At 45.4% G+C, this 72,089-nt stretch overlaps 1 protein-coding gene across 6 annotated transcripts; it reads right to left on the minus strand.

The window, feature by feature from the left end:
- Positions 1–12,537: 12,537 nt before the first annotated feature.
- NAB1 (NGFI-A binding protein 1) lies at positions 12,538–54,326 on the minus strand. 6 transcript variants are annotated; one of them, XM_054722787.1, is made up of 8 exons: positions 54,062–54,326; positions 44,228–45,065; positions 34,824–34,957; positions 31,064–31,115; positions 22,771–22,860; positions 20,567–20,726; positions 17,120–17,236; positions 12,538–15,038 (listed from the first exon to the last, which is right to left on the minus strand). In XM_054722787.1, exons 2-8 carry the CDS (start codon positions 45,044–45,046, stop codon positions 14,950–14,952), a joined length of 1,461 nt encoding a protein of 486 aa, XP_054578762.1. In that variant the 5' UTR covers positions 45,047–45,065; positions 54,062–54,326; the 3' UTR covers positions 12,538–14,949. The 6 variants fall into 6 exon arrangements, with proteins under 6 accessions (XP_054578762.1, XP_054578760.1, XP_054578761.1 ...); XM_054722785.1 differs by having other exon boundaries at positions 12,538–15,060; XM_054722786.1 differs by having other exon boundaries at positions 20,567–20,729.
- Between the last annotated feature and the right edge of the window lie 17,763 nt (positions 54,327–72,089).

A 72,089-nucleotide genomic window follows, 5' to 3' on the forward strand; every position in this document is an offset into this window, starting at 1 on the left:
ATATTTGCAACGACATGAGGGTCAATTAGCATATTCCCTCTTTATTAGATAGGATATCTCAGCCTTCCCCACTAGATTAGTGTGCTCAACTAGTCTACTCACCTTTGGAGGAGTACAGGTAGTGTTTACAGTTAGACAATCTATCTCTACTGCTTAGTAGCTGTTAAGACCTTCAGCAACTTATTTAACTTCGAAGCCGCAGGTTCTCCATCTATAAAACTGGTTATTAAAGCAGATTGTAAAGCACTTAGCATAACTCTTTCTATGCAGTAAATGCAAAATAAATACATGTTGAATAAATAAATGTCACAGGAACACCCTTAGAAGACTCCCTAAATGGAAAATATTTATCCTTTAAACACTTGTAGTGACAAGGAGCTCCTTCCATTGTTGAATAACTCTAATTATGGTTTAACTCAAACTATATGGCGTGACTCCCACTAGTTTTATTGACATAAATTACACCCTGTTCCCCTCAGTGTCCTCTGCTGAGCTTGGGAATCTTGGTAATCTCTTGGGGTTCCCTGTCATGTGTGTCAGAGGCCAGTCCCTTGAGTATCCGGCTGTTGTGGGAGGGTCACTCCTGGGCAAAGCTCATTTCACTAGAGCTGCCTCCCCCACCACTGTGGCCTTAGGACAGGAGTCACACCCTCCTCTCTACTGCTTTTCCCAGAGTGTGGTTGAGGACTTTTTCCCACAATCCCTCAGGGCAGTAGAAGCCAAAATTTGTGAGACATTGATCAAATCTTAGTGAAGGCAGAGGGACAGCGAATGGGAACGAGCACAGCATGAGTCAGCGCCTGGGACAGGCTCCCTCCCCTGCAGCAGGAAGCCTGCTATTCCCGGCAGCTCACGGCCCCAGCGGGCACCTTGGGGCCTCAGGGTGCCCCCTTCCTGGGAGATCTAGGAAGTCAGACTCCAGGGCCCAGCATGCTCATTTCCTGCCCCAGCACTGACCTCTGCTGAGGACAGCTGGCAGGGAGCCTTTCCGTTCTTCAGGGGAAACCCCACCCGCATAATCACAGTGATTCATGACCAGTGCATTCCCCCAAAGCTCCATCATTCAGTCTTGCCCCTTGCTACTTGGTTGTTAATGAAAACAGTAGCTACCGCATCTGGTTTATCAAACAAGCCCAGTTCACAGAAGGGTCAACTACGAAATGCTTTTATTTTCCTACAGTCACTGCCCATAACTCTGCAGTGTTCACAATCTCCCTGTGTGTCCTCTGACAACATCTTGGGCAGGTCTCTAAAGTCCCCGTCACATTGGGGGGTAAAAAACCGAATCCAGTCTAGTCTAATTTAAAACTTCAGTCTTGCCCAGCCAGCATGGCTCAGAGGTTGAGCGTCGACCTATGAACCAGAAGGTCATGGTTCGATTCTGGTCAGGGCACATGCCTGGGTTGCAGGCTCCATCCCCAGTGGGGTGTGTACAGGAGGCAGCCAGTCAATGATTCTCTCTCATCATTGATGTTTTGATCTCTCTCTCCCTCTCCTTTAAAGATCAATGAATTAATAAATCAATCTTCAGTCTTACTGTAATACACTGAGTATGTCCCCTTTCCCAGGCCTGGCCAGTTCCCCCACAGGAGGGACTTAGAGTGCCTAGGGGCTACCTTGCTCCTCAGACACCCTCCTCTCCTACCTGCTATCTTCCTCTCTGTGTAGGGCTAGGAGAGACAGACAGGAGAGACAGACACGTTATGTGCCTGGGGTGTTAAAGGCCCCTCTGGCCAGTGATGGCTGGCTGTTGGCTCCCTCTTTGTGGCAGGCATCCAAATCTGGCTCCCTCATTTGGTGAATTTCCCAAAGCCCCAAGGAGGGCCTCCCACATCACCATTTCCACCATCTGCTCCTACTCTTGGTGATTCACGCCAGTGTTTCTTGTTATCAGAATTCCTGTTCCTGGCAGCAAGTTCTCTTGGGTGGGATACCGGTGAGAGAGCCTCAGGCTTGGCCATCTTCCACCGTGTCCCTCTGATCCCGGTGAGAAAAATCACGTGGCCATGACCAAATGCTAGCTGGGCATGGAAGCTGCACTCTCCTACTTCTCTTTGCTCTGCCTCCTCCTTCTAATTGTCTCCCACTTATCAGATTGGACAGAGGGAGACCAGCCTCTCTATGGCATAAGGAAACACCCAATTCGTGAGTGAGAAGGGAGCAGGAAAAGCATCTTTCACAATGTGGCACCCCAAGAATACAGGCGACTTCCTGGAATTCTTTCCTCCTGGCTCTTGTCTGCTTCTAGGGACTGGAAGCAGGTGACAGAGATGAAGGCTGGGGAGGCAGAGCCAGTTCAAGCCACTTCTTGATAAGTCCTGAAAGGGATGTCTGATCCCTGTTCATGTATTATTATTTGTTTGGTCCTTGACACTTTGCCCTCAGCATTGGATTCCCAAAAAACATCCCTAGAATGTTATGAAGTCATTACCCAATACCAGACATTGTATTTGGGCCATCATATATATGATCTTCTGTGAGCCTTAAAGCCTATATATTATTACTTACTAGGGGCCCAGTGCACGAATTCATGCACCTTGAAAGGAACTGTGGGCCGAGAGGCTGTGGGGGGCACAGGGGCACGTCTCGGCCCATCCTCCACACCCTGCCCGGCCCCTCCCCGGGGACCTCCGGTCCCCTGCCTGCCAGCAGCCCTGCTCCCACCGCCACTCCCATGTGCTGACGGTGCTGGCCCCGCTCACACCCACTGACAGCATGGAGCGATTGGGGCCAGCGCCAGCAGTGGGTGTGAGTGGGGCCGGCACTGTCAGTGGGTGCTAGTGGTGGCTGCTGCCTCAACCGCCCCTCAGGAGCAGGGGGAGGTGGAGAAGCTCTTGGGCGATTGGGGCCAGTAGCCGCCATTTGCACCTGCTGATGGCGCTGAGCGATCAGGACCGGAGCCAGGTGCTGGCAGCAGGTGCGAGCGCCAGGTGGGACCACGGCACACAGGAGCAAAGAATTTTCAGTATCCACCAGAGGCTTGCCCTGATGATAGCGACCGGCGACCCGCCTTGTTCTGGCACCCCCACTCACCTGCTCCACCATCCTGTCATGGCCAATGCCAGCCATGTTCTGCTCTCTGCCACCTGCTGCTAATGCCCGCCATGTTCCATGTGTGCCCCCTGGTGGTCAGCACACGTCATAGCAACTGGTTGTTGGGTTGTTCTGCCGTTTGGTCTATTTGCATATTAGGGTTTTATATATATAGATATTTTATTGGTGAGGGGAGGAGGGTTGAGGAGTAGATTAACTAAAAACACACACCTCATAGTCACAGAAAAATATTCTTTTAAAGAGACCCAACCCATCCACCCAGGCTCTTCTGGATCCTTGGTTTTTGATTCTGCTCTGTTTTAGTTCTATACCTTCACCCTTGGTCTCCCCATAGACTGGCATCCCAATTTCAGGTTTAACATCTCAGAAGCCTCTTCAGAACAAGTTCTCTGGTACTGCCATCTGGCCTCCACTATCCCAACCACAGGTAAGAAGACATGCTTTGCCCTGAGCATGGGCACAGCCCGTGGGACCTGCCAGCCATTGCCCACTTCCCTCCTCCTAGGGAAGGGATACCGCACAGGTGTGATCAGTAGGTAAGGGACACCCACAAGCTCTCCCAGTTCTTTTTCAGTCTGTTCCAGGGAGACTCCTTGACATGGCTGATTAACACAAGGCAGATTCTTGTCCCTCTGGAAGGCTGGATCCAGTCTAGTTTGGAAAAAAATTTGCACTAGACTAAGATTTATTCCCATCTGGTGATTCTATAACCTTTTCTTATCAGTGTTTGCAACGACAGAACAAAGTTATTTTGGGCAAGGGTTTGTCGTCTACAGCTCAGTTCCTTCAGTTTGAACAAGCACGGCTATTTATAGTTACCTAATTTCACGGCTTAATTTTTGTATCTGAGAGGATCTGCACTAATTGTGGGCGATTATCCGGAGGGAAGTGTGCGCTCAGGCCCCTCAGGAGATCTGTTTGTGAGCCGATGGTTCTAAAAAGCCCACTTATTACCCAGTGGGTAGAAAATCAGTTTTATGGATCTTCAAACATGCATAGTAACCATCATGAATAATACAGTTAAATATTAAAGTGGTAGTAGCACACTTTACATTTTTCTAGCTATACACAGTTACCTGTGTTCCTACTGTATATTTCCAAGGGTATTTCTAGTGTTACACAATACCAAGAGGGGCTTCGACCCTTCGCATAGATTACTAGGAGTAATCAAGAGTGGTCAATGGCACAGCTGGGAGACGCAGGCCTTAGCCACAGAGAAGAACTTGTAAGGCATAAGAAAGGATAGGAATGGATTCTCTGAGATGCAGATGGAATGGAAAAAGCATGATATGCCCAAGCAAAGCTCACCATCCTCTCAGGTATCTGATATGTATCTTTCTAAGCCAGCCTGCTCATTGGAATAGAGTTCCATTTCTTTACCAAAAGTTAGGTGAGGATTCTTCTCAAAAACGGGAATGCATTTTTGTTGCTTATAGAATACAGTTAGAAATTACTAGCTGCATTCCTTACCTACACTATTCCCCCCACGATGCCATTTTCTCTAACACTGGGGACCTGGGTTCCTTTTGAGACTTGAGCAGGTGATCTCAACATCCTACACACTTTCAGTAGAAAAAGTTCCTCCAATTCTTCCATCAGTATGTGTACCACAGCCCAGGTGGTGACATTAACTCATGGGATTCTGATACCCCATCTGCAGACCGACAGGCATGAAATGGACATCTTGTGAGAGACTTGGAGAGAAGGAAGTTAATTTTGAAAGCTACTTTTACTAAGTTAAAAACAGCACATTACAAAGAATAAGGCTAATTAGCCTAATTTCCTTTACTGAAGTTTTAAAAAATAAGTTAATTACCTTGTACTTTAGCTCAGGAATTGTCGGCTACTAGAATTTTAATTTTTGTAGCTCTTTACTTCTAATTTCTATGTTCTTTGAGTTTGGGCAGATTCTATCCTCCCAAACTGTACTATTCCTTTTAGACTATACAGTCACTCTTTTGGGAGCAGAAGCAAAGAACAGATGTATCAAGTTTACTTTCATGGAATTAAAGTCATCAAAGTTCATCATTTTTGTGAGATGAGGGAGAATATGTTTAGGCCGAACCACAGCTACTAGGTAGGGTGTTGTGATCATATCTCAAAGTCACCCTTAACACAGCATGAAGAAAACAGGTACATTTCAGAAGTTAAAACATGCTTCAAATCTTTTAAAAATATATTCATTAGTAAATTCTTATTGTTTTCTTCTAAACATTCTCTTCATTCTTGATTTTTGCTACCTATTTTTGAAGCCATAAAAAGTGGAAATTAGCAATGATCAAATAAATGTAGTGTTTGAAAATAAAGTTATAAACAGCCAGATGTTTATCAGGGTGGCCGGCCGGCCTGGGTCAAGAATCATCAGTATTTTCTAACTGAAATGTGTAGAGAAACAAAGAAAAGAAAAGAAAACAAAAGCCCCACAAATGTTTTGTTTTACACAGATCTGCTCTGCTGTGGTCTGCTATGGATTCTATTCCAGCCTTTGGAGACACAGATGTGAGAGGGGTGGGAGGAGGCACTCAAGGTTTCTAGGTGCATTGAATTCTGCTTCCCTAGTGAGCGTGGGCGTGCCAAACAGCTCTCAGCAAATCTGTCTAACCTTCTATGATGAACAAGGGATGTGGTATTTAGCAAGGAACAGGCAATCCTTTGATCTGAATAAGAGGTGCAGATCCATTACTAATTTTCATACTCTTTCTGTTTACTTTTATCAGCAAATTGCATTTAAAAAGCACATTAACTATTCTTCCCAATTACTGTGTTTGGTAGCCCTCTCTTAAAGGTTAACAATGACCTCCTTAGTGTGTCACAGTCCAACAGCCAGCTCCCATCCTACTGGACTCGTACTGACATTACTGATGACCTCTACTCAGTGCTTCCAGGACCTCTCTCTCTCTCTCCCCTCCCCCTTCTCCCCTCTCTCCCCTCTCACTTTCCTTTCTTAGTATCTTTGGCAGCACTTGTCCTTTTGCCTGCTCCATGAGTTAGTATTTCCCAGGAGGCCATCTTTAACTGTCTTCTGTTTTTTACCATTCTTATTCACTGCCATGGCTTCAACTGCAATTTATGAGGCACCCATAATTCCCAAATCTGTGACCCTGTCTTGACCTGAGCTCCAGGCTTTCCTGATCTCCAGGCTCCAGTTTTCAAGTAAATCCTACCCAGCCCCACTGACATTACCTCAACAAGCCAAGCTGGTCGTCCCCACTCAGCATGGAGCACCACCTCCAGGATGGCTGCTAAGGGACCGTGTCCCGCATGCGCGCCTGTGAGAGGCAGAGACTAGGTCTGGGGGTGGCACAGGTGGTAGTTCCTTCTCTTGTTGTTGGCATTTGTTCGGAAAATCATGCAGTTTTATATGACAAATGCCTCAAGTGCAGGGATCAGCCCTTAATTTGTCCTATGATTACCTTGTTTTTAGGTGAGCCTAAAAATGTTAGTGATGATAATTTTTGTTGTATCAGAAAATCCTTGATTAAAAAATGTTTTAACAAAGCAACACATGATTTCTCTATCTTAAAAAAGGCCCGCATTTAAGAACCAGATAAAGTACAATAATTGCATTTGATTTTGAATTTATCTGCAGCTCTCAGTGCTCTGCTGCTGCTTCCTCAGCCTTCCACAGTCCTCTCACGGAGCCCTCACACTGGCCCACACAAAGGAGCTGGCGCAACCTGTATTCTTAAATGTACGGTCTGATTTGTCCTTCCACAGTAAGGACAGAAACCAAAGCTGAAACCATTATCACCTGCAAACTAATTCCTTCTCTGGGTAGCATATCAGTGAGTTCCTACATCGGTGCTGTTTTTCTCTTTCCTAAAATGAGAAAAATAACGCCAAATTTGCTGGTTTGTGAAAAGGATTAATTAGGTCACAACTGTAACAGTAAAGATAGCCTTGAGAGCTTTAAGGACAGGTGCTTTTTCTAGAAATCTTCTCAGTTCAGGAAAGCAGAACAGACTAGATTGTAAAATTAGGCTTTTCCCACTTTAATTAATAAATAATTTGTGGGTAAAATTTGAAGATGTAAATGAAGGTAAATGACCCATGGTTTGAAATCAAGCTAATTTGTTTCCTTCACTGAATCCCTCCTACCTCTAAACAACACACACAAAACTCACCTCACCTTTTAATCAGGGGACTCTTTAAGGTTTATTCATGGATTATCAATTTATCTGCAACTCCTCTAGGAAGGTGATTTCAAATTCTCAAGAACCCCAATTCCAGCTTAGACCTTCTACATTGTCACTGGTTCAGTCTTTCTTCTGGGCAACTCTACTCATATAAACCAACAACCCCCAAACCGAACTTTTCCGAAACCAAGTATTACTGAATACCAAGCTCTCTCCTCCTAAGTTCTCTTCTGGAAAGTGGTGCTAGTATTCCCTCCTTTTCCCAAAGGTCACAGCATGGGTGGTGTTTATCTCATTGGTCAATCTGTTCCTTTCCCATGAGCCAGACACAGACTTTACCTGTTATCAACTCCTGCCACTTCATCAACCGCCGCTGACTTCCTATTAGACAGTGTCCCTTGAGGACAGGGATGACGTCTTTGTATCTCCAGTTCGTTGTGCCTGGATATTTTTAAGCAGGTGGTTTAGCAAATGTTTGCTGAATGAATGAATGAATGAATGGCCTTCATTCTTGTTCCCCATGGTCCTTATTGTCACAGCTCTCAAGTTCAGGTTGACGACCTGAAGGCTGGGCACTGCAACAGTCGCTTCTCACTTTTAAATCGTCCCGATGCTTCTTCCTCCTTCAGAGCCAGAATCAAGCCCTTTGGGAGCTGCTGGGAACCCCTTATGTTAAGGATCCAATTTGTATTACTTGGTCCTCACATTCCAAACATTTTTGGACCATTTCACTCCCTTCTTCAAAAGCTTCTAATTGCTTCCCAAATTAAATGAGAACTTTGCGTTTCAAAAGATTTCCTCTGGTGGGCATTCTCTTCTGGATGTTTCATCTCTAATTCATTTACCTGAACTCTCTGCTCTAGTCCATTCAACTTCCCAGTGGTACCTACAAGTGACCTTTCTGTTCTCTTACCCGGGCCTTTCGCACACGCGCATCCCCAAGCAGTGCCGCATCCTTGCACTGCCCTGCGCACAGACCTGCCGTGGCCGTGGCGCGGCCCTCACTTCCTTGAGGAGCGTCGGCTGGAATCTAGCCACCACTATCAACTAACCGGCGATCAAGACTCACAGAGAGCCTCGTGCTTTCTGTGTGTGACTATAGTGAGGCTTTCTCTGCATGTTCAAGTGTCCACCGTGTTCAAGTGTACTAGTAAATGTTCACACGGTGCAGGCCACTCGGTTCCAAGGAAATCTTACAGGATAGGGTGCACGTGGACCGTGGCATCAAACAAGTGGACGGGCCCATCGCTTCCTCCTGGCGGTGTGTTACTCACTGCCCAGCCGGAGACCTGTGTTCTCTGCAAAACGGGGTGAGAATTACCCTTGGAGTTGCAGAGGATGAAATGCCAGCCGTCGGTCCAGGGCGAGGAAGGGGAGGTTGGACAGTTAGCCCTCTACATTCACTCCTACAGGAAGAGGAGAAGCCTGCACTTGAGGTCATCTGCTTTACAAAGAACTAGCTCTCGTCTTTTAAATGAGGGAGCAGAGAAGAAGGGACTTATTTCTCCTATGAACTACCATCTTACAATCTTGGGAAGTGAGATCCTTATTTCTTCTCATTTTTAAGTATATTTTTTCTTCTCTTTGAATAAATTAGGTAACCACAAATTATTTCACTTTGAAATGCTAATTTTTTAAAAAAGTGTAAGTTGCTTTTTAAGTACCCGGAGTTAAGTGCTGTCTGTCTATCCATTATATGAGCTGTCTTGTCTTCTCATGAGTACAAGTCAGAAAGACGTGGTCTAATTTGAGAGTTAGCCATTGCATGCAAGAGAAATTCACTCAGTCAATACATGGGCATGTTCTTTCTGACAGAAAAACTGGCCGAACTCGGAAAGGAAGAGGATATCCAATCCGATTTACCTGTTGATGGGAAACATCCCTCCAATATGTTGTCAGGGATCTGGGGGTAGAAAGTGTGTACAATTGGCCCTTGAACAAAATGGGGGTTAGGGGTGCTGACCCCGGTCATCAGAAATCCACATAGAACTTTTTTTTTTTTTAAATCTTTTTATTGAGGTATTATATGTGTACATATCTTACTATTACCCCCCCACCCCACACCCACACATGCCCTCCCCCACCAGAGTTTTGCGTCCATTGTTTGACTCCTCAACAACTTTACTAATAGCGTACTGTTGACTGGAAATCTTATTGATAACATAGTCGATTAACACATATTTTGTGTTGCATGCATTATACATTGAATTCTTACAATAAAGGTAGGGAGAAGAAAATTGTAAGAAAATACATTTAGTGTTTATTGACAAAAAAAAAAATCTGTGTATAAGTGGACCCACATAGTTCAAACTAGTGTTGTTCAGGGTCAACTGTATTTTTTTGGAAACAACTACAATGAGGAGATCGGGAGGGCCTCCAGTCTGAGGATATGGTACCCAACCAATCACTGTGTCTGCTGGGAAGGGTAACACATAGCAGGGCATGGGGCTAGACCACAGATGCTTGGTTTAACCGTTCACACGGAGGGCGGCAGGTAGCCTCAGAAAATTATAAACTGCCTCTGCTGAGCCAGTTACCGGTAAGATCCCACCCACGTGTGTGCTACTTACACGTCTTCCCACAGACTGGAGCCGAGTGACCCGTCGGCAGGGGGTGTCTGTGACAGTTACGCGAGAACGCCGTGCTTGCTTAGCGTTGTGTGTGGGCGGTGAACCTGGTACTTCAACATAAATTTATGAGGTGCAAACTTTCAATGCGAAGATGACTCACAAGGTTTCAGAATGTGTCAGTCTGAAGCACAGTCTAACTTACACCGTCACTGGTGCTCACCCACAGCAGCACCAGCCTGGGTTGATGCCAAATGGTTTGGACTACCAGGAAATTCACAAAACCTGTTGATGGGAACAGTCGTGTGTACACTACCATCTTGAAGCGGTGTTATATGTACTTAACCTGCATTCTGTGACATTGCTGGATGGCGGCATTCAATTAACTGTTGCTCCCAGATTGTGAAGTCAATTCTTTTAAGACACAACATTGAAAAATTTATAGACAGCAATTGTATAATAAAAAAACTAGACAGAGGCACTTTCTCACTCAAGTGTCTTGAACAGGCAATAAACAAAAAAGGATCATAACGAGACATTTTATTGGAAGGCTGAAGTAAAACCAGGATGAGGACTTGGTGCGATTCACTGCCAGTGCTCCCCGGTTGAGTTTCCTTCACCTGAGAGGAAGTGTGACGATGGAACCTTCGCACTGCTGAAGTGATCCCTTCGGAGGGCATTGTTTAGCTAGCGGAGGAATAACCTGGGGAGCTGTGACCACAGACACAGCCAGGAGACCCAGAATTCAACAGGATATTGTTTTAATAACTAAAAACTTCCTGGCCCTTAAAACACAGGAAGAATATGAAAGAATAAAGGAGCTTAATTAACCAATTTTGTAAGTGGAACAAATCATTATTCATTGTTCCCATAAAAGTGGTGGATAAAATCTGCTAAACTTATAGGTTTGTAAGTTGAGCGTGAAGAATAAATTTCTGAATTTTTTCTAAACAACAACAACAAAAAAACACCTTTGAGGTGGTTTTTATTTTTTTGGTTTTTATAGGTCAGCAGAAACAGACGCCAGAAAAGAGGTTTTAAAGTTGCAACTGTTGCATACTCAAAATAATGAATTTAAAAAACCTTAGCCCTACCATTCAGCTTTTGACTTCTGGGTAGAATAAGGGTCACCCCACAGAGTCCTACATGAAACAGCAAGGTTTCTGAGATTAAACATATTTACAACAAAAATAAATTTCTGGACATTCAATCATTCTTTTATTAACGTTGCAGGCCCACTTGAGAATCTCATTTACGAAGACACCCTAAGATAGTAACGAATAAATAAACCCATGCACACAGCTGGACCATTAGGTGGTTTTGAGTTAAATAGCAGCTGCCATATTTGGTCATATGCTTCAAACTGTTACAAACACAGAACACTTGTGCAATTCACTAACTGAATTCATTTCCCATAAGAGATAGACCTAGTTTCATTAGGTTAGTACCCTGGTTCATTTTCTCTTGAAGACTCAGTATTAAGTAGTCATAAGCAAAATGGGCATTGTGTCAATAATGCTTAAACATTTGAGTAGCCAACCAGCAGGCAATATGCTAGGAAATTCCGTGCACGCCTAGTTAGGTTTTAAATCTTTAGTACCATCCTATCCTATATAATAAAAGGCTAATATGCAAATTGTTCCCTTGACCGGGAGTTTGACCAGGGGGTGGGGCCGGCCGGCCAACTGCCTGTGGCCCCACCCCCTGGCCTGATCGGCTCCCATCAGGGCGGGCCAGCCAGACCCCACCTGTGCATTAATTTGTGCACTGGGCCTCTAGTCTACTATAATTGTAAAGGTCTGCTAGGTGCTAGCATTCTAAAGCTTTCACCCAAGTGGTTTCACTAATTAAGGACAGGAAAAAGCCCATTTTTTCTCCTGTCTTGTGACAGTTCAGTGAGCCTATCAAAAGAATGACTATCCTGGTAAGAAGATCTAACTGGCATTCAGCTTCAAAATAAAACAGCAATGATTTTCTTTTAAGTGGCCTCCCAAGTGAAATGCACCACCATGATGGCTTTAAACGTACCCTGCAGCCTTGTGTTAATATTTCCATCCTGGTCCCTCTATTCCAAGTCTCACTCACTCACTGTGCTTTCTTTCACCTGCCAAGTGCCCAGAAACATCGAATGCACTTAAGTGTCAGCTCCTTATCCATCCCAAGTCTATGGCACACAAACATCGGTAGTTTCATCTGAGCGGTGTTGGTTATAATCCTACGAGGTACTGAGTTGTCAAAGGGCAAGCGTCATGTCTTATGTTTCTTTGGTGGCCCCCACCCTCACCACAGCACCTAGCACAGTGTTGGACACACTGCAGCTCTTCTTTAATCTAAGAAGCGCATCCATTAGATCTTCGTCGCAAAGCTTTTGCTAATTTTCTACCACAGGTTAGCTCACTTTCATAGAAGTAGCCTGTAATAGTGAACCAAGCCACAGGAACACTTTCAACAGTAGTGTATCATAAATGTTAAATCCCAATGTTCCTCTCGCTTATTAAATACTTGGTTGGTTAAATACAGTATCGTTTTTTAAATGCCTTTGTAAACTTCTTGTGAGGACAAACCAAATTCTCTCTGACAGCCCAGAGTCGACTGAGCACCTGTTGGCCACATCACTTTCGGGACGTGACGGGCAGTGGAGAATGACCTTTAGTCTTGACTGAGACACAGCCCCTGGCCCCTAAGTCCCAAGCCCAGACCAAGTACCCAGAGAGGGAGGCAGAGGAGCCAATCCGCCTGCCGGGGACAGTGCTGTGCAGAAAGTTCTAGAAACATACATGTGTGAGGCACAAGACCTTTATTGCCACGGGAGGCGGGGGCACTCACCCCGCCTCACCAACAGCTGAGAGTCACAGACACGCAGACTTCACATAATAAAGGACAACGCAAACGGAGGGAGAAATGGCCCCTTGGGCTGTATTGGCTGTAATACCGAGGTAACCAATTGACCTTGTTCAGTGAAAATACCTCTAACACAATGAAAAAACACACCAAACTGTTATAACATCCAATTCATATATACAATTCAAATAAAAATATATATTATTTGCTTCAATGTATAGCAAATTTAATATATTAGTGTTTATACAATAAAAACCGTATTCTACTGAAATTTTTCTTGTGCTTCCCTCTTATCACTAAGCTTGAAAGACCAGAAAAGTCTAATACTTAAGGAAACTTATTTATGGATTTAAAGATGCAGTTTGTTTGGCCATGAAAGACGGATAAATATTAGTTGGAAGATTACAGCATCTTTAAAAATTGTTGCTTATTAAAATGTACAAACTTCAACTGTAAGACACAATTTTAAAAAAACCTACACAATTTCTCAAAATAGATTAGAATACAGGAAACGTTTCATGAAACTACTGAGATACTAACCAGTTCTATGGCTAATATTAAAAACTGAATAACCTATTTAAGTCGCACTCATACTATTTCTACACACAGTGAACAAGACAAGCACAGTACTCAACCTCAGCTAGCAACAGAGCTGCCAGGTCCTTAAAGAGCTCTTCAGGGGGAAACGCTCTGGTCCAATGAAAACCCGGGAGGGGGCTTCTGGTAGGACAGACGTTGCTCGCTGGTGTTGCTGGGGAAAGCCAGTCTCCAAACCAAAGTGAAAAGGCAGCTGTCCCTGTGACAGTGAACACAACTCCAGCACAGTCATTTCAGCCAGCACTGGGTGAGGAGTTGGAGTCTAACGGAGTATGCCTTAATATTTTTATGCAGTTATGACCTAAGCAGAACTGAAACTAAACCACACCTCTTCCAAGTCAAAATGCTCCTCTTAGCAATACCGGGTTTAGATGAAGCTGGAGGAAGTAGGTAAAGCTGTCTAATACCTTCTCCTCCTAAACCAACAGGAAAAATGTGAATTTCTAATAGTAGTATTTGTTTTCTTCGTAGGAATTCCAATGTGAAATTCTCATAAGTGTGCAAGGACATTATGAGCATTGAAGCACATCCCCCTCACGTATATGCACGCAGCCCATTCATTAAATAGGGGGAATTAAAACAGACTTTCAAGTGAAAATGAATTTTAAGAAAAACAACAACCCTGCATTCACAAATCTGAAAGTTGTACAAAAATGAAATTATAAATAACGAGTATGTCAACTAAACCGCCACAGAAACATGCCTGCACATGTGGATGTAGTGACTGTCCCCTCCTGGGAGGGGCTGGGTGGGGAGACCCCCCCCCCGGGAGAGTCTGGTTTCCCCAACTGCAGAGCGTCGAGAAGAGCTTCTGGACATAAAACGGTACTTCCTTTATTATATTACAGCCTTTGTTAACAGTCACCATCCGGGTCACATTTAGGGTTAACTTACTATGTCTTAATCTATTTCACACGTTCAGAAACAGCAATGTTTAAGTCGAGGCTTGTACACATCGGTCCACTTGTTTCAAGGTCTCTGTCCCAGTAACAGCTCCCTATGTCTGCCACAGCTTAAGCAGCGATCATATAATGCAATCTGGCAACTAGGTTCAGAAAGACTGCCTTCTGTGCTTCTCGTCTTTTTAACTTTACTCCATACTGATTAAGTGTGTACATGTGCCTGATTAAGCCAGCAAAAAATGACACTTTACTACTCTAAATGACACAGTTCCTACTAAACAAAATCAGTTTCATCTAATATTAAATCCACAATATTTCCCTTGGTTTAAACCAGGTGCTTGCTAAATTCCATTTCTCCAAAGTCACTGCTACCCTGGCCAATAACTACATTACTTAAACTTTCTTTATGACTGCAAAGATTCTAAACTCTGACATGTAATATTTACGCTAAATACGCTTAAAGTAGACAATGAAATTTCAAGTAAAATAAACTGTATCCATATCTACTGGACCGAACAGGTCTCAACATCTACATTTTACTTCTATAAATTACACAAATACATTGTACATTCTTAAATAAATGCTTACAATATTACTTTGTAAGCCTTTCCACATAAAATGAATTACACAGGAATGTGAATGGATCAATATTTCTATTACAACATTCTATTTTCTCTGTTGTGGCTGCTGCTTTGTCTTCCTGGCTTCCAGACCACTGTGTCAGTCCTTACGCTTTGGCTATGAAATCTGTTTGAGCTGAATGAGGCAACATTGGTTATTAAGGCTTATTTCTATGATGGAGCATTATCCTTAAAACTGATGCCGTTTCCAGAGAAGAGTGGGAAATCACAGCTATCTTGAATCTTCAGGCTCTGTTTTGATGACTTTCTTCTCTAAAGTAAAAGCGGAGTGAGGGTAGTCTTTTAAAATCCCCAGGCTCTCTGCATAAAGAGGGAAACACCACTTTAAATCAGTGGATCACAAAACAAACTCAAACAAACTTGCAAAACAAGCCCCCAAAGTCCGCAGCAAACTGTATTAATAATTCATAATGCTGCAATTCCATATAAAACTTTAACGTTTATAGGGAGTTGTGAAGAGCTTGGATTCTATATTTAAATTCCATCTCTGCCAATTACTAGCTGTATCCATTTCAGGGCAGTTACACCTCTCTCTAAGCCTTAGTGTCTTCATCTATAAACTGGGGATAATACCTCTTTGGGTGATGTGAGAGTTAAGTCATCAAGTGCACGTAACGCATTTATCATACAGAACATACTGACTTTCATTTAATGCTTGGTCCAATGTGGTAAGTAAAATACATAAAATAAAACCAGTCACTCATACACAACTAAGTTACTAGCCAAAATATTTACTATCAATGAAAAAAAAAAAAAAAGAAACAGAAAAACATCTTTTGTGTTTAAACATGGAACTATTTTTAAAAGTTTCTCTTAGCCATGAAACATTTAAGTGGGAGAAACAGAAATAAAAGAATGAAAACGCATTCCTAAGGAATAATTCCTTAGAGTTATGTGTGTATAGTTATTTGAATCTCACACAAACACTACAGAATGACACTAAAATGTAACAGTTATACAAAGTACTAATACTGGGGGCTATGTACACACACACACACACACAAATACACACACATCTGGAAAGGTAACCAATACTCATAGCTTATCTGAAATTAGGTGGTTCCATTTATGAATTTACCCTCCCTATACAAAGAAGTGGATTTTAAATTCAGCAAAGAGAGTAATAAAAATGGTAGCTACCATTTGTTGAATTCCTATCAGCCAGGCAGTACATGTACACTGTCTTGTCTGTCCTCATAACCACTCTATGAGGTGAAAGAATTTCTGTTTTACCGAAGAAGCACCTGACTTCAAGTGACTCCTTATGTTACTTTAGCTCAGAGACTGAATGATTCCTTTGCATGGTGTCGTCTCTAGCAATTTAACTCTTCCCAACTCACTTCACTTGGGCAAGAATATGTAAACATCTACACTAATAAAAGGGTAATATGCTAATTAGACCAGATGTCCTTCCAGACAAAGCCATGTTGGCGAGGCCAAGGCAGAGGCAGTTAGGGGTGATCAGGCTGGCAGGGAAGAGCAGTTAAGGGGATCAGGCCGGCGGGGGAGGGCAGTTAGGGGGATCAGGCTGGCAGGGGAGAACAGTTAGGGGAATCAGGCTGGCAGGCAGGTGAGCGGTTAGGAGCCAGTGGTCCCCTAAACTGGCAGTTGGACATCCCCTGAGGGGTCCCGGAGTAGAGAGGGTGCAGGCCGGACTGAGGGACACCCCCCTCCCATGCACAAATTTTGTGCACCGGGCCTCTAGTCTAACTATAATAAGGAACAGCTCATCCTTTTAGGGAGTTCAGTTTACTTCCGAACTATGAATGCCATCCCCACGATGTATCTTCATGGCAAGTTTAGCTTCTGATACACAGGTTTTCTCAGCAAAGAGCAAACATGGAATCCATCAACTTCATATTGTGAAAGGCCAGAAAAAAGACAGTTACGAAACTCAAACCAGCCATTTATAATTCGGTATAAAATTTTGTATTTGAGTCACCACTCGTGTAATAGCTAATCAAAATCATCTCAAGCCCTGACTAGTTTGGCTCAGTGGATGGAGTGTCGGCCTGTGGACTCAAGGGTCCCGGGTTTGATTCCGGTCAAGGGCATGTACCTTGGTTGCGGGCACATACCCAGCTGATCGATGTTTCTCTCTCATTGGTGTTTCTAACTCTCTATCCCTCTCCCTTCCTCTCTGTAAAAAATCAATAAAATATGTATTTTAAAAAAATCATCTCAACCTTCCTGAGTTATTCCCTGTCAACTCTTTGGAAGACCATGGTCTCAAGAAGACTGGCCATTATGATGGCCATCTCTTACTTCCAAGGGGAGAAAAATTAACTAGTCACATTGTTAGGGCTCTCCAGTGGGAGGTGAAGAACAGAATTTAAAGATTCTTTATTCAGTGTTTCTCTCTAATCATATCCCGTTCTCACCTGACGAGTGGGACTTGGCCTCACTGGGGTAAAGTCTACTCAGCTCCCCGTCCACCACAAAATGATGGGGCTGTCTGTTCTGTAGGTTAGGTATTCGGAGATTCAAGGGTCTTTCTCCTAATGGAAAGAAAAAGAAAGCAGCGTGAGTAATATTAAAAACACACCATGGTTTCTCTTAAAAGTAATTTCTACAGCCTCAACACTCCTTCAGAAAGGAGTAAGGAAAAGTCCACAGGCACAGAAGAATCCAGGAACAGTAGATATAGTTTGTGAAAGAACAGAGGAGGAAGATGGTAATTCTTAACAGTCCCAAGTTTACAATTCTGCCAGACAGTTTTAAGAGCTAATCACGAACTAAACAAAAGACTGAGATTCTGAGTAAGCGCTCACCTCTGGTATATAATACATCCCCTCTGTTAGGCATTTTCTTACTAGTGCAACCATTTTGCCATGGCCTATCGTGAACTACATAATAAATACTAGAGAGAGAGAGATGGCTCAAGCCAACTGTTATTATTAAAAACAATAACAACAAAACCTATTGCAAATCTGTGAAAAAAAAAGAATTATCACAGATATGGTGAAAATGCCTTATATACCAAACATATCCTATATAATAAAACCCTAATATGCAAATTGACTGGACAGCGGAACGACTGGTCGCTATGACGCGCACTGACCATCAGGGGGGCAGACGCTCAATGCAGGAGCTGCCCCCTGGTGGTCAGTGCACTCCCATGCTCAGCCAGAAGCCGGGCTCATGGCTGGCAAGCGCAGTGGCAGTGGTGGGAGCCTCTCCCACCTCTACAGCAGTGCTAAGGACCCCTCGGGGGATGTCTGACTGCCCGCGGGCCTAAGCCAGCAGTCGGACATCCCCTAGGGGTCCCAGACTGCGAGAGGGCACAGGCCAGGCTGAGGGGACCCACCCCTCAGTGCACAAATGTTGTGCACCAGGCTTCTAGTCCTGTCATAAACCTAAATCTATCACACTTAGCAAACTGCCACCCCCACTGAATTATCCTGGTGTGACAAATTAGTCATCAGAATCTTTCATGAATGCTTTTGCTTCTTAACTCTGAAGTCTTCACTGTCAAGGATGACTGGAGAGGTTAAACAAGACCTCAACTAGAAAGTTTCCATCACATTTAAAAGGGGAAGAGTGTTCTCCTCACCACTCTGACCTGCTGACACGGTAATACTTTATTCAACAGTTAGACGATGCTTCACATGGCTTTCCCACTCAGAAGGGAATCTTATCTTATTGACAATAGTAATCACTCTCTAGAAAAGTTTAACAGTAACATATAAAAAAGAAGGTCCTAGCCCTAGCCAGTTTGGCTCAGTGGAGAGAGCATTGGCCTGCAAACCGAAGGGTCCCAGGTTCGATTCCAGTCAAGGGCACGTACCTCTGTTGCAGGCTCCTCCCCAGCCCTGACCCTGTTCAGGGCTCATGCAGGAGGCAACCAATCGATGTGTTTCTCTCATGTAGATATTTCTCTCTGTCTTTCCCTCTCTTTTCCACTCTCTCTGAAAATCAATGGAAAAATATCCTCGCGTGAGGATTAAAAAAAAAAAGGCCCTAGAAAATTACTGTTTCTGCTCACGCACTATCGCCACGCGAAAGTAGGGGCCCTATCCCGCACTTGCATCCTGTGATCTCCCTCCACTAGTGCGAGCCCCGAGCGGAAGGCCTTCTTGCTCCCGGCTGCAGCTCAGTGCCTAGGAGTGTGCCTGGCACAGGGGAGACACTAACACACGTGTTGAATGAGTGGATGACAATGACCTGAGATTTTCTTCATGTGCCAATAAGAAAAGAGTGAAGTAGTTTTTAAAATGGTAACAATCCTCATAAACCATAGCGTTCTAGGCCTCAGCGTTTAAGAGGACACTTCCCGAAGGGCACAGCCCACAGGCTCCCGGAGGGCCTGCGGGACAGCGAAGCGGAGAGTGGCAGGGCGTCTTCAAGTCTCTCCATTCTTATCCCGTTTCCTCAGCGCTCTGTGCTCCGTCCCCGTTAGGAAGCATTCACCACATTCTCTTAGCAACCAAACGTCACACACTCCACAGACAAATCTGCTCTTCAGCCATAGAAATAGGAAGTTGCCATCTTTAAAAAGTGATCGAGATCCCCATGGAATCCACTTCTTTGAGAACAATGGTCAGCGCAATCAGTCCTTGCATCCGGGGGTTCCGCATCTGCGGACCAATGGCAGATCACAAATATTTGGGGGGGAAAGGTGATGCTGTTGCTGACGTGTAGTATGTAGTTCGGCTTACATGGATGCATCTGTACTGCGCACGTGAAGCCTTTTTATCTTGTCATCATTCCCTAAACCAGTGGTCGGCAATGAGTTTGCCGACCACTGGGATAGGGGCTTAATCACAAGGAACAACAACAGCCTGTAATTATTGGAATCAAGAGTCTAGGTCAGTGGTCGGCAAACTCATTAGTCAACAGAGCCGCAGTATGCCGATCACTGCCCTAAACAATAGAGTGTAACAACTATTTATATAGCATTTCCATTACATTAGGTATTATAGTAACCTAGAGATGATTTAAAGTAGACAGGAGGGAGGGTGCACGTAGGTTATATGCAAACTAGAGGCCCAGTGCACGAAATTCGTGCATGGGGAATGTGTGTGTGGGGAGGGGGGCGGGGGCTGCGGGTCCCTTAGCCCAGCCTACGCCCTCTTGAAATCCGGGACCCCTCGGGGTATGCCCAACTGCCAGTTTATGCCTGATCCCTGCAGTTGGACATCTGGCAGTTGCACATGCCTCTCACAATCCGGGACCCCTCACTTCTTACCACTGCCTGCTTGCTCCTTACCGCTCGGCTCGCTGATCCTTAGCACTGCCCCGGAGGCGGGAGAGGCTCCCCCACCGTTGCTGTGCTCGCCAGCCATGAGCCTGGCTTCTGGCTGAGTGGCGCTCCCACTGTGAGAGCGCAACGACCACCAGGGGGCAGCTCCTGTGTTGAGCGCCTGTGCCTGGTGGTCAGTGCGCATCGTAGTGACCAGTCGTTCAGTCATAACGGGCGCTTAGGCTTTTATATATATAGATACCACACTTTTATCTAAGGGACCTGAGCATCCAGACTTTGGTATCTGCAGGGGGACCTGAAGCCAATCCCCCTGTGGGTACCCAGAACACTGCACTAGTCACATCTCCCATTCCCACCACCCTTCACAAAATACAGATCAGCTCTACGTGCAGCTGTTATTTAGGGATGATAAGGTTAAAAAAAACACCACACAACTTTAAAAATTAAATTTGCAGAGTGAATTCCTTCCCTTTTTGAAAAAGGGACAATTTGTAAATTAATTTTGGCAGAGAATCTGTAAGATGATCTCTTAAAAATATCAAGACTTAAAAACCAGCGAGGTTTTGTGTGTCTTTGAAGTGCACCACCAGCAGGATCTGAAGGCGTGGCCGGGCTAAGCGAGCACCTTGTCCGTCGGAGCTGTCGGAGGCCAGGCCGTTGGGGCTGTGCTCCTCTGAGCTCTGCCGGTACAGCCCCGTGGACAGCCGCCGCTCGGCCTGCTGCAGCCGCTCGCAGCCGGCCTGGGTGCACAGGAACTCCATCTGCTTCGTCACTCCCTTCTCAGGCTGCTAGTAAGAAAGCAGAAATAAAATCAGTAACCAAAACATTCTAGGTTTTTTTAATGGTCTGAAGATGCCAACTTCAGACTCCCGCAGATATATTTAGAATTCATTAAAACTAGTTCACACTTCATGTGGCATACATGTTCCATAAGTATGCAAAAGAAGAAAACCTTCTTGCTCAATCCAACAGAGAGAATTCCAGTTCAGCTCAAAAGCAAAGGAACCTCAGCGCTGTTTTCCCAGGTGCCGAGTCCTCTGGAAGGGCTTTTGAGAGAGGAACCTCAGTGCAGCAGCAGTGTCTGCTAGGCTAGAAGCTGCTTCTAACGGGTGAAATCTCGGCATTTTTATTTTAGGATCTGGCGCTACAGACTCTGGTATGATGACAGTATTTTGGGGGAGAAAGTGTAAAATGGCTGTCTAGAAAAAGAAGACACTTTCCCTAAAATTAAACAATGCGGATTATGCAGAAAAACATCAGTGCCAACGAGGATCTTCACCTTTGTCATGGAATGAAATGGCAGTATTTTCCAACCAATCATAAAGACATGTTTTCAAATTCACAATTAGTTGGCTAAAATATAAGGTTATCTCTGTGTGTGTTTTATAAGTTCCTCCTCTTTGTAGAATTACATATATGTGATATTCAGAACAGTGTATTGATGATATTTTGCTAAAGAGTAATAGTCAAAATATAGACTTGAGCCAGGCCAGTGTTGCTCAGTGGTTGAGCATCAACCCATGAACTAGGACAGTGATGGCGAACCTATGACATGCGTGTCAGCACTGACACGCGTAGCCATTTCTGATGACACGCGGCCGCTAAGGCGGCCGCATGCCGAGGATGAAACATTTGCTGCTCCTGAGGATGAAACATTTGCGAAATAATGTTTTTTCCTCAAAGTGACACACTACCCGAGTTATGCTCAGTTTTTTGGCGAAGTCTGACACACCAAGCTCAAAAGGTTGCCCATCACTGAACTAGGAGGTCACGGTTCAATTCCCAGTCAGGGCACCTGCCTGGGTTTTGGGCTTGATCCCCAGTAGGGGGCCTGCAGGAGGCAGCTGATCAATGATTCTCTCTCATCATTGGTGTTTCTTTCTCTCTCTCTCTCTTTCTCCTTCCTATATGAAATCAATAAAAAAGTGCTAAAAATTATAGACATGAATCATTACCATGCTATCTAAAAGAGTAACATAAGGAAACTGCTGTATAAAATCATTTACAAACAATCCTGATTCACAATGGTAAAAATCAATAGGTGAAATATATCAATTCATAGAATAGGATACAAGTTTTTACTATTTTTCTGAATGCTCATAAATCAGATCAAAGGAAATCATAACTTCAATTCATTTGAACTTGTTACTAATTAACTGATAAAATTTCAATAAGAATTCTGAGTGGGAAATGTATTTTTCATCCTCAACATGAAAAACAAAACTTGGTACCACTGAATCTAACCAGAAGCAGTCACTGGGGAGAAGATTAGCAGGAATAAAACTTACAGTACTTTCCAAAAGGTGCTGTCTGCAGAAATGACGTTTTAAAATGTTAACTTCCGTGTACATAATGAAATAATAGCAAAAGTACCTGAAGCTGCATATTAATTTAACAACTTTTATTACACATTAATTGAAATGACTTAACAAAAGCTACAAAGTCGACTATTAATATTTTATTGAAAACTAGTACTGTTTTATCTCAGAGCTGTATTTCACACAGACATGGTCAGCATGGCTGTTTTACTGGTACCAAATCACTTCCTTTGGGTTTTCTTAGGTAGAGAATCTATTTTACTTCCTACAAAACTACGAAGAATAAGTAAGTATCACTGTATCGGATTCTGCTCAAAAAGATTCTGCTCATAACCCAGAGCAAACCAAGTTGTTATTGCTATCTTGTTGACACAGCTGTGATCGGATGACATTTTAAGAACCAGAAATTAATTCAGTCCTTGGATGCTTAAAACTGGAGCCAGTTGAAGCAGCCGCTTACGTTTCAACCTACAGCTATTCTTATGAGCTGTGAACTGGTGGCTTATGTTACCTGGGAGCCGAGAGCAGCGAGTTCTTCGCTCTTAGCTTTAGCCTGCTGGAAGAGGGTTTGCACAGAGTCCTGGAAATCTGGAAACCCATCCTGTAGATCGAAGAATGAGTCCTTTTTTACTTAGAATTTGTAAGTAAATAAACATAAGATCTAAAGCTCAGAAAATAAAGCAAAGACAATCATCTTAAGATTTCAATGTACAATGTTTCATTTCAGTCTTGTGTGGTACAACTACCTTAATTCTAGAGTTGTAACTTCAATAAAAGCATATGAAAAAGATAAAAAGATTTATACATCCACATCATTTTACATTGGAAGGCAGAATTCATGATCAATGATAATAATGGTTATATAACTCTTCATATAACATTTCATCTAGCGACTTGCTTACTTAACCACTATCCCCATATTGGACATTTAGATTATTTTCCTTATTTTTGGTTTGAAAACACTGCAAAAATCTTCCCATGGAAATAGCATTTCACATAGTTCAGAGATTCCCAGAAGTGGAATTACTGCAGAGATGAGCATTTTTATGTTTTCCACATACTTTCTACAGGGGCCTTTAACTGGTTGCCATATCATCTATAATAATCTATAATAATAAAAGCATAATATGCTAATTAGACCGGACAGCCAAACAACCTTCTGGACATCCTTCCGGATGACCTCCTGGACGAAGCCAGGGCTGTGAGGGCTGAGACAAGCTGCCATGGACCGGCGGGCTGTGGCGGGTGGGCAGGGGGGGAAGCCCTGGTCCGGGTGCCTGCCAGCGGCCAGAGGGAAGCCCCGGTCCCGGGTCCGGAGGGAAGCCGGTGCCGGCAGCTGGGGGAAGGAAGGCCTCCTCTTGCACGAATTCCGTGCATCGGGCCTCTAGTAAGAATATATGACAGTTCTGGCCAGCACTGGGTGGTGTTGCTTTCTCAGTTTTTGCCAATTTATATTTTTGTTTTGATATTCAAAAATTTAAATTTTATATACTGTAGTTGCATATAATTGTGTTTTATTTTGTGATTTCTTCTATTGCTATAAAGTTTAGAAAAGCATTCTGCTTTAGAGATTTGATAAATATTCAAATCTACCCTCTAGTTTTTCTAAGCCTTTATTTTGTTTTTTGTTTGTTTGTTGTTGTGTTGTGTGTGTTGTGTGTGTGTGTGTTTATTTAACTCTCCAACCCATCAGGAATTTATTTTGTTAAATGTAACGTGGTAAACATCCAAAGTAAGTTTTCTTTAAGGTGCTACCCAATAGTCTCCACCTGAGTTTCTGAAGGATTCTTCCAGGTCGCATGTGATTTCTCCTGTGCCTTCCCCGCCAGGCCATGGCGCTTTGGAATTAGAAGGACCTGGGTCCATGTTCCAGGTCCACCCCTTAGTAGCTCTGTGACCCAGAATGAGTGCCTTAACCTTCCTGAACCTTCGTTTCCTCATGAAAATAAAGATGAGTAACACCTGAGCCCAGCAGTCGGGCCTTCTGGTGGTCTCCCACAGCCTCGGGCAGGCAGGCCGTGCACTGTGGTGGGAAACCACAGGGTGGAGGAGCTGTCACTCATGGCATACGAAGGCGGTCCCAGGGACCCGACAGGAATGACTCAGAAATGGAAGGGAGACCAGGCCCAAGAAGCGGGCTCTTCGCATTCTGTGTGGGGCAGGACTTCTGTTATGTCTCTCAAGCTTTGTCCCAGGAAACCAGAGTACCATGCTAGGAGCCATTTATCTTCAGGTCCTGTTCTTGGCTGCTGCCGTGAACCACAGCGCTCCCTCTGCGTCTGAGCACTGAGAAAACAGGACATGCAGGGTGGGATGCTGTGTGTGACCTCACTACTCTCACCCCCACCCCTCCACCTCCCCACTGAGCACGAGCAAGCTGCCTTCAAGTTACTGCCGAGCCGCCTCTGACTCGCTCCAGCAGATGTTCTCAGCCTCACACGTGCGTTTTCCTTTTTTCTACTCACACTTTCTATATGAATAGCAGATTGTAAGGCTTCTGTTTTCTGATCCAGAGGGGAAGAATCGACATCAAATTAGACCAGCTTCCTCTTCAACAAGCTTAGTAACAGCGTAGGTGGGTTCCGATCCTCTTTCCCTCCCTCGGCTCCCTCCCTCCCCCACCCCACCCACGGGAGCTGCTGGCAGATGTTTCCTCTGAGTCTTTCTTCTTTAAGCCCCAAGTCTCTGACTTTCTGGCCTCGATTAACAAACTTCATTTCTTTCATCCACTTATCTCTGATGGCTCTGCACTCCCAGCCCACACAGGATCAAGAATGCGGTCACCTCCCATCTCTCTGCCTCGTCTCCAGCAATTTCAGTGAAACAACAGAACTCACAGATGAGATCTGAACAGTAACAGCCCATGTAGTCAGCTACCACGCCGGTCCTGAGCTGGCTTTTCCATCTTCTTCCCTCCTCCTAAGCTATCACTTGTAACACTGGAGGCAATGACAGGGTCTGTTCATGGGATGCAACATGTTCTTTATGAAAAAGGTTAGCAGCTGAGTCCACCTTTAACGAATGTTTCAAAAAAACGAGGTGGAGACCAGAGTGGCAGGGCCTTTGCCTCTTGAGTTTTCATCTCCTTTACTAGTTGTCAAGCTGTCTTAAATCCTTCCTGTCATAGGTACGACAGAAACAAATCCAGCTCATTTTTTATTTACTATTTATCTTCCCAACACAGGTTTTCCTCACTCAAAACAATTAGTGTGTCAAGTGGTAATGCCTTACATTTATATTGTTAAGTTTTTATAATTTATGCTAAGTTTATATTACTTGTGCTGAAATTTATATTAAGTTTTCTCCTCAAACCCTGCCATTGTTTCCCGAATAAGCTTCCTTGGGTAAGAAAACGGTAACTGCCGCTCTCCTCTGCGCACTCTGCGCTTCGTGGCGCACTCGTGGGAAGCATAATTCCAATAGTGTTTTTCACACCGAAGTGAATGGCCACTGCTCTGAAGTGTAGGAGTCAGGCCTAGATCTGAAGGCCCGGCTCTGCCACCAGGCAGCCATGTGGCAACTTGGCAAGTTCCTGAGCCTTTCTGGGCCTCTCCCGGGCTGTAAAGTGGAAACATAAAGCCTCCGTAGAGGGTAGACAAGAAGGCTTGTGACAATGACTTTCAAATGCCTAGAGGGACAGGCACGTAACAGATTCAATAACAAGTAGCTATTTCACCAGGGCCCCAGAGCTAGACCTGGGGTCTCTGACCCATGTTCATGTCCGCTGGTTGCACACAGGGCGGTCGCCCCAGGTGGACAGCTGTGCTGGTAGCCTGGGCAGGAGAAGCATGGAGGAGGAAGCATGCAGGGAGGAGGGAGTGCAGGGAGGAGGAAGAGCCTTCCTCAGAGGCCTCACTCCAAGTCAGTCTTCCTCCGGGTCTCCGCATGCCTCCTAACAATTACACTCCAACACAACACGCACACCGATCGTCAACACCACCAACAGTAACAACCAAATAACAGCTAACGATCCTTAAGGGGAGCAACCCATCACATAATGAGAAAAACCAGGCAAGGATTTAAAAACTTCATTCCACTCCACCCCTCACGCAGCGATCAGGAACAGAAAGCATTCGGCAGCAAGAACACATCTGACTGAGCCGGAGCACAGCACCGGTTTAGCTCCCTGGTGCACCGCAATGTGCTAACAGCATGGGAGAAAATGTTTCCTTCCCCTTACGTGTCTGTTATGATGTCATTTCTATTTTATCGACTGCACATTACATTTCTTTTTGTTCACTGTAAACATTATAATTTTAAAATGAAAAAAAGTCAGCAACTTGGCATGTATGCTCATTCGTCATTGTCAAGGACTTTGGAAAAATAAAGACGAAAAGGAAGACAAAAAAAATTCTCATTAATTTGGGCCCAGTAATTAGGACTCTGTTGTATTTTACAACAAGCTAAGCTTATCTTTTTATTACTTTTGTTAAATAGAGAACCAGGAAGCTAAGAATCCCAAAAGAAATATTCAAATAAAACAAGATTAACAAGTATGTTAAAGAATTCTAAAATCTAGTTTTACTTACAAAGTCCTTTGTGTCAGTCATATATTCTGGACAAACTGGTCTCAATGTTCTCTAAACACTCACAGTGTTTTCTTACCTCTCTGTCTTTGCCCAAGTTAGTCTATCTTTGTAATGCCCCTCCACCTCCAACCCACATTCCTTCCCTCTGAAATCCTACCCTTCTTTCTAAGCCCAGCTCAAATGATATTGCCTCAATAGAACTTTCCCTAATCTCTTCTCATGCCAGAAATTCCCCCCTCCTCAGCAGCCACACAAAAGTGAGATACAAACAAAGCACTAATACGTGGAAAAGTCTTAGGGGAGTAATAGTGACCCTATAAAGCCCACACTACTACTTCAGCCTCAGCTTCCCAAACCAAATGAACAGTTCTAGCACCTCTAATTTGACTTAGAGTACACAGAAAAATGTAGGCAACGACTTATGCCAACATTGTATATTTTATAAAGAATCCTATATGTTAAAATATGCTAAGTGTCCAGTCCTCCAACCAATCAAAGCATAATATGCTAATGATATGCTAAGGCTGCTCAACAGCTTGCTATGACGTGCACTGACCACCAGGAGGCAGATGCTCCAACTGGTAGGTTAGCTTGCCGCTGGGGTCCAGCTAATCGAAACTGAGTGAGATGGGCCAGACACGCCCTGGAGCCCTCCCGCAGTCCCTCCCCGGCCGGCCAACCTTCCGCATCCCTCCCTGACCCTGAACGTGCATCGGTGGGGTCCCTTGGCCTGGCCTGCACCCTCTCGCAATCTGGGACCCTTTAGGGGATGTCGGAGAGCCAATTTCGGCCCAATCCCGCAGGCCAGGCTGAGGGACCCCACTGGTGCACACATTTGTGCACCAGGCCTCTAGATAACACTATATGTGCATGTAGGTATACACACATATATACAACACACACGTGCAATGAAGAGATATTGATATCCTACAATACATGAGTGCTTTTAAAAAACTAAGTAGAAAAAAAACCAAAAAAACAAACCAATAGCCCTAGCCAGTTTGACTCAGTGGATAGAGCGTCGTCACACCTGCAGACTGAAGGGTCCAAGGGCACATGCCCAAGTTGGGGGCTCGATCCCCAGTTGGGGGCATGCGGGAGGCAGCCAAGCAATGATTCTCTCTCATCATTGATGTTTCTATCTCTCTTTCCTTCTCCCTTCCTCTATGAAATCAATAAAAATATATTTAATAATAAAAAAACAACAAAAAAAGTAAACTACTGTCCTAAATTCAAAGCTAAAGTCCTTATTTACTTCTAGGAAACAAAATCAAGAGTTTAGTGTCTGTAAGAGCATTTAAGGGAGCTTGGGGCTGATTAGTCACATGTTTTATTTAGAAAGGTTAGGGCTATCATTCACAGTAAAGGAAACACTGATTATCTTAATTCTAAAATATATTTTTATTGATTTCAGAGAGGAAGAGAGAGAAAAAAAGAAAAATCAATGATGAGAGAGAATCATTGATCAGCTGCCTCCTGCATGCCCCACACTGGGGATGTAGTCCACAACCCGGGCATGTGCCCTGAGCAGAATCGAACCATAACCTCCTGGTTCATAGGTCGATGCTCAACCACTGAGCCATGCTGGCCGGGCTGATTGCCTTAATTCTAAATTCAAAACTATTCAAAGAGCTTCGTGCAGTAAATCAATCGACCAACCATACAGAACTCTAATTCCCTCATCTCTAGGGGAATATTTTTAAAGGAACAGAAGGGCCACATCTACTGCTATACCCAATACTCCAAGCTACTAAAAGGAAGCTCAGCTCTGGCACGTGTGGCTCGGCTGGTTGAGCACCGTCCCGGGCACCAAAAGGCTGCCGATGGGTTCCTGGTCAGGGCGCAGGCCTGAAGGCAGGCTCGATCCTCACAGAGGCAGCAGGTGGATGGTGTGCTCTTATCATTGGTGACTTTAGAAGTCAAAGATGCTTATCCATAGCTACTTCATCTTTTATTAAGTGCCTGTCAAGTGTAAGTCACTGTTCTAAATTCAGTACTAAGATATACTGGATAGATAGATAAAAGCTCTATTCACATTTAATGGTGCAGACTGGTAATAAATTTAAAACAAATATATACTAGTTCCAGATACTGGGAGGTGGTAGGAAAACAAATTAAACAAACCATGAGAACGAGCCTATGTGACTTTGGGGTAAGGGTGTTCCTTTTAGAAAGGGAGGCAGTGGAGTCAGAGAAACCAAGTGCCTATCTTGAGATCTAGGTAGAGATAGCTGATGCCGAGGCACACATGAGTCTGGCATGTTCCAGGAACAGAAAATTGGTCCATGTAGCTGGGACACAAAAAGGGCTGTGGTAGCAGATGAGGTCAGGGACGCCAGTCAGAGGCAGATCATGTAGGGTTTTAGATGCCTCAGGGAAACGGGTAGATTTTATTCGAGGTGTAGTAGACAGCCACTGGAGAGATGTGCGCACAGAAGGATTTGTGTTTGTAAAGGGTGACCGTGGCTTTGGTATAAACGAAGGACTGTTCCAATACAAACAGATGCTCAGTAAGGATAACTTGATGGTAGATACTTAGGGTGGTCAAACACAGCTTATTTACTTTAACTTGAAATTCAATAATGGGTGGCTCCGAGCACCGAACCCTATCTCCTACCCAAGAAAACAAGGAAGGTGCCACTGGACTTCAAAATACTCCTCTGCCACCGGCTGGACCTAAGGAAGCACAGCAGCCCCGCCCTGTTCACAGGGAACACATCCCGAGACCCCAGCGGGTGCCTGCGAGCAGATAGCGCCGGATCCTGCGTGCTGTGTTTCCCTACACATACGTACCCATTATCAAGTCTAATTTATAAATCAGGACAGTGAGAGATGAACAGTAACTACTAAGAAAGAAGAACAAGTATAACAGTACCTGTAGTAACGGTTATGTGAGTGTGGTCTCCCTCTCCTCCCTCTCCTTCCCGTCATTTGTGTATTTTTCAGCCTAACCTAGCCCGCAATCCGTGTGACCACCCCTTACTTGCAGTAAAGGCTGGTGCCGTCACTTCAGGAGACCCCTTACTGAGTCTTCGTGTTGGCTCGGCGCTTTCTGCTGCAACACACTGCCCTCAGCTGAAACACAGTTTCTGCTCCTGTCTTCCGCCCACAAGCTTAATGCCTTTTCCATCTTATCTAAGCACTTATCTCGCACTGTGGCCATAACGTTTGCCGCTTAAGGTTCAAGAGCAAAATTAACACGAATTTCTTTTTCCTACCCACAATTTCACAGGTAAAACTATTTGTTCTTACTGTAGATCTTAGCAACATCAGCATAGGATTTTTTTTCTTTCCTATGAAGTTGAGAACTTTCGCCTTTTCACTGAAGGGAAGCCTTTTTTTTACTGCTTCTCTTTGGCGTGTCTGAACTGCCAGCCTCACTACTCTTGCCCTCAGCGTTCAGTATTAAGTCCAGTACGGGCTCCTTGCACAGAAGCACCGCGATGCGGCCTAGTGACTAATGGGCAGAGGGACACACAGCACGGGTGCTCTGGACAAAGGGACGTTTCACCCTCAGGCGGGAAAGAGCGACATCTCGGCCACTCCTCAGCATGGTGCGGGATTTAACACTTGTGAACTGTTATTTCTGGGATTTCCCACTTAATATTTCTGGACTGCAGCTGGCGGTGGGAAACTGAGACCACAGGTAACTGAAACCATGGAAAGTGAAAGCATGGCTGGGGAGCGGGGGAACTACTGCATTTGATCCAAATTAAGGAACAAGAGCTCTGAGACCGTCTGAGAGTCTGAGAGCTCGAAGAGAAGCACATTTTTCTTGCTCACCACCCACCTTCCCACTGGCAGGTCCAAAATCAGAAGGACAGCCTCACACACGTCCCCTAAAAGAGGCTTTAATTACAGTCAGGTCTCTATAATTTGCACCTACTAAATTGTCATTTCCCTCTATAGTTAATGTAAAGAAATGAAATCTTAGCTCCTTCAAAAATACTTAATAAGGTGACTTATGCTGTAAATAAGATTAAAAAAGAAATAGTTTAACCTGTAGACTTTAAAATCTGTAAAAAACACCTATTTACAAATCAACCTTTGATAAACCAACTGGACATCAATCTTATCATTGTTGTTTCCTTCTAAGAGCTTCCTTAGGATCCTAATTCAAATGACCATAGATACGTCAAAGCAAAAAATTATATATTGCTTTTAAGATACTATATTTCACATTTTTCACTAGTTTATGGGACCATTCTTTTTTTTTTTTACTTTAAACTACTAAAGCAAACATTATTAACATAAAAAAAAATAACATAATCATACCTCCACTTTAATTCTCTTCGGGGATAATTCATCTCGTTCTCCACATTTTGACCTGAGGGGAATGGGGGAGAGAGAAAAACTTGAGAAGAAATTTTATTCTAGAGACATCTTAATCTATAAACTTCCACCAAAACATATAATCCTGAAACCTGACACCAAAAATAAGACATGTATAACGAACACTGAAATGAGGAAAACTAGATTTTTCATTTCTAAATTAACACTGAAATATGCAGATGCAACTGTATTATACATTTTTAAAGACCACCACTTAGAATTCCCCACACAGAAAGTACTCAATAAGTATGTAATGATTATCACATAATGAAAAAGGAAAAAAAAAACCTGAGGATTGTATTCCATAATATCCCTTTATGGGTCAGTAGAAACAATTTAGGACAAAAGGACAACAATGGCCATTTAAGATGAATACTTGAAGCTACATGAGATTAAAAAGCTTTCTATCGGTACCGACACAACAATGCACTTCCCTTGACCTAGAGATCCCTCTGCTGGGACCTAGCCCTCAGAGGCCCTCCACATACATGAGCTACGACTGCCACTTAAACTATGGTGAGCCATCAATTCTGTTATACTTTCATGTAAAACAGGGGTGGGGCACATCTGGCCCGCAGGCCGTATGAGGCACAAGAAATCATTTGGCCTGGCCCTGCCAAGGCATTGGGGTGAGTTAATTAAATGTCTGACCAAAACTAGCAGGCTAATTTTTAAGTTGATAATTTTGTATGGCCCGCAAATCTAATCTAATAATAGACAAATATGCAAATTGACCGCACCTTCGCTACACACAAGCCACGCCCACCAACCAAGCCACGCCCACCAACCAATCAGGACGAGTATGCAAATTACCCCAACAAAGATGGCGGCTAATTTGCATATCAAGACAGTGTCGAAAGAAGCCAAGAGCTGCAAAAGGGAGTAAAGCTTCGAAGAAGCAAGCAAGCCAGGGGGGCGGGGGGAGGAGAAGGGAGGAGCGAAGTCAGGGCCGTGGGCGAAGGGAAACAGGGGCGGGCTGGAGGAGAAGGCGAGGCGGGCAGCAAGGGAGGAGCGGAGGTGGGGTAGAGTGCAGCAGGAAATCCTATTGCAGGATTTTTCCTGCAACGGGAACGCTAGTGATGTTATAAATATCCAAATGGCCGTGGGCAGAAATTAGGTTCCCCACTCCTGATATAAAAGATGTTAAAATGTCAAAAACGTAAACTGCAGAATATATAAAATAAGATATGCATAATGTTATTTACTGAGGTGTTATTTATAATGAAAAAGACTAGAAACAACTAAAGTATCCGTCAATAGGGGACTGGGTAAATGAATCATGATACATCAATGTAAAAAATAATGAGGAAGATGTATATGTACTAATATGTATACAGAAAGATCTCCAAGACATCCTATATAATAAAAGCCTAATATGCTAAGTGCCCGGTTGTCTGTTCAACCAATCAAAGTGTAATATGCTAATGATATGCTAAGGCCATTCAACCGCTCGCTATGATGTGCACTGACCACCAGGGGGCAGACGCTCCGACCAGAAGATTAGCTTGCTGCTGGGGTCCAGAAGATTTAGACAGAGCGAGATGGGCCAGACACACCCTGGAGCCCTCCTGCTGTCCCTCCCTCGCTTCCCTGATTGTGCACCTCGGCCAGGCCTGCGCCCTCTCGCAATCCGGGACCCCTCAGGGGATGTCGGAGAGCCGGTTTCGGCCCGATCCCGCAGGCCAGGCCGAGGGACCCCAGGGGCCTCTAGTGTTAAAATAAGAGCAGAATACAGAATAATGTAGACACATGCTACCTATTGTGTGTGTTTTTTTTAAAAGATGAAAATGAGAAACTATATTTATATTTTTTTGCATTTACATAAACAAACACTGCAAGGATATAAAAAAACATTTAAAAAGCTATCTACAGCCGAAACTGGTTTGACTCAGTGGATAGAGCGTCAGTCTGCGGACTGAAAGGTCCCAGGTTCAATTCCGGTCAAAGGCATGTACATTGGTTGCGGGCACATCCCCAGTAGGGAGTGTGCAGGAGGCAGTTGGTTGATGTTTCTCTCTCATCGATGTTTCTAACTCTCTATCCCTCTCCCTTCCTCTCTGTAAAATATCAAGAAAATATATATATATTTTTTAAAAAAGCTATCTACATTGAGGAGAAAAACAAGGTAAAATGAGACAGGAATGGGAGTGCAACTTTTTTGTATTACCTATTTACATACTTTTGTCTTCTAAATTATGTAGAAGTGTTATGTATTTTGAAATATACTTAACTTAAAAAAGAAATACAAATACTACAAATGAAACAGCTAAACACTGTTGAAAGTAGTTGCCTCTAGGAGCCATATTAAGAAGGGGAACTCGAGAAAGGGGTGAGCAGGAGAACTGCTGAGTTTCACTGTAAACCTTGTGCACTATATGACTTCTTCATCATGGACACGCATTACTTTGATTAGAGAAAACTGTTTAAATCAATCAGAAGGGAAATTTTGTATAATACAGTAAAGAAAATTAAAAAATCACTAAGTCAGCTCTTGATTAGCCAACTCCAAAAAAAAAAAAACAACCTTGTAAGTAACCCTACAATATTGCTGTATATTCTCACCCTGCTCATTTAGTCTGCATAATTTCAGTTGTTGTCCCTGTAAACATGTGAGCTCCACTGGCGGGAAACGCTCTGAGTCAGGAAAAGCAATGGCGACGACAATGCCTGGGAGGGGGTTTTCAAACTGGGAGGCGTGTCGTTTGAATTCCAAGGCTGCATCCCCAGAGACTGAGATTTATCGGGGCCGGGCAGGTGCTGAGGATGTGGCTTTTCAGCACAGGCTCCGTCACCGGCACGTGGGTGGCCATCTGCACGCACGCAGAGCAGCAGGGGCATGCACCGAGGATGGGCCTGGGAACCAGGGACCAGGGGAACCAAGGGGGCAAAGTCGAGGGGTACGACACCCACAGACAGTGCTTAGAGCTCAGTGAGGAGCGCTTACATTACATTTGAGAACCATCATTGTTTTTTAACATTAGTTGTTGTTTTTTCCAAGCACATCTTCCATATTCCACTTGCTAGTAATAAAAGCATCTTCCAGTTTCCCTTAAATCCTGGTCAATGGATTCTTTTTACTTAGTCAGCTAGTCTCAAACACCTTGCAAGAGGAACTAATCTGCTTCTTCCTCTGAGTTCAATGTCATATAGTGAGTGGTGTACAAATCCGTCTGTACATGCTGACTGACTCAGCCCCATCATCACACTCACAACCCAACATCTGCATGAGAGAATGCCTAAAACCCACCAGGACAATGTCGTGGTGCTAGGGAACTACTGTTCTTAAAGAATTAAACAAAACAACAAAAAACACTGGCAGTGTTTTTTGTTTTGTTTTGTTTTAATGTTTTTATTGATTTCAGAGAGGAAGAGAGAGGGAGACAGAGATAGAAACAACAACGATGAGAGAAAATCATTGATCGGCTGCCTCCTGCAGCCCCACACTGGGGATCGAGCCTGCAACCCAGGCCTGTGCCCTGACCGGGAATCGAACCGTGACCTCCTGGTTCGAAGGCTGACACTCAGCCACTGAGCCACGCCAGCCGGGCTGGCCATGTTGTGAAAAGACACTTTACTACTTAATTCTACAGAACTATAATCACACTGTTTCGGAAATGCTCATTTATGTACTATCCACTGGTTGGCATTTCAGGCTCTACTTCTCTCTAACAGTGCAAAAGTGCTGCCAGCGAGTTCAACTTACTTGGTGGTTCTGTAAGTGTATTTATAGGTGACTTCTCGGGAAATCTGCCTCGCCAGCGCGAAAAGTTCGTCCCTTCTTGTCAGGAGGGCATTATCCTTCACACAGAGCTGAGCAGCCGCTTCGTTAACCGTGAGCTGCATATCAACACAGTTTTTAAAATTAGAAACATTTGTATTTCAGTTACAAATCGACATATAAAACATTTCACTCAAGAATAGACTATAAGCATGTCATATCATTATATAATGAAATCAGAATTTATAAAAAATCATGAAGGTCTTTATTCCTAATGAGCCCTAATGCCTAATTTCCAAAGAAAATCAAGCATCTATCATCTCTCAGAACTCAAAGTAATCAATAGTCGCCGTAGGTTTACATGTTTACGTCTTTATTTATTTTTGGTCAGGTGTGAGTGTTTATGGAAAACAAGCAAAATCAAAATAGGAAGTAAAAGATGTCCTGCAGCTCATTTTTCTTACGAAAAACCAGGGGATCTGACTGTGTGATAAGGTGATAATATTCCCCTAACTGAAAGTGCGTGCACATAGTCTAGAAGGTATTTTCTCAATGAACTGACATAAAAATTCCTGAAGGAATAAAAATTAAATGATTTTAGTTAAATATCTACCAAATCACTTAGAATAGTTATCACAATTAGGACTACAACGGGAAAGCAAGGTCTTCGAGCCACTGAGGCACCTAATTCTGTTCTTCCACCCAAGAGTTAAACATTGCCCATAAGAGTTACTAGTTGACCAAACACCCTGTAGTAACATTTAAAATAGCAAATGGTATCCAAAACTCAAAACCTGTCATTGTTTTATAAGCTAGAAAAATGGTTTTCACATAATTTGTCAATTTAAATAGATGTAGGGAATTGCAAAGGGTTAATATTAGACTTATTTTAAAACCAAGAAATATACTCATTCAAGGCATGATTGGGGGCAAAAAGAGAAGAGGATTTGCAGGCAGACAGGCCTGAGGGAAGTTCTGCTCCGTCCCTCACCAGCTAGGGTTTGAACATGTAAAAACTCAGAGCCTCAGTTTCCTCAGGGCCCGACAGGGCCATATCGCCACCTCCAAAGTTAAGGTACCAACAGGAGGTAAATGAGTATGCACAACCAGGGAAAATCACTTTTCAATATAAACCGAAAACCATGTTCTAGCATTCCTTCCATCATCCTACCAGGAACTAAGAAAAACAAACACAACATTCTTTGTTACTGAATTCTGGCTCCAATAAACCAAAAAGGTACACTGAACTTTCTAGGCCCTCAGGGAGTTTTCTGGTAAAAAACTGAGGCTAGAGAACTAACTACAGCTCAATCCAAGTTGTAGTAATGATCATCAAACTTCCCCATCAAAAATATATTTTCTGTCAATGTTTTATACATTACATGCTCCCAGGCACTAATAATTAAATCAACAACGATTCTATTTTTTAAAAATGACACAAATACTCCCAAACAGTAGTCGCAGACTGGATCACAATGCTAATTTTTTTTAAAATTCTAAGTTTCTAATTTTGTTAAAGTATGAAATAAGATATTCTCCCTAATTGTTTTACTTACTCCTCCACTTCCTCTTTCCGTGGATAAAAATACCAAAATTCCATTCATAACTTCATGTAAAATTTTTCTTAAACTTAGCTCTCTATCGTAACCAGACTTAAAAACTCTCTTTGCTGGGAGTTAAAATTATAACCTTTAACAATCAAATGATTGTGACTTTGGGTTCAGTGTCGTCAGCATAAAATGCCGGGTGAATGCTGGGTGACAGGGAGGCTCAACGGCCATCAAGACCGTGGACTCCAGCACACGGAGAGCTGGGTACCAGACTGGCCCTCCCCCAGGTAACTAACGTTTCTGGATAAGACAGAGGGTGAGGCAGTAAGGACGATTCAGGTCAAAATGAATGAAGACAGTATCTCAAAGGAGTACATTAGGGACAGTTACTAAACCAGATGAACTTGAGCTTCAACTTTCACGGCCTCATGGGGCTGGTGAGAGCGGAGCGAAGAGTGGTGAGAGGAAAAGTGAGTGTGGAGGGAACACCCAGGACCCATCAAAGGTGAGGCGTTCAGACCTCTCCTCCATAAAGCTGAAATCACTAAGCACCATACACCCGATGTAAGGCTGACTTGGAAATACACCTGCACCCCCAGGGACAGGGCAGGGGAAATTACCTGTCTTGAACCTTGTTACTGAGTGGGAGAGAAGAGCGATCTCCCTTGAGGTTTCCTGACCTCAAATCAGCCCTCATATTTCAGCCCTAATTCACACTACGGAGGCCGTGATTTTGTTTTCAAAGGGTCCCAGAGTTGTAGTGTGCAGAGTACAGATGCCTGGTAAAATCAAAAGCAAATAACCTCTAGGAGAATCCATTTTCCTCCGAGGCCTCAAAGCATTCCCACACTTCCAAGAAAAATGAGTTCATAGACAGAAATCATAAAACACCCCCCCAAAAACCCCAAAGCATCAAAAGCAAAAACCAGGAGAAACAACAGATAACAGGATCAGACCCTTAAAGACTTCATTTAAAGAAACAAAAGTTGAAAATATGACTAAAGGATACTACAGTAAAACAAACAAACAGGAAAACTGAGAAATCAGAAGGAGAGAAGATATTGGGGCAGAGGCAAACAGAAGATTTCAGAAACAGACAATAGTCAGATAACCATTAACTTCTAAACACAAAGAAGAAAACCAAAGCCAAGGAAATGGTATCTTCAATTACTAAGGGAAAGTAACTGACAATACAGAATACCCAGGATAAATGCCAATTAAGAATCAGGGCAGCCCTGGCCAGGGTGGCTCGGCTGGAGTGTGGTCCCTTCACGGAGAGGGTGGAGGTTCAATTCCCACTCGGGACACATACCTAGGTTGAGGATTTGGGAAAGCAATCACTCTATGTTGCTCTTTGACATCGATGTTTCTATCTTTCTCCCCATGTCTCTCACTCTAAAGAGTCAATAAGCATGTCCTGGGGTGAGGATTAAAATAATAATAATAATAATAATAATAATAATAATAATCAGGGCAAAATAAAAATAATTTCTAGTGGGGTGGGGAAGGACAGAGTTTGCCATCAGCAGACATTCATTAAGGAAATTCTACATGATGCACTTCAGGCTAAAATAAACTTATTCCAGATGGCCTATCTGAGATATGAAGAGTTGGGAAGGGGAAGAGATACAAAACAATTCAATGGAAATACATTCAAATATTAGTCACTATAATAAATGTAAATGAACCAAATGTTCTAGTTAAAAGATGAAGAATATAAGACTGGATTTTTATTATTTTTTTTAAAAGACCAACTCTTGGTATTTATAAGAGATGTCTCTAAGACATGGATTAGGAATGACTGAAAAGTAAAAGGATAGAAAAAAGATCTAACAAGCAATTACTAACAAAAAGAAAGCACATGTATCTATATTAATATCAAAGAAAATAAATTTTTAAAGCAAAATGCATTATTAAAGATTAATAAGGTTACTGCATAATACAAAGAGAAATAGACAACTCCATAATCACAGTAGGTGACTTTAACACACAACTCTCAGTTATTGTCAAGCAAGTAAAAAAAAAAAGTAAGACTAGAAAGTCTGAATAACAGAGTTAATAAGCTTGTTAACACAGACAAATACAGACCACTATCACAACTGCAGAAATACATAAAAACACTCACTACATATGGGCCACAACTAAAATCTCCACAAAAGTTACAGGGTTGGCAGCATTCAAACCACTTTCTCTGACTACAATGTAACTCACTTAGAAATCATTAGGAAAAATAATAACCTCATATCAAAATTTCAAATAATGCTAATACAATAAATAGTAAGAATTTAGAGCCTTAATTGCTTACTGAGAAAAGAAGAAGAGCTGGACATTAATGAACTAAGCATACAACTTAAATTAGAAAAGAACAATAAAATAAACTGTAAGAAAACAGAACTAAACACACACACACACACACACACACACACACACACACAGCACAACTAAGACTATCAACTAAGCCAGTGGTCGGCAAACCGCGGCTCTTTGGCCCCTTGAGTGTTCTAACGCCACTTCTTCCAAATAGACTCGCCCAGGCCGAAAACCGACTTCTGCGCATGGGCCACGAAGTTTCAGTTGCACTGTACGTGCGCACCCGCACGTGGTATTTTGTGGAAGAGCCACACTCAAGGGGCCCAAGAGCCGCATGTGGCTCGCGAGCCGTGGTTTGCCGACCACTGAACTAAGCCAAAAGCTGCTCCTTCAAAAAGACTAAGTTGGAAAGCTTTTTTTTTTTTTTTTTTTTTGATAAAAGGTCAGATAGAAAATATTTGGACTTTATAGGCCAAATAGTCTGTTACTAGAGGCCCGGTGCACAGATTCGTGCACCGGTGGGGTCCCTCGCCGTGGCCTGTGGGGATCAGGCGGAAACCGGCAGTCCAATGCCGCCTGCCGCTCCTGCCTGCTGCTCTGCTCATCCTGGCCCCGCTGCGCCTGTGTCAGTTCCAACTGGGAGAGGCTCACGCCGCCGCCATAGCGGCACTGGCCAGCTGTGAGCCCTGCCTCTGGCGCCCATCGGTCAGCTGAGTGGCGCTCTCGCTGTGGGAGCGCACTGACCACCAGGGGGCACCTCCTGCATTGAGTGTCTGCCTCCTGGTGGTCAGTGCGCATCATAGTGACCGGTCTTTTGGTTGCTTAGGCTTTTATATATATAGATAGGTATGGCTATGTTCCAATAAAAGTTTATCTGTAAAATCAGGACGTGGGCCAGATTTGGCCCACAGGCTCTAGTTTGCAGCTGCCTGGAAAGATTAATAAAATTGACAAATCTCTGGCATGATTGGTCAGAGGGAAAATACTTAAGTGTACAAATAATATTAGGTCTTAAAAATTATAAGCAACTTTATGCTAGAGGGTTTGAAAACTTAGATGAATAAACATATTCTTAGAAAAATGTGACTCACTAAAAGTGACTCAAAAAGAAATAGACTATCCTAAAAGTCCTATACTCCGTTTTCATAAACGATCAAAAGGAAATGGCTCACATTTCTTGTTTTGTTTTGTTTTGTTTTTTAATCCTCACTCAAGGAGTAAGGATATTTTTTCCTTTGATTTTTAGAGAGAGTGGAAGGGAGGGGGGAGGGGTAAAAGGGAGGGAAGGAGAGAGAGAGAGAAACATTGATGTGCGAGAGACACATCGACTGTTTGTCTCCCACATGCTCCCTGACCAGGGGGCAGGGATTGATCCCAAAACCCAGGTACGTGCCCTTGACTGGGAATCGAACCCACGACCCTCTGGTGCGTGGGCTGGCACTCTAACCACTGAGCCATGCTGGCCAGAGCTGTTTTTAAGAATTAGATGCTGAAATCTATCCATTCTAAGCTGGGAGTTCAGAATCAAGTATCATAACTTACTAATAAATGTGGTCCGGTCTGTGGGGTTCCCAGATTCAGCATTCTTCCTCTGTCACAACTAAGATGATTGAACTGCTCTGGACACTCAGCCTTGACTTCCCAGCACTACAATGGAAACGGACCTAAACTTGGCACCCTCATCCTTGTCTTAATCATGTGCTTGGCACTCCAATTCCTGTAGACGTTCCACCAGATCTACACCGTACCCGTTGATTCTATCTCCAAGCCCCTCGTCCCCTTCCTATCTCTGAGTTCCAGAGCCCGTTGGCTGGGAGCTGCTCTCTGCTGACAAATATTCTATCATGCCAAGTTGTCTACCTACTTACATTTCTGAATGTTACAAGCTCCTGCCTTCTCTGCTGCCTTGCTATTCCCAGCCTGTAGTTTGCCCCTCTTCTTCTACCCCGGATTTAAGATCTGACACACACTGATCATGTAGCTGACCACGTACCCTGCTGAATGTTTCTGGATGGATGGAATGAACACTGCCTGCCTCGACTTCTTTCTAGTACTGCTTCTGGGCTCATGCCATACACCAATAATTAGAGTGGTTCTAAGCCTCAGCCCCTCACACTACCTTCATGGTCCGACTCCTATAACCAGGCCATACCTGTCCAGTTCCTAAGACAGCACCGATTATTCAGCTTATAAAAAAAAGTATTTATAACAATGATTCATTCCATAATTGTGGGAGTGGAAAAAGATCTTTTCACATGTAGATAACCTCCTTATTTTCATCCACTTGAAAGATTAAAAGAATATTGTCCTTAGGGTTCATATGAAAAAACCCTCTCAGAAATACTACCAACAGTGAATTAATAATAAATCATATGTTTCCTTATTTGTAAATTGAGGACGAACTAGTAATATTTGTCAATCTTAGGAATTTAGAAAAACTCAAAAATTTTATTTTATTTTTTATTATTTTATTTTACTTTATTGTTAATCTTCACCCAAGGATATTTTTCCATTGGTTTTTAGAGAGAGGGGGAGAGACAGAGAAAAACATCGATGTGAGAGAGACACATCAATTGGTTGCTTCCTTAATGTGTCCCTAACTAGGGCTGGGATCGAGCCTACACCTGAGATACGTGCCCTTGACCAGAATTGAACTTAGGACCCTTCAGTCCACAGGACGATACTCTATCCACTGAGCCTAACTGGCTAGGGCAAAATCGTTCTTAATTTAAATAGTCAAGTGAAAAATGTGAAATTATCGTAATATCTAAAAGGCACATTAATAGTACTTTCTTTTAATTCCCTCAGGATTTCATAACCTCCACCAAGCTTTTGAATAGTTACTACTTTGAGAAAAAATTCTGATTTATAAATATCTGTCCTGAACTATAATATTGGATCAGATTCATATACTAGAGTTGCAAGTAACTAGTGGTGTAAGTTTCAAAAACACAAGTCACATCTTCCAAAGCCCTCACCCCACATCTCAGCCTACTAGCATTCATGTTAAGTGTCCTCTTATTTTGGGAAAACCACCACGATTTTATTACTTAAATACCATCTGTACCTCTTTATCTAAAGAAGCAAACAGCCCCTTAGCAAAGCCAAGTGTGAAATTATTCGTTTTGGGTATTTTAAAAATAGGTTATAGTGGGTTCTTTTTTAAAAATGTGAGGTCGATTTGGTTTATTAAAGTCATCTCTTTAACATATTTCTGCTCTGATAAAAAATACAGGTCTTTTAACGAACTTAGTGTTTCATCTGCTGTTTTAAAAACTATATGAAAGCTGGACTAAAGCATGAAATAGAATTGCCAACAAGTTATGCTCTTTGTTTTCTAATACTGACAACCATAATAGCCTTTTAATAGGCTCTTTTATTGGTTCACAGGTAGTGAAAGTGTCCAGGTATTTCCAAGTTATAACACTAAGTGTACTCTTTAGCTCTACTTACAAGTTCTCGAGAGTCAGTTATTATATGGCAACAATAAGGCATAACATCTGCAAAAGGATACGCCCAAAATAGATCAAAACACAGGTTCACTGTGATTAAGTACTTTTGTTAATTCCGGGGATTGGGCCTAAACCGGCAGTCGGACATCCCTCTCACAATCCGGGACTGCTGGCACCTGCCTGCCAGCCTGATTGCCCCTAACTGCCCCCCCTGCCAGCCTGGTTGCCCCCAACTGCCCCCCTGCTGACCTGGTCACCCCTTACTGCCCCCCCTGGTTGCCCCCAACTGCCCCCCTGCTGGCCTGGTCACCCCTTACTGCCCCCCGTGCCGGCCTGGTTGCCCCCAACTGCCCCCTTCTGCCAGCCTGGTTGCCCCTAATTGCCCCCCCCTGCTGGCCTGGTTGCCCCTCACTGCCCCCCCTGCTGGCCTGGTTGCCCCCAACTGCCCCCCTGCTGGCCTGGTTACCCCTTACTGCCCCCCTGCCAGCCTGCCCGAACGCCTCCCACAGAGGGAGGCCAGGCTGCGGCCTTCAGTAGGACATCCCCTGAGGGCTCCCGGACTGTGAGAGGGCACAGGCTGAGCTGAGGGAACCCCCCGAGTACAGTTTTCGTGCACTGGGCCTCTGGTACAAAATAACACTGAATGCAAACTGTAATGGAAAACAATTGTTTTAATCTAAAATAGAATGATAAACACAATATTAGCAAAAGTGTAGAGAAATGGACACTTGCATATAATGATAGTGAAGATGTAAACTATTGCAGCTTTTAGAAGGTAATTTAGCAGTATCTACTAAAATATTAAATTTGTAAATCCTTTGACCCCATAATCTTAGATGTTGGCATATAGTCTATAGAAAAACATGCAACCCATAAATAAGGTAACTCTGTGTGTACTGACTTAAAAAATATCTAATAGTAAACTGTACTGTGTGTGCATGTTAAATGTTAAAAAGAGAGGAATTTGGCGGACAGTGTGCAAAATATGATCCCATATTTGTATATGTAAAGAAAAGTATCTCAAAGTTTACAGATTCAATCACTTGACATCCTTTGCAATAACTGACTACTTTTGCCTGAGTATATATTCTTTTTAATTGTTACAGTACAAGTCTGTACTGGGGGAAAGATCTCATGTTTCTAACATGGAATTCTGCATCCAGCGGAACATATTTTCAAACAGGGCTTATTTCTTTCTTGTAAAGGATAAATGGCCATTAAAATTTTAACTATAGAATATCTTCCTAAAGTTTTGAAAATGCATTTATTTTTCAAGCATTTGTTGGGTATGTTAGGTTCTGAGGACATAAAGTGAATGAGACATTCTCTCAGCCTTCAGGAAACCCACATAGACTGAGAGGGACAGAGCAGTGACCCAATGGGCACACTAAGAGCTGACGTTACTGCGACAGAAGTGTACGTGGGGACAGACATGGAAGGGAGAGGTCACTGGGATGGAAGGCAAACGGGTCAGAGTTAAGCTTATGCTTGAGCTCAATCTTAAGACGGTGTGTTGGCCCGGTGGACAAGAGAGAGGGAGCAAATGCAAGTGAGATGCATATGCATCTCACACACAGCGGAGCAGTTCCAGAGAGAGTGCCAGGGAGGAAACAACGAGGACTTTAATGCCAAGTATCAAACCAAAACAACCTAAGTCCAGATAAATGAAACCCAAGTTACAATAATTCTTTCAACAGTCATCTAACTGGCTTTCTACGCTAGCTGAAAATTGCTTTAAGTTCTGGTTATTTCCACAATTTTTTTTTCTAAAAGAATGTCTACAAAAAATGTTTTTCTAAATGAATGGTTACATTTAAATCCTATTTAATGATAAAAAAAACCTGCTTTGTAAATGCAAAGACTTGGTGCTTTCACTGTTTACATTCTGACATTTTTCTAAGTTCTCCTGCACTGTAGTTCCGAAGCTCATGTTTGAGCTCAACATGGAAACACCCCAGCACAGGAGACACGGCCTCTTTGGCGAAGACCCCCCGCCTATCGCTGCTGTCAGGGGGCCCCTGGGCGCTGTCCCCGGCTCTTCTCCCAGCAGCACAACACCCCCCCACACCCCCCTTACCTCGTGCAGTGTGAGGTGCTTGCCGTCCTTGCGCTTGGAGTCAAACCTGCCGTAGATGGCGCTGTACTTGCGGATCTCCTCCTCTTTGCGGGGGTCCTCGTCGCTCATCTCGAAGATGTGGCCGATCATCTTGGCCAGCTTCTTGTTGGCTTTCAGCAGCTCCTTCACTTCGCCCGGGTCGCTCCGGGGCAGCGAGGCGGCCATGCGCTCCACACACTCGGCCACCGAGAGCGCGGCGGCGGCGTCCAGGGCCTCGCTGCTCTCCTTGGGGGACGCGGGGGAGCCCAGGTCGGCGGGGGACAGGCTGTGCTCGCTCTCCGTGCCGTGGGGGCCCTGCCAGAGTCTGGACTCCCCGACCCCTTGCAGCGCCAGGCTCCCCGCCCCGTCGGGCTTGCCGGGCCCCGGGCTCTGCACGCACGTGATGGCCGCGCACTTGGGCACCTTGACGTGCGGCTCCCGGGCGCCGCTGCCCCGGTCGTAGCTGGCACAGGATATGCCCAGCCACGTGGGCGAGCCCTCCGGCAGCTTGTAGATGGGTATGCTGCTCACGGGCAGGGAGGTGAGCGGCTGGTTGAAGAGGCCGGGGTTGGTGACCCAGTCCCGCAGCGCCTTCTGCAGCCTCCGGACGTGCAGGGGCTTGCTGGCCATGCCCACGAGGGCCATGATTTCCAGGAACTCCTCTTCTCCGGCTTCGCAGAGCTGCTGCACGTCATCGCCGCCCTGCTGGATGAAGGCGTCGAAGTAGGACAGCAGGTTGGCCTTCTGCAGGATCCTGTACAGCTGCAGCTCCCCCAGCGTCCGCGGCAGGGCCGCAGCCATCCCGGCGGAGGTGCTTAGCCTGCAAGGGAAGAGGGCGAGACTCATCACACGGCCCCAAACTCCTCACCCAGGACTCGCAGCCACTCTGGGATCTGGGCATGCGGGGTGGGAAGTGCAAAGCCAGACGCATCAGCACAGCTACGGACTGTGAAGGAACCGTGCCCTCTGCACAGTCATCTCCTTCTGCTCTCCCCACAACCCTATGGGCCTGTGTAGCTGTTTCCATTTTAAAGAGAGAAATCCAAAGGCTCAGCCTTGCCTGTGAGCTCACTGCTAGTTGAGAAGTCTAGGGACTCCAACCAAGGTTCTCAGGGCGCCGTAGCCGTGTTTCTGACTACTCACTTGGCCGCGTCCATGGTGTGCACACCGAGGGGAAGCGAGGGATACTCCACTCCAGGAGGTAAGAAGCCTCGTATTCCACCATTCGCTGAATACTTACTTTGTGCCGGACAATATGATAAACATGGTACATTACATTCATTATGTCTAACCTGCAGGATAGGTTTAGTGATTCCCATTCTATAAAGAAAAAACAGCCACATCAGTGTGGCAGGCAGAGGAAGAGGAGCCCTCAGTATGAACTGCAGGTGGGAAGACAGAAGACGGTATCTTAGGAACAAGAGAAAAAGGCAGGAAGCCTCCCAACAATCCAGGACAAGACCTGGTGATCCTTCGGCCTACGTGCGCACGTCCCAGAAAGAAAGGAGTGATGGATGATGGAATGACGGATGACGACGGGAGAGTCTAGGCTGTGACAGGCCGTGGGGACACAGACAAATCAGGACGACGGGATGTCCTTCAAACACACTGCACTTCATGGCACAGCGCTGGGGTCTCAGTGTGTATACGGGTCAGAGACACAGGCTGACACCAGGGAGGGCAGAGAGCCCAAGACAGAGCCACGGAAGAGACGGAAAGGGCAGAGCCACGCAAGACAGAGAAGCCGCCTTTAGAGAGAGAGAACAAGACCCGGCAAAGCACTTGATGACCTCTCCGCAGCCTTCACAGTTGCCTGGAGACCTCCCACATACAAAGGTGTGGGCCGAATACTTCCATTTAAGAGAAGCAAACTTGTAATAACGCACCCTCTTAGGACGGAAAGGCCCCTGCGGCCCTCTGTGGAGAGAATTACAGAAGGCGAAAAGAATGCAGGGGAAATGGAAGCTCCACTCTCCAGTGAAAACAGTACGGAGCCGTCATTCACTGGGAGAGGCGGCCAGCAGAGGAATGCCAGACCAAACCTGGGCCTCGTGCTCCAGGCCATCCTTCAGAATGCTCCCCTGGATGCGCGTCTCGGCCACCCTTTCCCGGGAGAGCGCCTCTCCCTGCCACTCTAGGCTGGCTCCTGGGAGGCCCCACTCCTGGAACCCCTGGTCACCCACAATCTGCTCTGATCAGCTAGGACTCCTCAACTTTTAAGGTTTTTTTCTTGGAGAGGGGTATTGCCATGTGAACTGATGACTTTCCGAGAGACTTCTCCGGCAAACCCCTCGAGGAGACCCCTGTTCAGTAACCCCTCTGGGCACCACAAACTCCTCTGTGTTGTGATCATCCGGGCTCTTAAGGTCCGCCTTCACAACCACGTCACCTCGGGCCACTGGACAAAGACACTCTTGCATCTTCCCGTCCCCACGGGATGGTCTGCTGGCCCTCCCCTCCCGAGTATCACCCAGCTGGAAACTGACCCACAAAAACGCAGCTCTCAGGAGTGACAGACACGAGCTCAATTCTGTTTCCCACCGTCACACCAAACAAAGGCTTCTAGGGACTGCCTAAGGCGGAAGGACAGGAACTTACTTCCCCGTCACACACCTAACGCAATAGCTCCACAGGCTCTCAACTCAAGAGCATACAAATACGCATACACACCTATGTGCGCGCACACACACACCAAATCCTTTTTATAAGAGGGCTGTAACTTTGCAAGGTTATGATATCATCAATTACCTATCTCATCCTATGTACTCCCCCAAGTTATGGAATAGAGGAAAGAGTATTTGGGAAAATCTAGAATGGAGTTTTTGAATCCTTTTATGAGCAATAAGAAAACAATGTTAGGCAAATAAAATCTAAAAAGGAACTTAAAAGGAGAACTAAAGACCCAAACTTAGGTTTTATTCTTCTGAGAAAAGGCAACGATTTTAGAATATATTCATTTTCAACTGTTTATCCTTTCTCATCTTTACCCAGAAATAAAGGAAACTCCCTAGTTCCCAGGAGAAAACGCTCGGTGCTGGTGAGAAAGTAGACAGGACCAAGTGTGTATTTCCAAAGTCAAGATACCAGCTGACAGGGAAGGAGGTGAAGTCAGAGCCCAGGGGGCTTCCTGAGGCCGCACTGCCTGCTGGGAAAGGGGTTTTCTCCCTGAGCTTTGGCAGCAGGAGAAGGCTTGTGTCCTACAACAGTGTGTTGTGATCCGTTAAACACCCACCACTTCATCTATTAATTAGATTTAATGTAAAAGAAAATTTTTATACGGTGAGATTTTCTGTTTTTACAAACTCTATTCATGCTTCAACATGAAGGTCAAATGCATCAAGAGAAAGCCTGCATCTAACTGCATCTCTCCTCACACACTCTGCACAGGGAGCCGGCAGCACAGCAGATCCACTCAGCAGTTCATGACTCCTCCCGTGTGCCACTTCACAGCATCCGTCACAGCCGTGAAGTGTGTTTCCTTGTCTCCTCCCTCTTCAATGTTCTCCGGGCGAGCCCCCCTTCCCTCCGAATCCCCAGGACCAGCTCAGTCGCTGGCAGACTTCAGTGAGCGAGCATTCTGTGGAGCTCAGCGGAGAGCATGCCCACAGCCACGGGAGTGGGCGGCTTTTTGGAAAAGGCCTCGGAGGTGTGAGGGGAGAAGGCTGCCTGGCCTGGGGGCGGGGAAGCAGGAGGCACGTGTGAGGAATGCCCCGTGCATCTGGTGGGTAGGAGCGCAGGGCATCACAGGGGCCAGAGAGCGAGCTGGGAAGGCAGGTGTGGGCCCGGGACGCCCAGATGAGCGGTTTGGACTTCTTTCCCCAAGTGGAGACGTTGGCACAGGTGAGCGAAGAGCCACCCTGTGCTTGAGGAAATGGAAGTTGGCACTGCAGTGAGGAGGTGAGGGCGTTGTTGGGACAAGACGCTGGAGAACTAGAACGCGGTGCTTTGGGGGCAGAGAAAGAAGAAGGGTGATGCTGTGGCTTAAGGACACGCAGATTTGCGGAAGGAAGAGGAAAACACAAAGATGCAACCCCACTTCCGTTAATTCAGGAAACTGGGAGAGTAGTGGTGCAACGAGAGAAATAAAGTTGGAAAGAATAAATTTGGGAGTCTGGAAGAAGGCAGGAAGGTAAGATAAACATCCTTGCTTTCGGACTTACCCATTTTGAGATTTTGATAATCCCCAAGTAGTAGTTGAAATGCTGAATTATCAGAAAAATGTTTTGAGCTAATGGTTTTCAAACTTTTCAGGTATGAAAATCACTTTAAATACAAAGTTGCAAATATTCGTTGATAGTTCTACTTTTAGTATTTGTTGACTGAGAATGCATATGACAACGACTGCTATGACTTTGGTTATACTTTTAACGAAGAGACTATATTTTATTAAGTCATGAAGTGCTTACTTTTCATTTGCAAACTGGACATGTGTGAGAGGATCTGACTGCAGCCAGCGCTTGTGTGCACTTGGGTCTGAGAGCACTTCCCAATAACCCGGCCCGGCCCGGGCCTCCTCCGCTGCAGTTAGCAATCTGGAGGGCAGTCTCCTGGAGCCGTGACTGGAGCCTGGGAGTGGAGGTGCTCACCCAGGGAGAATATCCAAAGACAGTAGAAAAGAGATCGAATTTGAAACTTTGAATTAAAGTTTTGCAAAGAACTGCAAAGGGAAGGTAGGGTAGACATCGTGTAAGTCTAGGTGAAAAGCATTTCAAGGACTGGTGTCCAGCTGCGGAGAGGTTAGAGAGAGGCCAGGAGTCACTGGCGAGTTTTGAGAGTGAGCTGTGGGGCCATACCAGCTGAAGCTTGGAACAGACGGAGGCAGGAATGAAGGAATAGTTCTTTTCCCAGTGACCACGAAAGGCCTCTGTCCTACCCAGAATCCCCACCTCCCAGCGTGGAGGATGTCGGGGAAGTGGCTTCCCACAGCCTATCAAGTGCTTCCTTGTGGTTCAAGGACTAAGCAGGGGTGGTTAGGGCTAAGCTCCCGAGGGCAGGAACGTGGTCTTTCATCTTCTATCCCCGCTGTTCCTAGCACAGTGTTCAGTACCATCTCCGTAACGGCTGCTGTCACATGAAACCCAATGTCTGAGTTAGAATCTGACCAGCAGCTTCCTTCATATCCAAAAGGGATGCCTTCGGATGGGTGTCCCAGGGAATTAGCAATCTCCTAACAGCACCTCCTGCTACTGTACAAACTACAGCCCTCCTCAGGCTCTCATCCTCAAGACTTCCTCTTTCTTATCAGGCTCTATGCCGAGTTCCCATAGCACGGATATCTTCCCCAAGAGATCGAAGGGTCCTCTCCCAAATATAAGAACTCCACCTGGTTAGTGTTATAATATACATGTGATAGTCCAGCCCCAGCCGTATTTTAAGAAGTCAATTTTAGTCATGAGAGATCCTAGGTCTTTTTTTTTTTTATGGTTTCTATAAATTAAAACGCAGTATAAACTATCCCCAAACAACAAATATCAATCTTATAAATGATCATGATATTCAGATGGTTTCATAATCACCACTCTTAAATCCTCCTCTTCATGATATAGGAAACGTATATAGATATTTCACGCATCTATATCTACACACACACACACACACACACACACACGCACATACATAGTGTGTATATACGCACACTTTTATGAAATCTATGGCATTCCAAAGAGACACTCATCCAGGAGTGGAGAGAAACTGGGGCTAACTCCAGTAAGATGTGGCTTACTTACGCAGAGAACTATAAATTCCTCCCTCCCAATGCTGCCTGAAACTTTTACTTTAAAATTACCTAAGTTAACAGCAACCTCTTACAGACTCATAAAAAATGTGAAAAAGCTCGGGAAGAGTCAGCTTCTGAGTCATTACAGATGAAGGTGAATTAGTTCCGCCCGTTTGTTTTCCTCTCCACATCTAGATGCACACCAGCGGAGGGAAGACAGCAGGGCCAGGGTGAGGGAGGGCTGGGCGCTGCGGGCAGACTACACTGTAGGGCCCTGAAGTGCCCCCTCGCTCGCTCCCTCGGAGGAGGGTGGCCTGAAGGCCTGGGAGAAGGGCACTGGGGACACTGAAAGGCTGCAGCTGGACAGCTTTATAAGGAGAATTTGGCTTGGGGAAGGATGGGCCTTACACCTAGGAAATGGGTTCTTCTCACTTCTTCCTAGGCCTAGAGCTCCGCCAACATAATCAACGTGGCTCAGTTACATCGTGATTGAGGGGCTGGCCTAGGTCCGTGGTCGGCAAACTACGGCTCTTTGGCCCCTTGAGTGTGGCTCTTCCACAAAATACCACGGCCTGGGCAAGTCTATTTTGAAGAAGTGGCGTTAGAAGAAGTTTAAGTTTAAAAAATTTGGCTCTCCAAAGAAATTTCAATCGTTGTCCTGTTGGTATTTGGCTCTGCTGACTGATGAGTTTGCCGACCGCTGGCCTAGGTAGTAACCTCCTGTGTATGTGTTTCAAGTACCAAATGATTTACCCAGAGGCACTTGTTAGTAAGCATGCAGTGATATATCTTAAATCAAGATATTTTTGGATTTTAATACTGTCATAGCTATGAATTAAACATTAGCCTCTAGTAAAATTAATGGTAACTTGGGAAACCTAAAATATTTTTCTCTATTGATTCTTTTCTGAATTCTGAATGACGCTGCGGAAAAAAAATTCTTTCGGACCCCTTAAAGTTCTAATGAAAGTGTAAGTTTAAAATTATCAAAATTAGAAAGAAGTAAATCAGATTTATTTTGCAATTAAGCCATAACTATATGTTAACCTAACTATAATACCAATAGGTAAATATCAGTATCATACAATATGGCTGGAAATTCTTCAAACAACCAACAGCCACGTCATTCATCACACAATACGTGCCCTCCGATCATGTAGTATACACACAGTATATCTAAATTTCATCTTTTTCAGAAAGTTCTCTTTAAAAATCATAAAATCAACATACTGTTTATATTAATGTGCAGCCTCCTAAATACAACATATTGAGAAATGACAAACTATCTGAAAGCTTAGCGGTATTTTTAGCTGAATTCTGACAAGACAAGGATTACTGTTTCCCCAGCATCAACTTCTCTAAGTTCCCACTTGCTCCATCATTAAGTTTGAGAGAGTATATTCTATTGTACTAGTTTCTGAACATGTCAGTTCAGAAAGGAAATCTGCATTTAATGTAACTGTGCAATTCCTCATTCTACTAAAAAGAGTAAAAGAAGTAGGTAAGATAAATCCAAAGCAAAGGGGCTAGCAAACATGTTATGCTTGAGTGGTATTACTTATTCCTTAAAATATTTTAAAAACTCCACAATGAAATGTATGTACGCTAGTTAATTATACATTAGCAAGATCTTAAACTGTTCAAAACATACTATAAAATGGTCATTTCCATGAAAATAAAACATATCACGTTTCTGTGGCATCCAGAATACAGATTCACGTTTAAAGGTGTTTTTACAGAGCTCTCACTTCCAATAATGCCCATGAACAGCACAAACAAAAACAATTAGATTTATTACAATGGAATAGATGAGGCCTAAGTCTCAGGACAGTGTCTGGGTCAACAGGCACAAAAACCTGACATACTTCTATTTCCATCCAACCACCTTTTGCTTTAAATATTTCAAGTTTATGCAATAAATTCTTCAAAGGTTTCAAACCCCCATTTTGTAATACGTGTAATTTCTTATTTCAAAGAACCCACAGTGCAAAGCCCCAGAATCCTTAGTAACAAACCAATATGCCTCAAAGTGGTATTAAAGAAAACACCTGCCTGGCCTGCGTGGCTCCGTGGTTGAGTGTGGACCTAGGAAACCAGGAGGCCAGGTTAGAGTCCCAGGCAGGGCACGTGTCCAGGTTGTGGGCTCATCATTGATGTTTCTCATTGATGTTTCTATCTCTCTCCCTCCCTCTCTGAAATCAATAAAAATATGTTGTAAAAAAGAAAAAATATCTAATGCTTTAACTTATTCTCTAAACAAGGAGAATGAAGATCTATTAACTTTCCTATAGAACAATGGATGTTATTTACTAGTCACGAAAAGGAAATTTTAAAATTAATTTAGCTGAGATTACTCAATTTTATCAATAATTCTGAAATAACACAAGATGTAAAGTATTTATTAAACACAGCAAATTATTTACTAGACATATAAGCTGACTACATTTCCTTAAATCAGCTATAGCATTCCTAAGGATTTTTGTCATTTTAATCAGGGACAGAATGAAATAAAATAAAACGTACACCTCAGTGTTTTTATTACTCCTGTTCTTCTTATTGATATTCACATATAACAGGAAATCATAATAGCCAAGGAAAACAGTTTTCTAATACCAAGATGGCATGTTAACTTTTGTGCAAGATGCTAAAAATAAAATTAAAATAAGAAACCTTTCAATGGTTCCTTGAAATAATTTTTTTTCCAGACCCAATTTTCCAGTATCTTACACTCAAACAAGAATAAAGAAGGCTGACCTTGTCAGACACCTATAAGGACCCTTACGTGCAGGATGTAACACCGTAAGAACAACGTAATTTTAAAAACTCAATGAGAGGACAATATTTAATGTCTTTCTACCGAAAAACGGAGGGAAAAGGATGGCCTTGAGCCCACCCAAGGGCCACTCGCCTGGCACCTAGATTAGCAGCAGCTCTTTCAACTCTTCAGGAAGACTCCGGCCTCCACCCGAAAGAAAGTAAATCCTGTGCATCCTCCCTGCCGGCATTTCTCCTGAAACCCACTCGTACGTTATGGCATGTCATCATCTGCTGTTTCACAGGGAGGGACTTCCAAAAAGTGGAAACCTGAGGAGGCAATTCACTGCGTGCACGCTTTTCTAACAAAACAGCCTAGCATTTCCTACGTGACTAATCCATTTTAGATTCCCTCCTCTGTTCCTATGCAATCTAATATCACCTATTAAAACTGCCAAAACATTTTCAAACAAGACCTGAGAGTTTCCCTTGCAGCTTCTGATCTTTGCACTCCGTACGTTTGCAAGTTTGCAGACACGTCCCTGGCAAACCAACTGGTAGCGACCGGTTAACTCGGATGGATTGTAAAATGACAGCTACCCCCACATCGTGAACGCTTCCGAGGTCTGCTGGTGCGAGAGGTCAGTGCGGGACACGCAAGCCAAGGAACGCTCCGGCTCCCCAGCCGCAGGGCTGGGTCGGCGAACCCGAGAGGCACCTTCCTCCTCGGGGCTCCGGGCCCCCGCCCTCTGCGGCTGACAGGGCCCTCTCCCGTCCCCGGCGCGGAGAGCCGAGGCTGCACACCCTGCACCTGGGAGGGCACTCGCCGCTTCTCCACGGGGAAGGGCGCACCCTCTGCGCCCAAGCCGGTGCGGCCCACGTGCTTGCAAACCCCGCACTCGCCCTCGGCGAGCACACCGAGCCTCCCGCTTCCCGGCGCCCCGGTGCCAAGTTTCCGAAAGCCACTTCCCGCAACTCCTCCCGCCCGGAGCGCGCCGCTCGGCGGGGATGCCGGGACGGACCCGGGACGGACCCGGGACGGTGCGGCCGGACTTCCAAAGTACAGACCGCCGGGACGGCCGGGGCCTCCGGGGCGCACCCCGCCGGGCGGGCAGGGATCGGCACCCCGGCTTCCCGGAGCGGAGCCGCCCAAGGCAGGCCCGCCGCCGGGCTCGTCCCCGTCTCGCGGCCCCCGCGCCCCGCGTTTCTCCGGGAATCGCCCACACGAGCCGGATGCCGCCCTCTCCCCCCGGCGGCGGCGGCGCGGGGCCTGCTCCCACGGACGCCCGCCCCCCCACCCCCGGGGCCCGCGCGCCCCGCACCCGCGGACGGCGGTCGGTACGTACTCGGCCAGCGGTCCGGGCGCGCGCTCCCCCGAAGGCTGCTCAGCCCCGACTCCGAGGTGCCGGCCCCCGGCTCTCCCTGCACAGACTGCGGCGGCGGCCGGGACGCCCCCGCTCCCATCGAGGGGGGAAGGGACGGCGGCGGGCGCGCGCTCAGCTCCCCGCCGGCTCCGATCGCCCGCCTCCCGCCCGCAGCCCCGACGGCTCCGGCCCAGCCGCGCGGGGGGCAGCTCCTCCGCTCCGGGGCGCGCGGGCTGCGGCCGTGGCGCCTCCCCCGCCGGGCCCGCCCTCCCGCTCCTCGCCTCCCTCCCCTCCCCTCCCTCCCCTCCTCCCCCCGCTCCCTCCGCCCTGCGCGCGGCGCCCGCCCTCCCCGCCGCCCCCGCCGCCGCCGCCCCCGCGCTGTCACGTCGGGAGATTCCGCTCCTGCCACCAGCGCCGCTCCGGCTGCCGCCCCCGCGGCCGAGTGACGCAGAGCTCGGCGTGGGCCGCCGCGGGTGGGGGTGGCGGCCGCCGGGCCGGGCACGGCCTCTTCCCGCCGCCCCCGCCGCGGCCCCGGAGGGCGGCCATTCACACGGCGGCAGCTGGGAGGCCCGCGGGGGCGGCGGGGCGGCTCCCGCTCGGGCTCGGCTCCGGCTCCGGGCGGGGGCGGCGGGGAGGGGACGCCGCCTCGGGCCTGCTCTCCAGCTGCCGAGGGAACCGGGAAGGTTTGCAATAGAAAGAAAGAAAGAAAAAGACTTTTTTCTCTCTTTTTATGTGTGAGGCTCCCAATCTAGTATTTCCAAGAGCAAACCCCGCCAAATCCGACTCCCCCGGGACAGGCTGACAACGTACACATCAAGAGCGCGCCGGGCCCACGGATCCAGAGGCCGGGGGCCCGGGAGGGTGGCTGCGGCCGCGTGGGTGGGGGCGCAGGTGCAGGCGCTGGCGGAAAACCGGGGTTCACAGCGGACCTGCCCCGCCCATGGTGCCCCCTCCCCACCGCAACCCTGGCTCCGAGTCGGGGGGGAGGGGGGGGATGGGAGCAGCGGGGACCAGTGCCCTGCCGGCCGGTACCCTGGTTCCCACCTGACCACCTCCCTGAAGCCTGCCTGCGGTTGGGCCGCTAACATCTCCCGTGTCCGCGGTGTGGAGGCCGGGGGGGGGGGGGGGGCCGTCCTGGGTGTGTTACGGGGAGCGCCCCGGCACGGTAAACTCTGCTGGCCAAAGAAAGTATGCAAACACTCCAAAAATGCGTCCGGACCTCTGCCAAAAACATCCATTCCTCCTTTCTGTGCAGAGATGGGGAAGGGAGAGGACTCCCCGTGTCTGGCACCGTGTTCTGGGAGGGCAGGGAGCCGTCGGTAAACAGGAGACCCGGCAGAGGCAGGGGGAGGCCGCTCAGCACACAGGGGAACGCCCCGCTTTGCAGGCGGCCACGCCCACACCCTGGCCGCCCCCCCAGCAGGCCAGGCCCCTTGGCTCTGGGGACACAGGCGTGCTTGGAGATGGGGATTCTTCCTACCACATCTCTGTGTTGGAGCACTGGGTGGTGTGATAACATTGGAAGAAGAAGATCTCATTAAAGTGCCGAGCCTCTTTTCTCTCCTTTCTGTGAAAACGTTATAGGAATGGAACATATAGGATGTCCCCCAAAAATGTATACATTTTTAGCGGATAGCTGTTAAATGCAAATGGAGTGTATTTTAATAAGCACCGCCTTTATGATTACATTCAGAGTGTGTATCCTTTTGGGGGGACAGCCGACATACATACATACTTAGCCTTTCTCCAGTGTTAGTAAAAGTTCTGTCCGAGGTAGTTGTGTTGATGTTCCCAATGAATAAGCACGTTTGCTTCGCCAGATTCATCTCCTGAAGAAATCACTCCTGGAAGTTTGTCTTCGCCTCCTTGTCCTGGCTTTGCATCTGCGGATCTTGTTCTGCTAACGAGAAAGTTGCTATAAAACAAAGACAGTTTCTTGGAAAGATAAAAGTTAAGTTGTCAGGCAGTGAAGTCTGAGACGTCTTCTCTTGCGGTTATTCTCTGGATCCTGATGTTGTGCAAACATTGCTGGTCATGAGCAGCCAGGGAAAAATAGCTTCCTTCCGCGAAGATGAACCATCAGTGATTCACACGTCACGAAACGCGTCGCTGTACCCGGACTGAGCCTCCCAGGACACTTGTCTCCAGCCTCGGGACAAAGGACGTCCAATCCTGTCCGCGAGCTGTCTGTCTTTCCGCTGCTGACCGTGAGGCTGAGAGGAAGGGTGTGGGGCGACACTGTTTCTCCTGCCTCCAGCTGTGACTTCTGCAGGGAAACGCGGAGACCTCTCCTTGGTTGTCGGTTTGGTTTCTAAGCACCTTTAGGTAGTATGTTTGCCACATGAAGAATGGCCTTGTTGCCCCTGGTTGGTGGGGTTCAGTGGTTAGAGCACTGGCCCATGCATGCAAGGGCCGAAGGTTTGAAGGTTCCATTCCTAGGTTGCAGGTTTGATCCCTGGTTGCCACCCCTGCCCCCCGCCCCCAAATCAGGGAGACAATCTATGTCTCCCTCCCTCCCTTTTAATCTCAAAAATCCATGAAAAAATATCCTTGGGTGAGGATTAGCACACACACAAAAGAATGGCATTCTTGGCCCACTTTGTGTCGTCTTCAGTGTCCTTTGGTGCTGGGGCAGGTGTCGGGAGGAAGGAAAATGAAGAAAAGATAAAATGTTCAGCTTGTAGGCATCCCATCGTGTATGTCTACAGGACAGCACTTTATTCAATATGGCTGCTCAAAAAGAGACCTTCACCTGTATCGGAGACAACTCGGATTCTTATTATCTCTTACCACTTTGTCACCCATCCCTCCCCTAAAAACACCACTTCCATCACACACACACACACACGCACACACACACACACACACGCACACACACACACACACGCACACACACGCACACACACACACACACGCGCACACACACACACACGCACACACACACACAGTCTTCTCCCACTGCTAGCCTCGTGGTTTACAGCGGGAAAGCGTTCCGTCCCGTAAGAACGGTGATGGTGTCTATTCCATATTCCGTTCCATCCTGTGAGTGCATCTTATTCTCTTGAATTCAGAAAATATATGTTTAATGGGATTTAAAAAATATTATTGTTAAAAATACTTCAATTATTAGTGCTTTTGCAAAAATAAGGAATTATCTAAATTTAAAAAAAAACATTCCCAAATTGTGGAACTAAAAAAGTTTTTAGTAAAACTAATAATGTAGAAAGTTGGTAGTGGTTCTGACATTTGAGTGAAAATTTCACTGAAGGAACATTAATTTACTACTTTCAGAAAGGCATATTACTTTAAAATGCTTCAGTGATTCAAAACAAAAGAACTCGTAATTGACTTAAAATGTTCTTAGGAGAGAGAAAGAATTGCATGGTTTATGACCTACAAGGTCTACGGTACAGTATAATTCTGTTCTCTTGTTCTGTTATTCCCTCAGAACAATTCTACACTTAATGGGCTTTCTGCTCTATGTGGTGGAGGCCTTGCAATTAACTGAGTTATGTTCAATATTCATATTACCAGAAATATAATTTAAAATCCTCACATTTTGCGATATGAAATTTAAAGCTTTAGATGTATATTGTAGATTTAAAATATTCAAATGTAGATGGTTGAGTGTCGACCTATGAACCAGGAGGTCATGGTTTGATTCCTGGTCAGGACACATGTCCAGGTTGCAAGCTCAATCCCCCAGTGTGGGGCATGCAGGAGGCAGCCGATCGATGTTTCTCTCTCATCATTGGTGTTTCTTTTTTTATTTTTTATTTTATTTTATTGATTTTTTACAGAGAGGAAGGGAGAGGGAAGGGATAGAGAGCTAGAAACATCGATGAGAGAGAAACATCGACCAGCTGCCTCCTGCACACCCCCCACTGGGGATGTGCCCGCAACCAAGGTACATGCCCTTGACCGGAATCGAACCTGGGACCCTTCAGTCCGCAGGCCGACGCTCTATCCACTGAGCTAAACCGGTTTCGGCTCATCATTGGTGTTTCTTTCTCCTTCTCCCTTCCTCCCTCGGAAATATATATATATTTAAAAGGGAGCAAGGCTATAGGAAGAGAGCATGTAGGAAGGAGAGTCTTTCTTAGAATCAATGGGCAAGAGTTGGAAGAAAATGAGGGAGATCAATGGAGAGAAGACAGCTGCACTCGTGAGAAGCTGACTACAATGGACACGACTGTTCAGGGAGAAGTACTAAACCGAGGAAAAAGCCCCCACGTGCAGGACTGTCCCGAAGAGGGAAACAGAAGGGGCAGAGAAGAGATCATCGTCACATAAATTCTTCTGGGCCATGAACGGGTGCTCCTGACCGGGACAGGTGGCATGCTGGGATGGAGTGGCTGGGACAGATCCGCAGGACGAAGGGAAGAGAACAGCAGCCAGCCAGCCTGTCCTCACTTGCGGAGAGCCTGCGCATGCCCTTCAGTTAGATGGGAACAAGTGCCAAAACCGGTTTGGCTCAGTGGATAGAGCGTTGGCCTGCGGACTGAAGGGTCCCAGGTTCGATTCCGGTCAAGGGCATGTACATTGGTTGCGGGCGCATCCCCGGTAGGAGGTGTGCAGGAGGCAGCTGGTTGATGTTTCTCTCTCATCGATGTTTCTAGCTCTCTATCCCTCTCCCTTCCTCTCTGTAAAAAAACAATAAAAGAAAATAGATGGGAACAAGTGGTGCATGTATCAGGGGCAGGTGTACATCAGGAAAAGAAAAGACAAGGGGTTCAATGGGTTCAAAAGCACCAAGTGCTTTCGCCATGCAGCTAAGATCTAAAGAAATTGAGTATGTTAATAATGAGTTGAGCTAATTGGCACCACAAATTACTCAACTCTGCTGCCTTCTAAGAGCAGACACTTTGAAAGGACAGTGCTTGTATTGTACAATGAGAGGTGTAAGGCTATTGAAACAAAAGTAAATTGAGGATGATTCTGTTCACATATAACTACTGCCAAGTAACATGTTTACAGTTTTAATTATATTTTTGTGCTTACCCAGATTTAGACAGCGTGACTCATCAGCTGGCCCAGGATTGGCAATAATATATAGTAGTCAAACATTTTAAGGATCTTTCCATCTATTGCTATATTTTTTACCTCCTCCTCTAAGAACAATCTCTATTAGTGAGAGTGAGAGTTCTTTCCAACCATAAAATATGTTCCTTAGGTAAAAGTTCCCAAACTTTCCTGTTGTTGGTAAGGTTAGGGGCTGCTATGCAAATTGCTGGTAACAACCTTTAGAAGGGCAGTTGGTAAATTGAACCATGAGTTTCAAAATGTTCATATGACTTGGTCCAACAGATTCACTTCTAGGACATTATCCAAAATTTATTAACATCTAAGAAGAGAATATTTATCACAACTTGATTTATAAATTGAAAAACTAAAACATTAAAAATTATGATTGTTGATTTATATTTCATCTTTATGATGGAATATATTCAATTAATATTTAATAGTGTTGGGAAATGCTCATGATAAAATATTATTGGTCAAAACAGAGCAGAACAATCTATAATCTCTCTACCTAAGTAAATATGGCAGGAAATTTACCCAATGTTACCAGTAGTTATCTCTGGCTGATGATACTATAGATAATTTTTATTTTCTTTATGGTTTTTTAATTTTCAAAAATTTCAACCATAAATATGCATTAGTGTGAAAATCAGGAAATTTTTAAATGTTATTTTTAACAAAGATCTTACTTTAAAAGTGGTTTACAATGAAATGAAAATTAAGACAAAATTGTACTATATTTATCTACTTGTTTGAAGAGGACAACAAAAATCAGGAACTCACCCAACAAATAAATTGAGCCCTCGTAGGTAACCAGTCTTGTAGAACCCACGTGTGTTGGGAGTCAATCACCTGCCAGATAGATACAGATAAAGTCTGCCTGAACTGCTTTAATTTGTCGTTACGAATACAGCCATTTATTTTTCTGATGAGTTGTTCAAGCATGCCTCCACTGCTGTCTTCTTGCAGGTGCCCCTGCTCCAGGGACTTGCCCAGTCCCAAGCCTTTGTCATTCAGAGTGGATTTAGTTCCTTGGGCTCCCACATCCAAACAGGGACACAACTGGTGTCAGGCCAGCCTCTGATGTCACTGTTTCTCACTGGTCCTGTTTTGCCACCAGACCGACCGCAGTGCTGGTTGGTGCTGCTGGAGACCCTTTTGCAGGCCGCCGTGGTCTTTAGGGGAAGACAGAGGAGCCACTGTCTCCAAGATGGCGCTAGCGGGGCTCAGCTCTCCTTATTTCACAAGCACAGCCATCGCCCAAGAGTGTGGGCTCCCTGCTGGCCTTGCTCACCTCCAGACTCAATCAAACCACCCCTCTCCCCAGCCCTGAGATTCAACCATCAGCAAAGGCTCTCTTTCAGAACATGATTTGATTGATGTTAATTTTGTTTTACAGTATCTTTTCTGGACTATATCCATTCTGAGTCATTCTCCTTCCTGTTCTTCCAACCTCTCAGTTTGCCTCACAGTCGAGGCTCGTTTGTGCCAGGACTGTTTGCATTGCTGCGAAGGTCCCCGTGGCAGGCTGCCCAGATGCTTCTGATCCAGATCCTCTGAGCACCAGGGCAGCCACACAAGGCCCTCTGTGTGCCTCGCTGCTGCCCTGCACGCCCACGCACGCATACTGTGGATGGGTAGGAGTTGAAGAACTGAACGCGCCACCTTCCTTGTGTGCTAAGGTCAAGAAATAGGCAGGTTTCTTATAAGGTGGCATTTCTCAAGCAAGAATGGGCACGCACCAGCACACGGGCAATCTGAGGGTAATTAGAGGCAGGGAACGATGTAAAGAAGCCGGAACAGTCTAGGCTTCCCACACAGCACAGTGGTCTGGTTCCTAGGGGTCCTATCTGAGAAAGAAGGGAGGACCAGGCGAGGCAGGGCCCCCCCCCCCCCCCCCCCCCGTGCTGCCTGGAGCAGCCTGCGCTGCTTTCTCTGCAGGCCCGGGGATCTGGGCAGCGTCACTCTGGCTCCCCACTGCCCTTTTCTTTTCCACCCCACTTCCTGCACCTGCTTTCGCCTCCCTTTCAGGCACCCTGCGCTCTCCTAATGTCTGAGTTTGATTCCCGCCAAGGAAGAGCATAATCGGATCCAAACCGACCTGGAGGTGTTCAGGTTGCACGTGGCACTTGTCTGAAGATGTGCATGCTTGGAGATGATTTGTTTGTTCAACTGTTAAGCACCTACTGAGGGACACAGACTAAGCCTGTACACTCAAGAGAATTTTAAAGGAGACCTCTCGGCCCTGATTTCTGGTCTAGAAAGGGGAATGGACTGTAAAAGAACAGCTGCTCCACATCATCAGAGGTTCCTGGTCACACAATGGAGAGAGCGATGGTTCTGCCTTGGATGGGACACAGGTGAAAGTCATGAGGCTCATAAGAAAGTGGCAAGTGGGCCTGGCTGGTGTGGCTCAGTGGTTGAGTATAGACCTATGAACCAGGAGGTCACAGTTCGATTCCCAGTCGAGGGCCCTGGTTGCAGGCTCGATCCCCAGTGTTGGGCATGCAGGAGGCAGCCAATCGATGATTCTCTCTCATCATTGATGTTTTCTCTCTCTCTCTCCCTTTCCCTTCCTCTCTGAAATCAATAAATATATATATATTTTTTTAAAAAAGAAAGTGACAAGTGGACAGGTCTTGAGGGATGACCTTAACAGAAAGACTCAGGAACGAGGAGCATCTCCAGCAAGTACAGGGCCAATGACACAGCAAGTTAGGCAATGGCCTCCCCCCTCTCCTCCCAGCAGCGTGGATTTCACCCTGTCACTGTGGTTCCGTCTCCAGCATCAAGCTGGTAGTGTTAGACCTCAGCATAGCAACACGAGGCGGGGAGGTGGTTGGGAAGGTTTCTGAAGTGCCCCCAGGGCTCTCTTTCTCGTCCGCGGCGTGGTTACACGGATGCCCACTCTGTAAGAACTTCCTGTGCTGCATGTTTATCTTTCCACTGCTTTTTTTCATGTGCGTTAGTCTTCTCAATTGTTAAAAAAAAAGTTTTTAAAAAAGTCAAGCTGGGTAATTTCTTGAAAACACAGATTGCAGGGCCTCACGCTCAGTCATTCGGGTTGAGGAAGCCGGGTCTAGGATAAGGAATCTGCCTTTTTAAACAATTATGTTAGAGGAGCTGAAGCCACAAGGAACCCCTAGACCACACTTTGAGAACACTGCTGGGGCTGGTGGGGAGTCACCCAAAAGGTTTAAGCGAGAAATTAAGAACAAAAGCTCTGCCTGTCCGCCTGCGCTGGGTGAGGGAGAGGAAGCTGAGGATGGCCACCGTCTTACACCGGACAGCATCTGCATGCCCTGGGTCCCCTCCCCGGTGTGCTCTTGAAGGCGTGGTGACAAATAGGTGCTAATGGGTTATAAGAACTAATGTATTACTTGAGATGTGTTTTCATTTGGAGACTCCTGAAATAGGAAAAAGATTGACCCAGGTGCATTCATTTCTAATAGTTGAATTTAAGGCGCGGAACAAAGCCCTGGAGTAGATATTCTTGGGCAAGGAACAACTTTCTAGAATTTTTAAGTGAGGGCATTCCCAGCCTGTGAGTAATGGCTGTTCAGCTCCTGACCCGCCATCATTATGCCATGTGCTTAGTGATGACAGATTGGCAGGGATGCAGCTAAACTATTTTTCTTGTGCCCTTTATAATCAGAGGGATATTTTTGTGACATAAAGCAACGGACATGGTATTCTCCCAAACCCTAATCCCGAGGGGACGCGGGGGATGACACATTTTGTTGCAAAGTTGCTTTTTCTTCAGTGTTCACAGAGTTGGAAAGAGAAAGAGGAAACTAGTTGGCCTTAAACAGGGAATGGGAAAGTCCACAAATCTGACACCGAGTTAGCACAGACTTTTCCCTCAGGACTGAAGGCATGGAGGAAATGCCATGAGGCTTTTTAGTTGCCATGGTTATTAACTTCTTTATAACCAGAGTGCATCCATTCACCAGATCAGCAAAACTTTTTTTTTTTTTAAATATATTTTAGTGATTTTTTACAGAGAGGAAGGGAGAGGGATAGAGAGTTAGAAACATCGATCAGCTGCCTCCTGCACACCCCCTACTGGGGATGTGCCTGCAACCAAGGTACATGCCCTTGACCAGAATCGAACCTGGGACCTTTCAGTCTGCAGGCCGATGCTCTATCCACTGAGCCAAACCGATCGGGGCAAGATCAGCAAAACTTTTAAAGTCTGGCAACACAGTGTTGGCTAGGATTAAGAATATAGGGACTCACGTACTTCTTTTTATTTTTTTAAATTAATCTTTATTGTTGAGATTATTACAGAGGTCCCCTCCACCTGGTTCCCATCCCGCCTCAGGCCCTGGTTCCCATCCCGCCTTGCCACCCTGGTGGCTGTGTCCATAGGTAATGCATCCATGCATATAAAATCTTTGTCTAATCTCTTCCCACATACCCTCCCCCCCCCCCACACACACACCGTTTCCTCTGAGAATCGTCAGTCTGTTCCATTTCTGTGCCCTGATTCTATTCCATTCACCAGTTTATTCTGTTCATCAGATTTTTTATTCGTTTGATTTTTAGATTTAATTGTTAATAGACATGTATTTGTTGCCACATTGTTGTTCATATTTTTTATCTTTACCTTTTTCTTCTTCTTCCTCTTCTTAAAGAATACCTTACAGCATTTCATATAATACTGGTTTGGTGGTGATGAACTCCTTTAGCTTTTTCTTATCTGTGAAGCTCTTTATCTGCCCTTCAATTCTGAATGATAGCTTTGCTGGGTAAAGTAGTCTTGGTTGTAGGTTCTTGCTATTCATCACTTTGAATATTTCTTGCCACTCCCATCTGGCCTGCATAGTTTCTGTTGAGAAATCAGCTGACAGTCATATGGGCACTCCCTTGTAGGTAACTAACTGTTTTTCTCTTGCTGCTTTTAAGATTCTCTCTTTGTCTTTTGCTCTTGGCATTTTAATTATGATGTATCTTGGTGTGGTCCTCTTTGGATTCCTTTTGTTTGGGGTTCTCTGCGCTTCCTGGACTTGTAAGTCTATTTCTTTCACCAAGTGGGGTAAGTTTTCTGTCATTATTTATTTCTTCAAATAGGTTTTCAATGTCTTGCTCTCTCTCTTCTTCTGGCACCCCCATAATTCTGATGTTGGTACACTTGAAGTTGTCCTAGAAGCTCCTTACACACTATCTTCATATTTTTGGATTCTTTTTTCATTTTGCTCTTCTGGTTGGGTGTTTTTTGCTTCCTCATATTTGAAATCATTGATTTGATTCTCAGGATCCTCTAGTCAACTGTTGAATTCCTGTACATTATTCTTTATTTCAGTCAGTGTATGCTTAATTTCTGACTGGTCCTTTTCTTTTTCTTTCTTTCTTTTTCTTTTTTTTTTTTTTTTTTTTCATTCTCACTAAGATCCTTGAAAGTCTCATTAAGTCCCTGGGAGGTTTCTAGAAGATTCTTGAGTAACCTTTTAACTGTGGTTTTGAACTCTATATCCAGTAGTTTGCTTTCTTCCATTTCTTTTATTTGTGACATGTTTCTTTGTCTCTGCATTTTGGCTGCTTCCCTGTGTTTGTTTCTGTGTATTGGATAGAGCTGCTGTCTCCTTGAGTTGATCGAGTGGCCTTGTATAGTAGGTGTCCTATAGGGCCCAGTGGCTCAGCCTCCCCAGTCATCTGATGTGGACACTCTAGGTGCACCCCTTTGTGGGCTGGGTGCACAGTCTTGTTGTAGTTGAGCCTTGATTGCTTTTGGTGTCACTGGGAGGAATTGATCTCCAGGCCAATTGGCTGTGGGGACCAGCTGCGACTACAGTGGGAGAGCTGCTGTGCAGGAGACATCCTTATGGGGCAGGACTTGCTTCAGTGGGGCTTTGGTGCTCACTGAGGCTGCCCCTTGAGTGTGTCGCTTATAGATGTGAAGAGTTGTAATCTGGTATGGTCTGACACTGACCACTGGGTACACTGGCTCTTGGGTCTCCAGAGAGGTGCAAAGTCAACCACTGCCTGGGGCCACCCAGCAGAAGCTACAGAGAGATCTGCAGATTCCTCCTCTTTGTATTGGGTTTGGAAGTGCCCAGATGAGGCCCAGCTGTGAAGCAAGGCAGGCTGATGCTCTTGCTGGGCCTTGGGCCTTTTGATAGGTTTAGGGCTCCCTGACCCAGCTGCAGCTTGTTTGCCAGGTTTTTAGCATGAGAAAGGACAGGCCATTCATATGCAAAAGCCATTGCCCACAGCTTGGGTGGGGTTGTAAATTGGTTGGGTGGGGTCTCAGGGAATCACCAGGACAGAGCAAACAGAAATGGCTGCCAGTCAGCCTTGTGACTGGGGAGGTCCCAGCACAGGAACAATGACTGCTGGAAGAAAACGCCTGCAAGTTCCTGCCCTGATGCCAGACAGTCCAGTTTCTCCTCATATGTGTCTGGGTCCCCCAGAGCCTCACCCAACACTGGAGCTCAGAGGAAGCGGGAGCTTGTAAGTTCAGTTTGTGTGCCGGCCTTTTAAGAGGAACAGCTGGGTCTCAGGTAGCCTGTGTGTCACTCAGCTCCAATCTGCACTGTTTTTTGCAGCCCGTAGTTCTTACTGCCCATAGGGACTTCTTTTCCCAGCTCTGGGACCCTGCGCTAGGGGTCTGGTGTGGGCCTGGGACCCCTTGCTCCTTCAGGTGGTCTCCACAGAGGTGATCTCCCTCCTGATTAAAAAAGCAACACACTTGGGTGCCGGACCAGCCCGCTCTGCACCTCCGCACTTCCTACCAGTCTCAGCGTGCTTTCTTCTCTACTTCTCTAGTTGTAGGACTTCCATTCAGCCAGCTTTCCAGTGGTTCTGGATGATGGTTGTTCTGTATTTTAGTTGCAATTTTGCTGTGGTTGTGGGAGGCAGTGAGTACAGGCATTTGCCTACGCCGCCATCTTGGTTCTCCAGGACTCATGTACTCTTGGCAAGATTTAGTCAAGTGAAAGGTGTGCATACTCTTTGACCCTGAAAGTGTACTTTTAGGTTATCCTCAGAGCAACTCTCTTACAGGTGACCAAGGAGATATGTACAAGAATATTTACAGCAGCACTGATTACAATGGTAAAAAATCAGACACAGCCTACATTAGATCAAGAGAAGAATTCATAAGCAATTTGTGATCTATTTATGCAATGGATATAGCCATGAAAATAAAGTAAGAAGATCTATCCCGGCTGGTGTGGCTCAGTGGTTGAGCATTGACCAAGGTTCGATTCCCAGTCAGGGCACATGCCCTGCTGCAGACTTGATACCCAGTGTGGAGCGTGCAGGAAGCAGCCGATCAATGACTCTGTCTCATCATTGATGTTTCTATCTCTTTCTCCCTCTCCCTTCCTCTCTGAAATCAATAAAAATATATTTTTAAAAATGATCTACATACCTTTCATGGAAGAATCTCATAAATATGATGCAAAAAAAAAAAACCATGTTGCAGATGAATATGGAAAATATGATGCAATTTTTATCCAGGTTGAAAACTTGCAAGTACTGTTGTTGTATGGGAAATTACCTTGCTGCAACAGAAGTCTGTAAGTGTAATAATAGGCAAGCTATCCAAGAGATCACAGAAAAGCTTACAGACCAAAACGATGTGCTTAAATCACATGGTTTATTAACTCAATTGAAAACACACAGAAAGAAGCAAGGTGAAAGAGACGGGATAGGTTAACACATGTAAGATGTGGTGTACGCAGGATGAAAGACGGCATTGCCTGTGTCCTCAGTCCTGTCTCTCTTCCTTGATAAGGGTATGCTTGCAAGGACCAGAATGGAGATTTAAGCAAAGTGGCCCAACATGTAGAAGGCGCCTAGGGTCAAAACATAGTTACTCTATAGCAGTGGTTCTCAACCTTTCTAATGCCGAGACCCTTTAGTACAGTTCCTCATGTTGTGGTGATCCCCAACCATAAAATTATTTTCCTTGCTACTTCATAACTGTAATTTTGCTATTGTTATGAATTGTAATGTAAATATCTGTGTTTTCTGATGGTCTTAGGCGACCCTGCTAGCGGTTCTCAACCTGTGGGTCGAGAACCGCTGCTGTAGAACCGCTGCTGTAGAGCCTAAGACCGTTGGAAAACACAGATATTTACATTGCGATTCATTAACAGTAGCAAAATCACAGTTATGAAGTAGCAATGAAAATAATTTTATGGTTGGGGTCACCACAACATGAGGAACTGTATTAAAGGGTCTCGGCATTAGGAAGGTTGAGAACCGCTGCTCTATAGGCTTGGGAGAAAGTGCATCACTCACCAATTAGCCTCATGAACAACTACGGATTTTATTTGGCATTCCTTGTGCAGGGGATATGAGGACGCAATATTTGGCCCAATAAGACCTCTTAATTAGTGAATGCCTATAATTCTCACGTATCTTTCGTGTGCCATGAATATTTGATGATTCACAGCCTCATACATATTTAGTGTATCATGACTACTAGGTGTCTCTTGCTCTTCCCATCTCTTTCTAATTATGTTCATTACACAAACGCTCTACTTACTTTATCTATGGCTAACATATCTCAGTGGTTATCAACTTATTCTCTTTTTTTAAATCTATTTTTATTGATTTCAGAGAGGAAGGGAAAGGGAAAGAGAGATAGATAACAGAGAACCATTGATCGGCTGCTTCCTGCACACCCGACACTGGGGATCAAGCCTGCAACCGGGCATGTGCTCTAACCGGAAATTGAACTGTGACCTCCTGGTTCATAGGGTGATGCTCAACCACTGAGCCATGCTGGCCAGGAAACTTACTTATTCTTATTAACATATCGTATGGATTTTCTGTTTCTATTTTCTTTGATTCATAGTTTTATTTTTTATCTCTATATATTTATTTCTCTTAGCAGAATTGAATATTCTAAAATAATTCAGGAAACACACAGTATAAATGCATGTGTCATATGGTTACAATATAAAATAAATACTTGGAAAGAGTCATTCCCAAGTTCAGGATTTAACTCACAATGGTGGAGAGGGAAAGAGATGTGTTCAGGAAGGGCTTCATGGGACTTTAATTATATTGGCAATGTTTTCTTTCTTAATATGGATAGTGGATGTATGGGTATTATATGATTTATAATATTTTATATCTGAACTTTTCCCAAATAAATTTAAGGAAAGTTTGAAATAAATACCTAGTATCTTACATGTAATAGGCACTGATACTCATTATTTTGATTTTAAAGAATGTGACTGGGCTAACTAAATTGATACATCATCTTTCTATTGCTGATGCATACATATATTTTTCAACAAATATTTACTCGGTACGTACTATTTGCAAGAAAGGCATTGCATTGCACAAGTTAACATGGAGGATGAAAAGTTGAGTAAAACAAACTTCATACTTTCAAGTAAGAATTACTCTCAGGCCTGCGGGTTAGTCGGGGCTGGAGACGACTGCAAAAATATGAACAATACAAGGACCTAATGATAGAAGTGCTTTTAGAGAGGTACAGCGTGTGGTCGGAGTGGATGGAGGATGCGGTCAGCACTTCACCTTAAGAGAGAAGTACATGCAATCTGGGCCTTGGAGGGAAAGAGCAACAGGCAAACAGAGTGAGGAAAGCATTCCAGGAAAAGGAAGCACAGCGGACAGAGAAAGGAGGGTTTGTTCAGAGAGCAGCCGCTTGGCCAAGTTGTTGTGTCACGGGTGAGTACGGGAGAGCAGTGCAAGAGGGGTTCAGGGCGGTAAGTGAGGACAAGAATCCTTCCACCCAATATCTGTGGTTGGGATTATGGATAATTTAAATGTTTTAATTTGTAATATTCAACATAGTCTACAGTGACCACAATGACCACATATTACAGTGACCACAATGACCACATATTACGGTGACCACAAAACTGATCCCCGATGAAGTAGTTGGATATTGTGAGTATGGCCCTCTGACCATCTGTAAAGGCAGGGACAGGTAGTCTTCCCTGCTGTGTTTGAGATTTATGAGGGTAGCGTGCCCGAAGCCCCTCATCCGAGAAGAGCAATGAAGCCCTAAAATGAAATTATCTTTCGGAACGGGGTGGTGTTCGGGCATGAACGTAAGAGCCTAGACATTCTTGGAGGAAGCATGGCACACAGCTAAGCTGGACGCTCCTGAGGTCCCAGCCACCTTGGCCCGAAGCTGTGTCTTCGGAGAAGATGGTGACTATCGCTGAGTATGTGAGGGACTTGGGGAGAGCCCTAATTGCGGACCCCGGGTCATGTCCTCCCCCTATCCCCCGGGCAGGGGCCAGAACCAGGAAGGGCACCACCACCGATGGGCTGTGCCAGCGAAAGGGTCCAGACCTTTTCCTCTAGACCAGTTCCTCTAGAGCTGGCCCTGGGAACAGCTCACTCTGTCCCCTATGGACTGAGCCCAGGGTCTTCAGACAATTCGGGGAGAATCTATATTAGACTTCCTGTCAATAGGGCAAGTCAAGATCTAAGAAATCCTATCTAATAATAGAGTAACATGTAAATTACCATCACTCCGCTACGCCCACGATTGGGCGGCGGGAGGCTGGGGGGTGGGACTCGGGGTGGCCTATCCGGCCATTGAGAGGCACGGATCCGCTGCCACTGAGGGGGGCTACCCTGCTGTTGAGAGGTGCCCCCTGTGCCTCTCAACGGCCAGATCCGCGGCCGCTGAGGGGGCCTGCCGCGGACACCCAGCTGTGCCTCTCAACGGCAGGGTAGCCAGGTGTCCGCGGCAGCCCTCCTCAGTGGCTGTTGAGAGGCGCAGGGGGCGGGAGTCCCGCCCCCTGCGCCTCTCAACAGCAGGGTAGCCCCCCTTAGCGGCCGTGGACCATCAAAAGTGGGGGAGCTGGGTGCCTGTCTGCTCCGGCACCAGCTAACAGGCACCCAGCTCCACCGCGAAAAGCGAGAGCGTGTAGGGGACCCTACACGTGCATGATTCAATCATGCACTGGGCCTCTAGTTAATTATAAACATGAAAGTTATGACTATAGCCATAAAATGTTTTTGTGAATTAGGCCATACACTATTGGTCTATATTATCCAAATATTCTAAAACAAATGTGTTAATTTATATTTAGATAAAGTTACTTTTATAAGTCCTATTCCAAATACCAAGTTTCTTAAAAACACAATATGTGAACTTGGGTGCATAATCAATATAAAAGTCGTAAAGATATTAATATACAGATTTCCATGCATTAACCTTATACAATCAACTTGATATTATAACTGACCTTTGACCGTCTCAGTAAGGCTTGTTTCCCTGACAAAAAGGACTTTGCCATATTCTCCGCATAGACAGCCTGGTTCAGCATGGTCACGTCGAAGTTGTGTGACCTGATCCACACAACCAGCGGAGGGCAGTTAAACTGTGTGCATGACGCCTGGTTGGGTATGAAAGTGTCTTGGAAGACACTGTTTCTTTCTACGTCAGTCAGACCTTTACAATTCTTGAGATTTTTGTAGTTGACCATCATGCTTGGCCTCTTGAAATATTAAACCAATAAAATGTGCCCAGGAGTATACCATTTCGTCATCAGCACTGAGGTTCTCATTGGGAGCGATGTTGAAGAAGGCTGGGTTCTTTCACCGGCTGCATCGGGGAATGTGGTCCATTCTGCTTACCTGAGCTCCCCACTTCGCTGACCGCTCCCGGGAGGCAGGGGAAGTGCCCCTGAGGGCTTGCCAACCTTGCGCGTGTGACCTGGCACAGAGCATATAGCCGCTGCCCAGCAGGCACTTGGTGCATTGCTTTTTCTTTTTTGTGTTTGTTTGTTTTTTCCAGGAAGGGGTAGTTGGCAGGGTCAGGCGCCGCTAGGAGGGAGGCTCTGCATCATCCTGGATGAGAAACAAACCTCTACTGTCGGGGGTGTCATATGATTACTCCTGGTTCTCATTTCTAGTTCAGATTCTGAGAGTTTGGACAATTGACCTTGACCAAAGGATTATGGTTGTGCTTGTTATCAAGAAACTTGTGAAGTCAATGTTTTAGGAAAGACTTTTCATTGCTTATAAGAAAAATGAACTTCAGGCCAAGGGCGGAGGCAGCCCAGTCTCCTGAGGGACCAGCACCAAGAGCCGGAAGCCTGCAGAAGCCAGGAAGCGTGCTCTTCTCTCTGTAGACTCATTGTTCCCCCTTCTCTTCTGCAGATGTTTTCACTGCCTCGGGGCACACAGCCCCCAACACTGCTGATCCGCAGCCCAGTACACAGCTTTCTGTCGGAGAAACCAGGACAGACAGAGGTGAGCCTTTCTGTCTCAGTTCCAGACTTCTGTGAGAGAGACTGGTCAGCCGGGCTCAGGTACGGGGGATGCTCTTCACTCACTATTTTATGTGATAACAGGCGGAGGTAACAGGCATTACAGAACTGATGTTCTATTTTTCAAAAAAAAAAGTGTATTATACACATACAGGGTGGGGCAAAAGTAGGTTTACAGTTGTTCGTGTGGAAAATAATACAGCTCCAGCCGGTTTGGCTCAGTGGATAGAGCGTCAGCATCTGGACTGAAGGGTCCAGGGTTCGATTCTGATCAAGGGCACATGCCCAGGTTCCAGGCTCGAGCCCCAGTGTGGGGTGTGCAGGAGGCAGCCGATCCATGATTCTCCCTCATCATCGATGTTTCTATCTCTCCTTCTCCCTTCCTCTCTGAAATCAATAAAAATATATTTAAACAAATAATAATAATACAAGAATAATACAAGAATAAACTGTGTTTCACGTATTCACAACTGTAAACCTACCTTTGCTCGCCCTGCATGTAGCCCACGCTAGTGGAACGCGTGGTATGCTGTCGGGCTCTATGTTCTCAGAAGCGCTGGAGGTCTCCTTCCTTGAAGGGTGGAGAGCAGGGACAGACAGGCCTCCCCCATCGGTTCCGTCTCTCTGGGCACCTCGACCCCTGCTCCTGACCTCCGCTTTAAGAGGAGGCTGAATCTGCCCAGGATGCCTTGCAGCTGGACCTGCTGGTCCCAGCCTCTTCCCCAAGCCCTTCCAGTTAGTGAAGGGTGGAGAGCAGGCGTCCTCAAACT

Source organism: Eptesicus fuscus, chromosome 11 (genome assembly GCF_027574615.1).
Source record: "Eptesicus fuscus isolate TK198812 chromosome 11, DD_ASM_mEF_20220401, whole genome shotgun sequence".
NCBI lineage: Eukaryota > Metazoa > Chordata > Mammalia > Chiroptera > Vespertilionidae > Eptesicus > Eptesicus fuscus.

Excerpts from the sequence above, each read along its gene's own strand:
- NAB1 (XM_054722784.1), bottom strand. The coding sequence starts at position 45,046 with ATGGCTGCGGCCCTGCCGCGGACGCTGGGGGAGCTGCAGCTGTACAGG. Across the intron at positions 31,116-34,823 it reads TACACTTACAGAACCACCAA|GTCAAAATGTGGAGAACGAG; the intron begins GTAAGTTGAACT and ends CATTCCCCTCAG. Across the intron at positions 17,237-20,566 it reads CGACAGCTCCGACGGACAAG|GAGAAAGACCCTTGAATCTC; the intron begins GTGCTCGCTTAG and ends TCTTTCCATTAG.